Here is a 52,112-nt window from a genome sequence, read left to right as displayed (position 1 = left end):
ACCAAAGAAGATACACAGATGGCAAAGAAGTATAAGAAAAGATGTTCTGCATCATACGTTATCAGGGAATTGCAAATTGAAACAACAATGAGATACCATTACACATCTATTAGAATGGCCAAAATCCCGAACCCTGACAACACAATGCTAATGAAGATGTGGAAAAACAGGAGCTTTTATTCACTTATTGGTGGGAATGCAGAGTGGAACAGGCACTTTAGAAGACACTTTTGCAGTTTCTCACAAACTAAACACACTCTTAACATACAATCCATCAATCTCACTCCTCACTATTTACTCAAAAGAGTTAAAAACATACATCTACACAAAAATATGAACACAGACGTTTATAAGAACTTTACTTATAATTGCCAAAACTTGAAAACCACCAAGATGTCCCTCAGTAGGTGAATGCATAAGCTGTGGTACATTCAGACAATGGAATATTATTCAGGATTAAAAAGAAATGAGCTAATAAAAATGAAAAGACATGGGGAAAATTCAAAAGCATATTACTAAGTGAAGGAAGCCAATCTGGAAAGGTTACATAGTATATGATTTCAACTACAGTTATGTACCACATAACAACACTTTGCCCACTGACAGAATGTGTATACGACAGTGGTCCCATAAGATTATAATGGAGTTGAAATATTGCTTTTGCATACTAACACCATAGCTGTTGTAACATTGTAGTACCACACATCACTCAGGTGTTTGTGGTATTGCTGGTGTAAAGAAACCCACTGCACTGTCAACTGTATAAAAATATAGCCCAATTATGTACACTACATAATACTTGATAACTAAAAACTATGTTAATGGTTTCTGTATTTACTATACTATATTTTATTCTTATTTTATAGTATACTTCTACTTATATATTAAAAGACATTAATTATAAAACAGCCTCAGGCAGGTCCTTCAGGAGGTATTGCAGAAGAAGGAATTGTTATCACAGGAGACGACAGCTTCATGTATGTTATTACTCCTGAAGACCTTCCACGTGTGGAGATAGAAGACAGTTAATGATTGTGACCCTGTGGAGGCCTAGGCCAATATGCTTTTTTGTGTCTCAGTTTTTAACAAAAGGTTTTAAAGTTAATAAAAATAGAAAAAGCTTATAGAATAAAGATACAAAGAAAATATTTTTGTTGAGCTGTATAATGTGTTTATGTTTTAAGCTAAGTGTTATGATGAAAGTGTCAAAAAGTTTAAAATTTTAAAAGTTTATAAAATAAACACATTGCTGTAAACTAAGGTTAAACATTTTTTATAAATTTGGTGTAGCTTCAGTGCACAGTATTTATAAAATCTACAGTAGTGTACTGTAATGTCCTAGGCCTTCACATTCAGTGATCACTCACTCACTGACTCACCCAGAGCAACTTCCAGTCCTGCAAGCTCTATTCTTAATAAGTGCTCTATATAGATGTACCACTTTTCTTTTATTTCTACTGTACTTTTTTATGTTTATGTACATAGATATTATCATAATTGCCTACAGTATTCAGTATGGTAATATGCTGTACAGATTCATAGCCTAAAAGCAATAGGCTATATCATAAAGCTTAGTAGTGTAGTCTGCTATGCCATCTAGGTTTATGTAAGTACACTCTATGATGTTCACATAATGATGAAATTGCCTAATGACACATTGCTCTGAATGTATCCTCATCAAACTGTACATGACTTTCTGAAAGAGGCAGAACTATGGAGACAGTAAAAATGATTAGTGGTTGCCAGGGGTTGTGGGAAGACAAGATAGAGAACAGAGGATTTTTAGGGCAGTGAAACTACTCTGTATAATACTATAATGGTGGATACATGTCATTATATATCTGTCCAAACCTTTAGAACGCACACCACCAAGAATGAACTCTAAAGTAAACAACTGACTTTGGATGATTATGATGTGTCAATGCAGGTATATCAATTGTGATAAATGTACCACTCTGGTGGGAAATGCTGATAATGAACGAGTCTGTGCATGTATGGGGACAGAGAGTATATGGGAGATCTCTGTACCTTCCACCCAATTTTGCTGTGAATCTAAAACTCTAGAAAAATTAAGTCTTACAAAGAAACACAATAGAATTCATAATTACTCCAGAGAAAATTAAATCCTTATGTATACACTTACCAAAATACATATAGTATATATAGGCTAAAAGTTACAAAAAACTGATGAAAGAAATAGAAGACCTAAATAAATGAAGAGACATATGTATTATGTTCCTGGATTGAAAAACTCAACATGTTGAAGGTATCAATTTTCCCAAAGTGACATATAGGTTTTATATAATTCCTATCAAAATCACAGTGTTTTTTTTTTTTTTAGATACATATAAGATCATTCTAAAATTTATATGGAAAGTTACAAGTCCTTAGAATAGTTAAAACCATCTTACCAAAAGAAGAATAAAATTGGGGGAATCACTCTACCTAACATAAAGTCTTACTACATAGCTACAGTCATTATGACAGTGTGGTATTGGCAGAGGGATAAATACATCAATGGTACAAAGAATAGATAGAAAAACTGGAAGTAGACCCAAAGCAATATGGTTAGCTGGTTTATGAAAAAATTTCAGAAGCCATTCAATCAAAGAAGAGGAGGGTGGATTTTTTTTATTTTTTTAAACAAATTGTGCTTGAGAAATTGGACATCCCTATGCAAGGAAAGGGGAAAGGGAAAAGGGGAAAGGGGAAAGGGGAAAGGGAAGGGAAGGGAAGGAAAGGAAGTTTCAGCTAAACCTCATACTTTACACAAAAATTAACTCAAAATGGAGCATAGACATAAATCTACTTCAAACTGTAAAACATTTAGAAAAAAATATAGGAAAAAAAATCATCAGGATCTAGTGTTAGTAGAATTCTAAATGTGATCCATAAAATAAGATAAACTGGACTACATCAAAACTAAAAAATTCTGCCCTGTGACAATATGTGTAATCCACATATCTACAAATGGACTCATATCTAGAATATATAAACAACCTTAAAAATCTAACAGTGAAAAAAATCAAATAATCTAACTGGATCACTCATACATTGCTGATGGAAATGTAAAGTGGCACAACCATTTTGGCAAACATCAATGCTCTCTGACTAAGATAAGATGGGTCCCACTGATGAATTCTACTGCTACAGTAAATGTAGCCACTGTGCCTATCCCCATTCTGAAGATGTGTCACTTTCTGTTTCAGTTTCAAATCAGCCACAATGGCACAAGCCCACGAAATCACAGGTGAAATTTAATGACCACTGCCCATTCTCTTCACTTGTCCCAAGAGGACACCGGAAATAGTTCAAAGACCCATTGAGGGAGATGGACATTGTTTCCCAGAAGTAAATACAGCTCAGCTTGTACTTTGGTACAACTGATCGACCTTACCACTTGCACAATCTGCTAGCAAAGGTTATGCAGCGCCTGAAGATGATCATGGCAGAATCACCAGGCCTCATCACCATCTGCCTTTTAGGATATCTCCTCAGTGCTGAATGTACAGGTTTGTTTCCTTTTTTTAAATACATTGAGTATGCTTGTCTTTTAGATACAGAAATATCTGGCTCTGTCTTCTTCACTAAATTTTGATTACATGACTTGACAGCAATATTGAAGAGTCTAGCAGCCAGCATACAGGTTTGGTAAGTACTGGTTCTTTGTTAGCTAGGTTTCCTTCTTCTTTGTTTTTAAAACTAAATAGATTGGCAATGCTTATGATGCATTTATATTTAATAAACACAGTTCAGTTTATGATTTGGCCATGTAACTCCTCTTAGAAAACACTTTTCTTTTTAATTTAAAAAATTAAAAGTGGGAAAACAAAGAAATAGCAGGATACAGTGAAAAAAATTAATCACATTACTTTTTGGACTCACCACCTTGAAATCAAAATGGGAAACATTAAAATCACAAACAGTCTTATTTACACAAAAAGTCTGATTTTAAGATACATGACATTTCAAGATTTTAGAAGTATGTAATGAGGTATGGCTCTGATTTTTAAAATTATATACCTTCAATTTAAAGTATTAGTTAAAATGTAAAGATTAATCTTTCATTGGTCAGCTGTTATTTATCATGAAAGGTTTTCATGGGTTAGGAAAAAAATTGTTTTTTCTCTATTTCAAACATCTTTGAGTTGATATTTGGTGAAACACATTACCCACTTGAGTTCCCTAGGGGAGATAAGCAAGTCTAAGAATTGACATAAAAGAGTAGGAGTTAGCTAATGCAACATATATCACTTTTTTTTTTTCACAACTACAGTGACTTTATATATTCCCCAGAGGAAGGCATACAGGGAAGAAATTATTCCATTTGGACAAACAGCATGTTCTCACAGGAAGCATTTATCACACTTACTTGTCAACCTTCTAGAATCAAATCTAGTAGCTGACAGTACCAGGATCAGGGGTGCCAACCCTAAGCACCCCCAGAAAGCTGGCTGGCCCTGTGGTTCCCACTCCAGACATGATGTCAGCTATGAAATCAGACTGAAATGCTGAACTAATGATGCAACAATACAGAGGTTAAACTAGCGAAGTGAGTAAAGTCAAGGGATAAAGAAAATTTGTTGGAAAACTCACAAAGTAGGACATAAAGCAAGGTCATTAGACATATCTCATTAGAGTGACATCTGGGAGGACAAAGGATCCAAACCCTTTTTTCAATATAAGTGGTGAAATGATGAAGGTTGTAAGAGGGCTCCTTGAAGACTTCAGATGCTGGGGGAAGGATAGATTCGAATAAAGAAGAACCAAGCTTTTTTAAACCTGAAGGGAAGTTAAATATATGACCCCCAGACAATACTAAGGAGAAAGGCAATGTGATTCTGCAGCCATTGTAGCCAGAGATAATAAGCTCTTGAGGCGGCGGCCAGGGGAATTTTTCTAAGAATGAACAGTATTAATGCAACACTCTCTTCTGCTATTAAACTCTCACTGGCTTTTAAAAGAAGTTTCTGTGAATGATTTGCTGAGATGTTGCATTTTCATGGCTGCTGCATTTAAGTATTATTGCAACAATTTAGAATTTTGAAATTAAAACTGTTTTGTAAAACAGTTTAGTTTTGTAAAGTGTATGCATCAAAGATTTCCTTCATTCATTCAGACATTACTGAGTTGCAAGTACAATGCCAGGTACTGTGGCAGGGTACTAGGGGTATGGGGATAAACTAGACCCCCTCTTTGATGTAAAGCACCATCAGGCCAGGTGAGAGATTCCAATATAATGTGATAAAATGTGTACCAGGTGCTAAGTGATCATAGAGAAAGTAAAACATCAAATGGGGAAACACCACAAGAGAGACAATATTTTCATCTGGGTCTTAAAAGATGAGTAGGAGTTATCTCTCTTTAAATGTCTGATATAAGGGCATTTTATTCACAGAGGATCACTCATGTGCAAAGATTCAGATTCGCAAGAATATGAGGTATTTCAGAGTTTTGTTTGGTTCCACACAGACTACGACAAGTGAAGCAGGTAAACTAGGCAGAGCTGGTCATCAGATAATAAAGGCGTTAACCTAAGGAGACTGGGCAATAAAATGCAATATGGAGGTATCCAAAATATGAAAATAAGGAGTAACACTGATGGCTAATTTAGGATGCCCAGTCTGGCAACACTCTAATGATATGATAGTCGGGGAGGGAGGCCGTACCAAGACGAGGAGAGAGCAGTCTTGAGACTATTGCAATTATCTAGGGAAGACATAAAGGCTGGAACCTGAACAGTGGCTGTACAAAAAGAGAGTTCAAATGATATTAAAGAAGTAGAAGTGGTATGACTTAACCATCTGGGTACGGAAGGGGAAGCGGCTAGAGTCTCAGGCATTTTGTGTTTGACATGATTATGGGTCACAGCATAATGTCTAGATAACTGGCTGTTTAGTCTGACTGCCAGAGTCTGAATCATGGGTCTGATGTTTTAGTATGTTACTTTGGCCAAAGCACTTAGCCTCTATGAACCTCAGTTTTCCTCATTTAAAAAATAAGATGACAGTGCCTATCTCATGGGACTTTTGTGAGGATAAGGTGACATAATGGATGCAAAGTTACTGAGCACGGTGTCCAACACAGCAGAAGCATTACATATACATCAGCTATTACTGGCCACATTATGATATACACTTAGGGAGTTGGAAAGATGATCTGAAATTCAGGAGACATACCTAACTATAGATGAGTATTTGGAACTCAGTGCTCTGTAAACAGTAGTTACAGCCATGTGTGTAGGCATCTAGAGAGTGAGTACAGATATCGTGATGCCTAGTACAGTGCCTGACAGTAGTGGTTATATGCTCAGTAAATTTGCTGATAGGGTCAGAGCCAGACTAGCATGTGGTAAGCAAGACCTGTAGGGCATAAATATACTTGTACATGCTGAGAAGTGAGGACCTCTTAAATATTGTGCCCTAGATGCCTTGTTTAGTTCACTCTTGTCCCAGCCCTGGCAAGTATATATGAAGTGAAAAGGGAAAAAGCTGAGGCTGGAGCCTGGGCGAACCCTGGACATTTAAGGGCCAGGGAGAGGAACAGGAGTTAATCAATTCAAGTGCTGGATAGACAGTAGGAGTTAGAGCCAACAGGAGAACCAGAATGGAGTGACTATTATAAAAATAGTTTCCTAAAAAGGGAGAGATCAATAATTAGAAATGATTTAGAGAAGCCAGTGAATACATAAACTCAAAATTATTCTTTAGGTCATTCCTGATTGTGACAATAGTCATTTCATTACATAAATGTGATTAAGGAAGGAAAAGACCTACACAAAAGTTATTAAAGAGCTAAAGAGAACTGAGAAAATTAAAAAGGAAGAAAGTAGGGCCAACATGAAAGGAGAAGGGAGAAAGAGAGGTAGCCAGCATATTCTCTCACTGATCCTGTCAACACCACTGTGAGGTGGACATTCTTATTATACTACTGTTAAACCTATTTTACATTTGACAAAGTTAAGGTTCAGAGCTTATGTGACTTGTCAAAAGTCACAAGGTCTATAGGAGTCAGATATTTGATTCAAACCTATTTCTGTCTGATCTTATTCTGTTTTTCACTCAACCACATTGTACAGTCAGTTCTCCCTGTGAGTTCCATAGCCACAGATTCAACTAACTGCAGATCAAAAATATTCAAGAAAAAAGTGGATGGCTGCATCTCTACTGAACATGTACAGACTTTTTCTCTCTCATTATTCCCTAAACAACAGAGTATAACAACTATTTACATAGCAGTTACATTGTACCAGCTATTATGAGAAACCTAGAGATGATTTAAAGTATAAAGGAGGATATGTTTAGGTTACATGCAAATAGTAAGCCATTTTTATATCGAAGACTTGAGCATCTGCAGATCTTAGTATTTTGCAGGGGGTCTTGCCACCAATTTTCCATGGATACTGAGGAATGACTGCAAATGGATGCAGGAATGAATGCTATTTAGGAGTGTCCAGGGCCAAGTAAATGAGTTGCTGAGCAGAGAGGCGGGTGGAGGCTGTGAGACATCAATATGTGGTGGCATACATCTGCAGCTTGGTGATTTTTTTCCTTCACAGTGCTCAGCCATCTGGGAAGAGAAGGATGAAGGCAGAGGGCTGCTCTGATTTAGGGGCTAGGATTGCAGGATAGGCATAGCATTTCAAAGGAGTGAAGGGAATTGAGAAATTTGGCAAATGAAGAGTTGAAGAGAGGCTGGGCACGGTGGCTCACACCTGTAATCCCAGCACTTTGGGAGGCCCAGGCAGGCAGATCATTTGAGGTCAGGAGTTAGATGCCAGCCTGGTCAACATGGTGAAACCCTGTCTCTACTAAAAATACAAAAATTAGCTGGGCATGGTGGTGTGCGCCTGTAGTCTCAGCTACTTGGGAGGCTGAGGCAGGGGAATCACTAGAACCAGGGAGGCAGAGGTTGCAGTGAGCCAAGATTGCAGCACTGCACTCCAGCCTGGGCGACAAAGTGAGACTCTGTCTCAAAAAAAAAAAAAGAAGAAGAAGAAGAAGAAAAAAAAAGAGTTGAAGAGAAAAAGTCTAGGCTAAATTCAAAGAAAACAAAGTGAGCCCGAAGGGGACTTGCAGAGCAAGAGAAAAGCAAGGATATCAAAGGACTAGAATGCTCCATAAAGTGAACAGCTGCAATGAAAATAAGGGAAGAAAGTTTACTCTATCTCCTTTGCTTTCCGTTTTTACTTTCCTTTCTCTTCTTTTTTGGAATTAATTAGGAAGTAGTCGAAAATAGCCTGGAAAGGTTATCTTATAAGCTCTTGATCCTCTTGAGATGGTATCAGATATATTGCTAGACCCTTGAAGAAAGGAACAACTCCAGGCAACCTCTTGAATCCCTGTTATTAATTTTATACATACACACACATATACTTATATACATTAAAACACACAAACACGTGCATGTGTGTATACAGTCAGGCATTCCTTAACAATGGGGATATATTCTGAGAAATGTGTCATTAAGAAATTTCATCATTGTGCAAACATAATAGAGTGTACTTACCTAAACCTAAATGGTATAGCCTACTACATACCTAGGATATATTGATGTGGCCTACTGCCCCTGGGCTTCTAGGCTGCAAACTGGTATAGCATGTGACTGTACTGAACACTGTAGGCAACTGTAACAGTGGTATTTTTGTGTCTAAACATAGAAAAGGTACAGTAAAAATACAGTATTATAATCTTATGGGATCACTGTCATATAAGGTGGTCCACATTGACCAAAATGTCATTATGCAGCAAATATATATATATGTATATGTATATGTATATGTATATACACACAGAGAGAGAGAGAGACAGACAAAGAGAGAGAGACAGAGAAAGAGAGAGAGAGAGAGACAAAGAAACAGAGGAAGGAAGGAGTAAAGGAAGTAGACAATTCAGATGGAGACATCAATCCTCCAGAGTTCGGGAGTATCTCTACAGACTACGTAGATGCCACTTAAAAAAATCCACATCCTGAATTCCAGAAAGATGTTTAAATCACTGCAATTCCTATAGTACATGCTAACCAAAAGTGTTGTTGATCTGAAATTTTTTTTAATTATTGTAGTGGTTTTTCTTTAAAACCTAGTGACAGACACTGAGATCACATTTGCAGCTGGACCATAATTAGGATTCTGTCCTTCAGGAGACATTTGTTCAAAGTCATTTGGGCAATTGTATCCTGAAAACAGCCCAGCCAGGGTGATCCATCACCCTTGCAAGGATCCGCAATGAGCTAGCTATTTTCAAGTGATGACAAAGTGTGAAGTTAACTGCTCATTTGAGAACTTTCTTTTTCATCCAAAGTAAATTCAAATACGATTAGAAATCTGACCTTTTACTACTGGAGCTCTCCTGACTAAAAGTAAAATTGAATTTTAATTCCTAAATCTTCATGTTTATATAGGACTGTGGGAACATCACAGATTTTGGCTCCATGCCCTAAAGAGAAATTGGCTTTGGGATTACTTGGATTAAAAACAAAGCCTTTCTTAAGAGATATATTTAATTTTCATGATGTTTTCTTTTTTTTTCTAAAACTAAATAATTATTCTTTTACATTTCAGTTTTTCTTGATAATGAAAATGCCAACAAAATTCTGAATCGGCCAAAGAGGTATAATTCAGGTAAATTGGAAGAGTTTGTTCAAGGGAACCTTGAGAGAGAATGTTTAGAAGAAAAGTGTGGTTTTGAAGAAGCACGAGAAGTTTTTGAAAACACTGAAAAAACAGTGAGTATTTCCACATAATACCTTTCAGATGCAGAGCATAGAATATAAAATCTTTAAAAAGGGACTTTTCTTTAAAATTTTAAAGCATCCATATATATGTATGTATTATAAATGTTACAAAAGACAGGGAATCGTTACCAAAACACTTTAAATACTACCATTAATTTGTCTTTTTTTATTCTTTATAGAATGAATTTTGGAAGCAGTATGTTGGTAAGCAATTCATTTTATCATATAGGTAGTATATGAAACATCTGAGAATTATGTGGGTTTTTTCCTCTGCATAAATAGATAATACATTAAACTTTGTCAAAAAGATTCAGAAAGATCAGTCTAACCTTCTAACCCATATTGAACAGTGATATACTATAGGGTTATGCCAGTATGGCAACTATCAGCTGGTAAATAAGTTTAATCTTCCCTAGGGCTTCACAAAGAACATTGTTCCACCCCAAGAAGGTGGAAGGAAGAAACTGAAATGATTGTGTCTTAGGACCCAATGAAAGTTTGCATTCCTCGGTAAAACCAGAGAATGCTGACTGACTTAAATGTTTGTAGCTTCAAAGTCCCCCTCATTATCATGGCCCACAAGCCCTTTCACGATTGTCCTTCCCCGCCCTCCCCATTGCCCTTCTCACCGCTGCTGCTTCTCTCCTCACACACTGGGCTCCAGCCACCTTGGCCTTCCTGCCACTTCTTGCACACTCTAGGAATGCTCTCACTTTAGAGGTTTTATCTGGCTGTTCCCAAATTCCCCTGAGCTGGCTCCCTTACCTCCTTCAGGTCTTTGCCCAAATGTTACCATCTTAGCAAGGCCTACCTTCATCATCTATTAATACTTCAACCTGCCCCAGTAGCCCTACCACTCTAGACACCTGCACAGTATCCCACTCTACTTTTTAACAGAGCTTTTCACCATCTAATGTATCATATAATTTCTTACTCATACTATTTATCATTTATTTTTTCCTGCTCCCCGAAAGTCCGAAAATGCAAGTTTCATGTTGGCAGAGAAACTTAACAATGGGGATATATTCTGAGAAATGTGTCGTTAAGCAATTTCATCATTGTGCAAACATAATAGAGTGTACTTACTTAAACCTAAATGGTATAGCTTACTACATACCTAGGATATATTGATGTGGCCTACTGCCCCTAGGCTCCTAGGCTGCAAACCTGTACACATATGACTGTATATTCAATTGTTTTGTTTATTGATATATCCCTAGCACCTAGAACAATATCTGGAAAAGAGGTACTCAGTAAATATTTATCCAATGAATTGACCAAAAGAAGGAAAATTCAAAACTTTAATGACAACTAATTTTAAAACTACAATAACTTAAAATTCAGCAGTAGGATTTTGAGGGAGGGTAACTTTCTTTTTATTTATTTATTTATTTATTTATTTATTTATTTATTTATTTATTTTTTTTATTGCAATTTAGGTTTTGGGGTACATGTGAACATGCAAGGTTGTTGCACAGGTGCACTCCTGGCAGTATGATTTGCTGCCTCCTTCCCCTTCACCTATATCTGGCATTTCTCCCCATGCTATCCCTCCCCAACTCCCCACCCCCCCACTATCCCCCCTCCCCCCAACAGACCCCCGTGTATAGTGCTCCCCTCCCTGTGTCCATGTGTTCTCCTTGTTCAACACCCGCCTATGAGTGAGAACATGTGGTGTTTGATTTTGTGTTCTTGTGTCAGTTTGCTGAGAATGATGTTTTCCAGGTTCATCCATGTCCCTACGAAGGATGTGAACTCCTCCTTTTTAATGGCTGCATAATATTCCATGGTGTATATGTGCCACATTTTTCCTGTCCAGTCTATCATCGATGGGCATTTGGGCTGGTTCCAGGTCTTTGCTATTGTAAACTGTGCTGCAATGAACATTCGTGTGCATGTGTCCTTATAGTAGAACGATTTATAATCCTTTGGATATATGCCCAGTAATGGGATTGCTGGGTCAAATGGAATTTCTATTTCTAGGTCCTTGAGGAATCGCCACACTGTTTTCCACAGTGGTTGAACTAATTTACACTCCCACCAACAGTGTAAAAGTGTTCCTATTTCTCCACATCCTCTCCAGCATCTGTTGTCTCCAGATTTTTTAATGATCGCCATTCTAACTGGCGTGAGATGGTATCTCAATGTAGTTTTGATTTGCATTTCTCTAATGACCAGTGATGATGAGCATTTTTTCATATGTTTGTTGGCCTCATGTATGTCTTCTTTTGTAAAGTATCTGTTCATATCCTTCGCCCATTTTTGAATGGGCTTGTTTGTTTTTTTCTTGTAAATCTTTTTTAGTTCATTGTAAATTCTGGTTATCAGTCCTTTGTCAGACGGGTAGGCTGCAAAAATTTTTTCCCATTCCGTTGGTTGCCGATTCACTCTATTGACTGTTTCTTTTGCCGTGCAAAAGCTGTGGAGTTTGATTAGGTCCCATTTGTCTATTTTGGCTTTTGTTGCCAATGCTTTTGGTGTTTTGGTCATAAAGTCCTTGCCTACGCCTATGTCCTGAATGGTTTTGCCTAGGTTTCCTTCTAGTGTTTTTATGGTGTTACGTCTTATGTTTAAGTCTTTAATCCATCTGGAGTCAATTTTAGTGTAAGGTGTCAGGAAGGGGTCCAGTTTCTGCTTTCTGCATATGGCTAGCCAGTTTTCCCAACACCACTTATTGAACATGGAATCCTTTCCCCATTGATTGTTTTTTTCAGGTTTGTCAAAGATCAGGTGGTTGTAGATATGTTGTGTCACCTCCGACGTCTCTGTTCTGTTCCATTGGTCTATATCTCTGTTTTGGTACCAGTACCATGCTGTTTTGATTACTGTAGCCTTGTAGTAGAGTTTGAAGTCCGGTAGTGTGATGCCTCCTGCTTTGTTCTTTTTGCTTAGAATTGACTTGGCTATGCGGGCTCTCTTTTGGTTCCATATGAAGTTTAAGGTGATTTTTTCCAGTTCTGTGAGGAAGGTCATTGGTAGCTTGATGGGGATAGCATTGAATCTGTAAATTACTTTGGGCAGTATGGCCATTTTCATGATATTAATTCTTCCTAACCATGAACATGGAATGTTTCTCCATCTGTTTGTGTCCTCTCTTATTTCGTTGAGCAGTGATTTGTAGTTCTCCTTGAAGAGGTCCTTTACGTTCCTTGTTAGTTGTATTCCTAGGTATTTTATTCTCTTTGTAGCAATTGTGAATGGCAGTTCGTTCTTGATTTGGCTCTCTTTAAGTCTGTTATTGGTGTATAGGAATGCTTGTGATTTTTGCACATTGATTTTGTATCCTGATACTTTGCTGAAGTTGCTTATCAGTTTCAGGAGATTTTGGGCTGAGGTGATAGGGTCTTCTAGATATACAATCATGTCGTCTGCAAATAGAGACAATTTGACTTCCTCCTTTCCTAATTGAATACCCTTTATTTCTTTTTCTTGCCTGATTGCTCTGGCTAGAACTTCCAGTACTATATTGAATAGGAGTGGTGAGAGAGGGCATCCTTGTCTAGTGCCGGATTTCAAAGGGAATGCTTCCAGTTTTTGCCCATTCAGTATGATATTGGCTGTCGGTTTGTCATAAATAGCTTTTATTATTTTGAGATACGTTCCATCGATACCTAGTTTATTGATAGTTTTTAGCATAAAGGGCTGTTGAATTTTGTCGAAGGCCTTCTCTGCATCAATTGAGATAATCATGTGGTTTTTGTCTTTGGTTCTGTTTATGTGGTGAATTACATTTATAGACTTGCGTATATTGAACCAGCCTTGCATCCCCGGGATGAATCCTACTTGATCATGGTGGATAAGCTTTTTGATGTGCTGTTGTAATCGGCTTGCCAGTATTTTATTGAAGATTTTTGCATCTATGTTCATCATGGATATTGGCCTGTAGTTTTCTTTTCTTGTTGAGTCTCTGCCGGGTTTTGGTATTAGGATGATGTTGGTCTCATAAAATGATTTGGGAAGGATTCCCTCTTTTTGGATTATTTGGAATAGTTTCAGTAGGAATGGTACCAGTTCCTCTTTGTATGTCTGGTAGAATTCGGCTGTGAGACCATCTGGGCCTGGGCTTTTTTTGGGTGGTAGGCTCTTAATTGCTGCCTCGACTTCAGACCTTGTTATTGGTCTATTCAGGGTTTCGACTTCTTCCTGGTTTAGGCATGGGAGGAGACTACTGTCCAGGAATTTATCCATTTCTTCCAGGTTTTCTAATTTATGTGCATAGAGTTGTTTGTAATAATCTCTGATGATGGTTTGAATTTCTGTGGCATCTGTGGTGATATCCCCTTTATCATTTTTTATTGCATCTATTTGGTTATTCTCTCTTTTCTTTTTTATTAGTTTGGCTAGTGGTCTGTCTATTTTGTTGATCTTTTCAAAAAACCAGCTCCTGGATTTATTGATTTTTTGTAGGGTTTTTCGTGTCTCTATCTCCTTCATTTCTGCTTTGATCTTAGTTATTTCTTGTCTTCTGCTAGGTTTTGAGTTTTTTTGATCTTGCTCCTCTAGCTCTTTCAATTTTGATGATAGGGTGTCAATTTTAGTTCTCTCCTTTCTTCTCATGTGGGCACTTATTGCTATATATTTTCCTCTAGAGACTGCTTTAAATGTGTCCCAGAGATTCTGGTATGTGGTGTCTTCATTCTCGTTGGTTTCGAAGAACATCTTTATTTCTGCCTTCATTTCAGTGTTTATCCAGTCTACATTCAGGAGAAAGTTGTTCAATTTCCATGAGGATGTGCGGTTCTGGGTGGGTTTCTGAATTCTGAGTTCTAACTTGATTGCACTGTGGTCTGAGAGACTGTTTGTTATGGTTTCCGTTCTTTTGCATTTGCTGAGGAGTGATTTACTTCCAATTATGTGGTCAATTTTAGAGTAGGTGTGATGTGGTGCTGAGAAGAATGTATATTCTCTGGATTTGGGCTGGAGAGTTCTGTAAATATCTATTAGGTTTGCTTGTTCCAGGTCTGAGTTCAAGTCCTGGATATCCTTATTAATTTTCTGTCTCGTTGATCTGTCTAATATTGACAACGGTGTGTTGAAGTCTCCCAGTATTAATGTGTGGGAGTCTATGTCTCTTTGTAAGTCTTTAAGAACTTGCCTTATGTATCTGGGTGCTCCTGTATTAGGTGCATATATATTTAGGATCGTTAGCTCTTCTTGTTGTATTGATCCTTTTACCATTATGTAATGTCCTTCTTTGTCTCTTTTGATCTTTGTTGCTTTAAAGTCTATTTTATCAGAGATGAGAATTGCAACTCCTGCTTTTTTTTGCTCTCCATTTGCTTGGTAAATCTTCCTCCATCCCTTTATTTTGAGCCTTTGTGTATCCTTGCATGTGAGGTGGGTTTCCTGGATACAGCACACTGATGGGTTTTGGCTTTTTATCCAATTTGCCAGTCTGTGTCTTTTGATTGGGGCATTTAGTCCATTTACATTTAGGGTTAATATTGTTATGTGTGAGTTTGGTCCTGTCATTTTGATGCTAGCTGGCTGTTTTGCCCATTGGTTGATGGAGATTCTTCATTGTGTTGCTGCTCTTTACCATTTCGTGCGTTTTTGGAGTGGCTGGTGCTGGTTGTTTTTTTCTATGTGTAGTGTCTCCTTCAGGAGCTCTTGTAAAGCTGGTCTGGTGGTGATGAAATCTGTGAGTACTTGCTTGTTCACAAAGGATTTTATTTTTCCTTCACTTATGAAGCTTAGTTTGGCTGGATATGAAATTCTGGGTTGAAAGTTCTTTTCTTTAAGGATGTTGAATATCGGCCCCCACTCTCTTCTGGCCTGTAGGGTTTCTGCTGAGAGATCTGCTGTGAGTCTGATGGGTTTCCCTTTGTGGGTAACCCGACCTTTCTCTCTGGCTGCCCTTAGTATTTTCTCCTTCATTTCAACCCTGGTGAATCTGATGATTATGTGCCTTGGGGTTGCTCTTCTAGAGGAATATCTTTGTGGTGTTCTCTGTATTTCTTGGACTTGAATCTTGGCCTGCCTTGCTAGGTTGGGGAAGTTTTCCTGGATAATATCCTGAAGAGTATTTTCCAGCTTGGATGCATTCTCTTCGTCACATTCAGGTACACCTATCAAACGTAGATTAGGTCTTTTCACGTAGTCCCATATTTCTTGTTGACTCTGTTCATTCCTTTTTATCTTGTTTTCTCTAATCTTCCCTTCTCGTTTTATTTCATTGAGTTGATCTTCAGCTTCTGATATCCTTTCTTCTGCTTGGTCAATTCTGCTGTTGAAACTTGTACATGCTTCGCGAAGTTCTCGTGTTGTGTTTTTCAGCTCCATCAATTCATTCATATTCCTCTCTAAGTTGTCCATTCTCGTTAGCATTTCGTCAAGTCTTTTTTCAAGGTTCTTAGTTTCTTTGCATTGGGTTAGAACATGTTCTTTTAGCTCACAGAAGTTTCTTATTATCCATTTTCTGAAAGCTGATTCTGTCATTTCATCACACTCATTCTCCGTCCAGTCTTGTTCCCGTGCTGGTGAGGAGTTATGCTGCCTTGTAGGGGGAGAGGTGTTCTGGTTTTGGGTGTTTTCATCCTTTTTGCGCTGGTTTCTTCCCATCTTTGTGGATTTATCCGCCTATTGACTTTGTAGTTGCTGTCTTTCTGATTTTGGTAATTTTAAGTCTGCAGCAGCTGAACTCATAAACCCCCTTTTCTTCTCCCCAGGTGTTCTGGCCCAGGGGTTTAGCACTTTATGTTTTTCAGCTGTGTTGCTACCGTTTTCCCTGCCCACAAGGTGGCAGTCTAGTCACACTCAGCCTGCAGAGGCTTCGCTGAGCTGCTGTGGGCTCCGCCCAGCTTCCGTGTGAGCTTCCCAGCAGTCCTGTGGGTGTAGTTAGAACTGCTTCCGCTATGCTGGCCCGCCCCTGTAGTGACGGAGTCTCTGTAGTGGCGGGTTGTCTTGGTTACGGAAAATTGCCCCGGGAACTGCAGGGTGTTTCCCGATGGAGGACGCCCCTCCCCCACAGAGCTGAACCGTCCCGGGTTCAGCCGTGTTTCTAGAGGGGCCCTCTTTGTCCTGTAATCTCTTGGCTTGCCTCCTTGCCACAGTTCCCCTTGCTGGCCCAGAGGGGACACAGTCTCATTCACTTTGTTCAAGGAGCCGCTGCTCCCCGCCCCCCGTGCAGGCCGAGCGGCTGCTCCGGTCCAACCAGCGGCGCTGGGAATGCGGGGAGCTTCTCCGCGCAATTAAAATCCGCTGCCCTGTGTGCCGCTGCGTCAGCCGAAGCAGCGGCTCTGAGATTCGTGGCACTCCCTTGCCCGGGGGTCTCCTGGCTTGGCTCCCTGCTTCAGCTCCCCTTTCTGGCTCAGAGGGAACTCTGTCTCTCTCGCTTTGCGCAAGAAGCCACTGCCCCCCGCTCCAGGGCGTAGGCTGAGCGGCCACTCCGCTCAAACCAGCGGCGCTGGAGACCCGTGGGGCTTTTCCTCCTGTGAATCTCCTGGTCTGTGGGCAGTAAAAGTCCGTCTGGAAATGCGGCGTCCACTCACCCTCTGCGCCTTCTCTCGGAGCTGCAATCCCGACTTCCTCTTAAGTGGCCATCTTGGATCCAAGTCCGGGAGGGTAACTTTCAAAGATTGACTTACCTAAGACTATGCCTAAATAAAAAGAAATTAACCCAGATACAAAATTCTCCAACTTCCATCAATTGGAAATCCAATTCTATTTTCTACAGTGTATGTTCTGGAGACACTACTGGACACTCTCATACTCTCAGAACTCACAATTCCTCCACTTTTGTTTTTAAATCATGAGAAAAAAAGGAGTTGACTCTGTTATATTGCTTTGTCTATCTTTCCTTGATCTTAGAAATGAATACTACCATGGTAATTTTTACTGAAGTACCTCCTAAAGTTAATCCAAATAGGTTTTTGTAATCTCCATTCCTGCAAAATTTAGAACTTTGAATCACATGATTTATTTCTAAAAGTAAATCCATGCCTACTTTCCCCACCAAAAAATTCCGCAGTACATTTAAATTCCTATAATCCCTTCATTGCTCACTCCCCACCCCCAGGATCATATTTTAAAGTTGGGCCTCTACCTTTTGGGCCACATAGGCATACTGTTTGCTATACCACAGGTATAGCTATCTGGAAGACATGGAGGGCATTATTCTGTCACTATTGCTTCATCAACCAAAAAATAAAACAACAAAAACAAGAAAAAAAAGAAAGAAACTTCCTCTTTTCACTTGCTGTCGAGATTTCTAACCACTACAAAATTAGTCTATGTTTCTTCTCCCACATAGTAGAAATCCAGGCTTCTCACTGCTGTGCTATTCTATACCATCAATTCATCACATAAAGAGCCTCATTGAAGAAGAATGATTGTCCAGCCACTTTACTAGCATCTGTCAAACACTTTTCAGTTTACAAAAGGCCTATCACATTTAACCCTCAAACCATGCCTATGACCAAAGCATCATTAACTCTGTTTTACAGGAGAGTAAACTGAGGCTCAGGGAAGTTAAATGAATTGCCAAAGGTCACCAGTTGGGGAGTCATGAAGCCCAGAAGAGAAGCCAAATTCTCTACTGCTCAACCCCTTGCTTTCACTATTACACCTCATGGTCTTCAAATCTAAATGCAGTTATTCATTAAACAGGAATCTGGTAGTCTTAAACAGGAATCTCTCACTTGGTAAGGTCTTGTCTCTTGTTGTATCTGACCCCAACTGTCTATGGCTTTTCCTGGACCTAAAGTACACACAGACAAGAACCCAAAGGAGGACTACATGTGGGATAAAATGACACTTATTTTAATGATATGTCTCAACAGATGAGTTCCTGTGTAGCTGGCTGAAAGCCCAGACCCTTTCAGTAAAACATCCTGAATAATTCACATTTTTGGTCTATAATATAAAGGGCAAATGTAGCTCATTTTTAGACCAGTTCTGAACATCAATAATAATAAACCAGAGATAATGTATTTTGTTTTCATAGAATTGGAACAAAATGGAATGTCTGTGCAAAAGCTTATCAGATGTAGGGGCAGAGGGGACAAGGTCTAATTTTTACAGCAAGGAAATTTTCCAGGGAGAAACTATTTCTGATAAAGGGATATTAGCCTCTTAGTCAACAGAATCTGAATAGATGCTTCTGACAGAGAAGAGGGAGTAAACAGGCAGGAATCTACACACAGGATATCAGGGATATTTGCTCTAAAATATGATTGATAATTAGAAATTTCTCAGTTCCCCCTTCTCATTGATTCTTTGATTCTTATTGTTATCTTTATCTCTTACTCCTTTGTTTCTCGTATATTGAGACTTACGGATCAAGCTCCCATTTTTTTCTTCAGGGATATTTTTCTAGTTCAAAGTGCCTACCGTCTCCTTTCTGGTTCTATTCATCCTTTCTCCTGAAACTCCTTTAGAAGTGTGGATTAAGGCAGAGCACTAAGAAATGAGACTTAAAGGTCCCCTTCACATTCTGACTCTTCTCTTTTCGTCTATTCCTTCCTCCTGTTTTCTTAACATCGGTGTCTTCAAAGGCTTTCAAGTGCACAGTAAATGTAGAAACTTGAAGAAAGGCAGAATAGAAACATAACCGATGCATACATAAATAAAGCACACTGTAGAATCTTTTTAAATTCTGTATGATATATTGAATGCTGTTTTTCATATTACCTAGACCATTTGAAACCTAATTTGTAGAACACAGACTATCTTTAAGCAGTAACAGATGTTTCTGACATCTTTTCTATTGTCTTGGACTATTACTGCATATGATACATCAAAGTTAAGTGACAATACAAGGAAGTAGATGCATTGGCTCCATGCCTAGGCCATCAGTTCCTAAAGTGGAAACACCATATATTATTTAGCTCAGTTTACTCTACAAGACCTGACATAGAGCCTTGTACGACAGAGAGATATTTTTTGAAGCAATTCAATTTGACTTGCAATTAACTCTGCCATCATTCTGTAAGGAAGGATTGAAAATTGGTCTCCCCCTATGCTGAAATAGTACATTTCTATACAAAAACGTCCTTCTCCCTCTTCCCTTGGATTGCATAAACTATGTACATGCCTTCCTCAGGGCAACTTCCTAGGACAGTGTTAGCCTAAGGATCTTTGTTTGGGTGGCTTTTAGAAACTCAGGAAGACAGGAGCATCATATGCCTATAAGCAGCTGGCTTCCAGGTCAGTAGTTTTGCTCTGACCCTAAAATCAGACTCCCATCCCCATGGGTATCTACAGGAAAGGACTGGGCATTCTAAGGAGTTTATGTGCCAATTCAATTTCTTAACCTATCTCAAAGATGGAGATCAGTGTGAGTCCAATCCATGTTTAAATGGCGGCAGATGCAAGGATAACATTAATTCCTACGAATGTTGGTGTCCATTTGGATTTGAAGGGAAGAACTGTGAATTAGGTAAGTAACTATATTTTGACTACTCATGGTTCAAAGTTTCCCTCTGAAACAAGTTGAAACTAGAAAATGCAATATTCATGTATCATAATTTTTTCTTAAAAACATACTTTCAAAGCTTATAAACATTTATTTCATTTGTAGTTATCGTTTTCAGAATGAGTTCAAGAAACTATATTAAAATCAATAACAATATTTGGTAACTAATATTAAGTGATAATGATGTTCCACTCACTTTACTTATTAATCCTTAATACAACCATATGTGGTTAGTACTGTCATTATCTCCATTCTATGCAGATGAGAAAACTGCAACCCCAACAGCCAAAAGTTACAGAGGCATAAATGGTTTAGACAAGACTTAAACTTCAGTGTGACCAAAACCCATGCTTTTAACTACTATATTCAAAACTCAGCAATAACCGAACATGGAAAATTGAAATCATGACTAAATTGCTATCAACATAGGTAGTAAGTACAGAACTAGAGTATGACTGGTCAATTATCCCATATAATGGGAATTCTCCAAACATACAAACCACTTCATATACTAAATTTGTTGACAAAATTCAAAGCTCATTCCTGAATTTGACTATATTGATTACATCAAAAGTGTTACATAGCAACCCTAGAATCCTTGTATACCTTTTCTTCTCAAAGCCTAGATTATTTTTTTCTGAGGTTTTGGTAATTGGAGCAGTAAACCACAATGTCCTTTACCTACTTATTACCTCCAGATGCAATATTACTGGTACTGTGATTGTGAAATGCACACAGTGCTAATGAGGAATTCACTTTCTACTCTGATATGCCAGAAGAATAGAGATGCAATCCTAAGGAAAGAATTTAACACCACAGGCTACATGACTAAGGACAAAGAGTAGAAAATTAGCAGAACTCTATTAAGACATTATAGCAATCCGCCTCACAGATGAAAAGGGCATGAAATGAAATGAAATGTAGCAGCTGCACTTGTCCTGTTGAGAAAGGAAAAAAGTCACCTATAATGTTCAGAAATCCCTTCAGTACTAAAAAGGAATTCATTGACCATCTTCCTTTGGGCTCTAAAATTTTTTAGAAGGTAGAAAAAAAAAAGATAAAGGTGACAGGGAAAAGACATTTGAAAAGAAAGAGAAGAGTCAATTAACTTGTACACCTGGCTTGGACACCCATTCCCTTAGATTTCCATTGTGGGGACAAACTAATGCCTGGGTTACATTTCTTGTGGGTGTGTTAATTGATTCAACATCTCTGAAGTGCTACTTTCATCTGAAAGGTTATAATTTGAAATTCAGATTTACCTGGATAAATTTGATCCTGCTATTATGAAAACCTCAAGAAATCTTTGGAGTAGTTACTCTATCAGCTTAAACAATATAACCATTGGAGCTGAGGGAATGAATAACTCAATTAGTCTCAGTTACAACTGAAGGGCATGTTGTAGTAAACTATAATTGAAAACATAAGTATTTTTACCTAGTTTAAATATAAAGATGCTTTAAAAGGAGGAATAGAATAGCCCTGAGGAATGTAAATATAAGCACAAAACTTTAACATGTGTGTCTATGTTCCGCACAGCAAAAATGTTAAGTCTATAACTGACACAACTTGGATACTCTCATGTTCCCACATTTTGGTTTGGTCAGGGCTATGCAGTTGTACTGCAGCCACCACCAATCCTGGCCTCTAAGGTATGTCGATCTAACCCACCAATCTGATCAAGGTTTAGAAAAATATTTTCAGCCCAGTTAGCTCACAAACAAAATGAGAATTCCCTCAAATTGCTCTTTATCTCAGACAATAGAGGAAAGCAACAGCAAAAGCATAAACAAATTACCATTTAAGCTTGTTGCTTCAGATTAAAGACGAATCTCAATAGCTACTAGATAGCACAGTTTATGGGGCATCTCGGCCCCATCTTTTGTCTTATATGGTGTGGAAAAAGAAAGGAGATTTTCATCAATAAGAGTGTTTTGTTATCTTTTTCCCTTGTCCATCAGGCCCTTCACTGGGCGAGAGAGGTGTAAACATTCAGGGTGTGCTTTCTAGTTAAAGAATATTAATTGGCTACTAGGTCCCTTTGGTTAGAATAAAGACCTCTGTATGTTGCCCCCAGCTGTACAACAAATCCAAGTATCTCTCAGATAGACAAAGTTCTGTAAGAATTTGGTCATTCCTGCCTCGTCTAAAGAGTAACAGAGGCATTTTCCCACAGTAGAGAAGAGTGGAAAGAAAAAAATCACAAGTATATAAACACTTTTTCAATTTTCCAGCATGTCACAGACACTACTGTCTTATTTACTACATATTTCTGAGGAGTGAAAAAAGAAACTATGTTGAGTTTAGCTGAAGCACAGCATATTTTACGGTAAACTTGTTAAATAAAACATCTTTTGTCCAAGCTTCGGTTGTCACACCAGTGGATATATCAGGAAATACAAAGGCAGAATAAAATAAAGCAGAACATACTAACATTTGTAGTAGGCATGAAGGGAATTAGACAGTGTTTGTGTTAACATGGAGGGAGAAAAACAGATGCTTTGATATATTCTTTAACAGATATTCTAGGCACTGAGACCAGCTTCAGGATCAGAGAGAGCCCACACCCACCACAGTACCTGACATATAAATGCTCAGTAATTGATAAATGAGTCCCATTCTAACTGACCCTTAGGCCCTGCTATATAGAACTCTCCCCTGGAATTCCTTGTGTCATTATTCTATTTCTGGAATCTTGAGTCTTTTAGCTGAGGGCAAAAGACTGCTCATTAGGAAGCAATTATTTCCCACCTCCTGCACAAAACAAGCCAAAGATCAACAGCACCAGCAACATACTGGGCCCTAGAGGGCAATGAAAAATGTGGAGATTGATACAGTGGTATGGTTATTTACCCAATGACACAGAATCAGAATTGAGAAAATACAGAATTCACTCATTCCCATTGTGCATGCCCTGGACAAACCAAGCTGCACCTTTTGTAACTTATCACAATCTCATATTGACTGAACACTTTCCACAGGTAATGTTTGATTTGGCTGAACACTTTAGTATTGCTTTGTGCAACAAAATGATAGCTAGTAACATAAAAAGATCCAGAGATATTACCACTGCTAGTGAGGAGAAAGGTCTTTAAATTAATTAATTAATAGGACCAAGTGCCATCTTCTTAGATCATGCCCTTGGTGGATTATTGGTAGCAAAGGTTAAAGCTCAAGCTGGTTCCTTTGTCCCCCTGGCAATAGTCGATTTGCCTCCCTTTATTTCCTGAACTATCAGTAAGGACTAAGAGCTAATTAATACATTTGGCTATGCTAGCATATGTAAAATAGCGTTTAAAAGTTTAGATTTGTCACTCAAAAGTTCATATTCTCCAAAACCATATAGTCACTCTGTTAGCCTGTGTTCCCCCAGAAAAAAGACACAAGCTTATTTGTTAACATATGCAATCCCAAGGGGCAAGAGAAAGGAACTAAAGAGTGAGGCAGCAAGGAAAAGAAAGCCAGTAAGAGGATGAGTTATCAAACTACTCGCTTCTAACTGCAACTGATTGCTTAACTTCCTGGGACTGTCTCCAGTAAGTTAAATAAACTGACCTCAGGTTAGTCCACCTGAGTGGGAAGAAGAGGTGAAAGAATTTGTCCATCAGTATCTGTCTCTTGTTGGTTAGAAGTTCGACTTATGGGGAATTAACTTCCCCACATTTCCTACTTGGGCATGCTTGCGTACCCAGAAGGTCATATGGCATCCATGCCTCAGCATTAACAGGGAAGCCTCAAGGCAAAAGACACATAGGGCAGCTATGAGCCAAGGCAATTCAAGGATACACCTATAGGAGGCTGGTTGAAGTACACCCAGAGCAAATCACCACCATGCAGGAAAATGACACAGGTGAAGCTGAGAAGAATGAAGGTGGTGCATAGGAAGTATCTAAAACAGTCACTCGTTTTCAAACTTTCCATGTTATGACTGCACTGACCACTGAGGATTTCTATTGAAAGCTGTACTGTTGTCAAGAATGTACATAAAGGGGAAGGTGTCTTACATAGTTTATGTTCCTGTGCTGCTCTAGAAACAGAAATAGGCTCAAGAGCAGAGCCTTTTTTTCTTTATTCAGCAGGTCTAAGCTAACAAGTCCTGAACCATGCTACTTCCTGTTATTGATATTGCATAGGAGAAACAAAGGGAAAGCACAGTAGTTACAAAATACAAAATAAGATGGCAGGAATAAGCCAAATATATCAGGAAACACAATTATTGTGAACTGTGGTTAAACTCACCTATTAATAATAACAACTTTCAGTTTGGAGTTAAACATTTAATTGTATACTGTTAACAAAAGTGATACCTAAAATAAAATTACAATGGGAAGCTAAAATGAAAGGATGTGAAAAAAACTATCAGGTAACAAAAAGAAAGTAGAAAAGCAATCTTAATATCAGACAAAATAGAATCCAAGATGAAAATTATTTCAAAAGGCAAGAGATATTTTTTATTAACAAGGAAAACTGCATAGGAGAGTAAAGAAAATGTGGGCCACTGGAATGCTTAGCACTAATGACATATTGGTCTTTGGTCTTTAGATACCTTAAAGGACTCTGTTTAATTCTTTTATGTTTGATATGTAACCACCTCAGCCAACTTCAAGTTGCTTTTTTGCCCTAATGGACTTCTTAACACTGTAATTTCTTTAAAAAGTGTTTTATTTTAGGTTTAGGGGTACATGTGAAGGTGTGTTACTCAGATAAACATGTGTCACAGGGGTTTGTTGTACATACAATTACATGACCCAGATATTAAGCTCAGTACCCAATAGTGATCTTTTCTGTTCCTCTCCCTCATCCCACCCTCCCCACTCAAGTAGAACCCAAGTTGTTTCCTTCTTTGTGTTTATAAGTTCTTATCATTTAGCTCCCACTTACAAGTGAGAACATGCAGTATTTGTTTTTTTGTTTCTGTGCTAGTTTGCTAAGGATGATAGCCTCCAGTTCCATTCATATTTCCACAAAAGACATAATCCCATTCTTTTCTATGGCTGCATAGTATTCCATGGTATGTATGTACCACACTTTCTTTATCCAGTCTGTCACTGATGGGCATTTAGGTTGATTCCACGTCTTTGCTATTCTAACACTGTAATTTTTAAAGACTTCCAGATTCTACTTTTAGAGGTAACCTGTTAAACTGTTTAGCTCTGGAAGCCAAGCAATTTCTGGAATAACTAAGCAATAGAGACTACACTGCAGTGCAGAAAGGCAGTATCTACATGAGATTATGGAATTGTTGTTGCTTTTTGTGTTCATTGAAAAAATGAGTAAAACTTAACTTTCAGAAAAAATGATTGTACATCTAGAAAACCCAAAGCACCTAAACAATTAAAATAAATAAATAAGTATAAAAAGGTTACTGGATACAGAGTCAACATACAAATATCAATTACATGTCTATATACCAGCAATGATTAAAAAATGATTTTTATAATAGCATTAAAAATTAGACTCTTAGTAATAAACGTGAGAAAGATGTGCAAGAACTCTACATAAAAAAATTATGAGACATTATTGAGAAAAATTAAGGAAGACCTAAATAAATGAATGGGCAATGTTCATCAATTAAAGGATACAATATAGTAAATATATCAAACACTTACTAATGGATTCAATGTAATACCAGTCAAAGTGCCCAGCAGGCTATTTTGGTGGGGGGAGGTCAGGCAGAATTAATAAGCTAATTCTAAAATGCATATGGAAATGCAAAGAGCCAAGGAAGCCAAGACAGTTTTGAGGAAGAATAAACTTGTACTACTTACTCTACCAGATGTCAAGACTTATTATTGAGTTACATTTATTAATACAGTGTGGTACTGACACAAGGATAGACAAACAGATCAATGAAACACAATAGAGTGCTCAGAAGCATACCTGTACATATATGGAGGCTTGATTTATGACAGAAGTGCCACTGCAGTAGAGAAGGGAATTGGTGTTTTCAATAAAAAGTGGTAGGTCAATTAGATATTCATATGGGAAAAAGAGATCTAAGCTTGAAATATAAAACAATAACATTTTATATTCATGAAGTTGCAGAAAGCAAAAATTTCTTAAAATACATAAAGTGGTTACCATAAAGGGAAAGATTGATAAACTGAACTATATTAAAACTAAGAAATCCTGTTCAGCAAAAGACTCTACTTTGACTGAAAAGACAAGTCACCGAGTGAGACAAGATATCTGCAATACAGATACCTAATAACTGAAACCCATACACTGATGGTGGGAATTTAAATCTGTACATTCCTTTTAGAAAATTGTTTGGTAGTATTTACTAGATCTGAACATGTGATCCAGTAATTACACTCATAATTATAAACCAGTAAAAAGGCATGTTTATGTCACCAAAAGATACATACAAGAATGTTCATTACAGTATTATACATAAGAGCCAAAAACTGGAAACAAACCAAATATCCATTAACAGTAGAATGAATAAATAAAAGCTGTAATAATAATGCAATGGAATACTACACAGCAATGTAAATGAACTACTGCTATACAAAACAAAAAACAACATGGATTAATCTCACAGACAATATGTTAAATGAAAGACACAGATGAATACATATTGTGAACTTCTATTTGTAGTTCAAGAACTGACAAGAACTATTTACTGTGTTAGAAATCCAGGTAATGGTAACCTATAAAAAGGAAAAAGGGTGGAATGATCAGGACAGGGCATCTTCTAGGGTATTGATAATGTGCTATGTATTGGTCAGTTTAGTGTTTACACAGGCTCATTTACTTTATGAAAACTTATACTAAAGTTTTGTATACTTTTATGAATATGTTATACATTAATAAATAGGGTTTTTAAACCTGTAGTCCATGATTTAGTGAAAGTAGAATATCCAAACATTTAGTTTTAAACCAATCAGTTATAGTGCTACCACCATTTTTATGCCTTATTTTACCTTTCTTTTCACTCTTAGTTCAAGGCTCCAAAATTTCTCTCCATGAATGCCCCCAACATATATTTGACCCATACATGAATCAATAAATAGTTCCATGTACTTTTTAGAAACGCATGTTAAATGATGCTGTTACTGTCTATTTTGCTTCTTTTAGATGCATCATGTAGCATTAAGAATGGCAGATGCATGCAGTTTTGTAAATTTAGTGCTGATCACAAGGTGGTTTGTTCCTGTACCGAGGGATATCGACTTGCAGAAAACCAGAAGTCCTGTGAACCAGCAGGTCATAATCCGAATAATATTTTTTTACAGAAAATCTTTATCTGAACCTTCAGCATTTTAACAAACCTACATAATTTTAATTCCTACTTAAATCTGCTTCCTTCTGAAATCATATAAAATATCAGTAGCTTGAATTAGACAAATTAATTTTCTAAATTGCATCATATTTTATATATAAACTATGTAATCATCTACAGCTTGAATTCTTTTGTGTCCAATTTTTTTCTCTAACACTTATATGACAAAGCAATTAATTTGTGTGATTTCTGCATATATATTTGTAATTCATCAAGTCAAATCAATGTAGTAATACTACATCATAAAACATACACAATATGATTGAGTGATAGGCTTCTAGTACAAGGATAGTGAATTTGAAGCATGATTCTATTTGGGCTGGCTAGTTTACTCTGAGAAAGTTATTTTTTTATTGTTGGGTCTCAAGCCAAATTTACACACTTGGTGTCAGAATGATTCCAGCCATGAACTGTTTTAAGTTCTGCTAGGCTGATCAGTACAATCTATATGGCAGAGGACAAAGCAAAGTTTCCCAGTCATATCAACCATGCCACCATTTTACCAGCTGATTAGTGTATTCAGAACATCTCCACTCCATGTTCATATGGCTCCTCTCTCAAAATGAAAGCAGTAGACACTTTTATTTTTTAAAAAATTTAGGCTCTACAGGGTCAAATGCATTTGAAAATTAGGGGTCTCTTTGAAGCAAACTGGATATAATTTCTTTTGCATTTCCAAAGCCTAATATCTTATTAAATTGGTACATTAAATCATGCACCATTTCTCTATAACTGGTTTCAATAGCTATCTCAGCATAACACCAGGCAGAAGAAATTAAAGAAAGAAACAGAAGCCAGGAATATATATCCTGCAACTAAAATGAAGAGTCTCTAAGGCTTCAGGACCTGCCCACTTGTCCTTCTGCCTGGTTCTTCACATACACTGTCTCAAAGCTAGTCTACCTTGAGAGGAGCATGAATATGTGTGTGGGTGTGTGCCTGTGTGTGTATTTTAACCTTAAAAACCTAACTTCCAGTATAGACAGATGGTATAGTAGCTAAACCCTTACAAGCTCTTCTATGCTATAAAAGAGAAACAGAATTGAGAACCACCTCCAATTTATTAAGTGTTATATTTGAATACAGCCTTAGCTTTAGCAGAATAAGTAGGCCAAACTAATAAGCTTTTTCTGCCTTTTCAACGATAATGGCCCCTTTGCTCCAGTCATTGTTGATCATGTATATTTATACATAAGTATTTTGAAATAATTTCCTGTTTTCTCAACCACTTGCTGTCTTCGTGATACTTTGTCGCAGCTGGTTGCTATAGAAATGTCTGTTACAAAGAATGCGGCTTGAAGGAAAGTGAGAAATGGAAATGAAATGTGAGGTGACTTTGTTTGACTACAAATTCCCATTCTGGTAGTCCCCAGTGTATCAACAGATTATTTTTCTTTAGAAAATAAACCAACGCAAGGAAAAATGATGGGCAGGTCCTGGTGAATATGGCTGTGATAATCATATCAGCAATCTCTTTGGATAATATTTGAAAGCTAGGCAATTGAATCACAATTCTCTCTCCCCAGAAAATACCTAAAATGCACCTTGGAATCTAGAAGGCATTTTAGTCTGCAAAAGAAACCCTCTTAATGATAAGCAGCAGAAGTCCCATTTACTGAATTGGAAAGTTAAAGTTACAAGGCATCAATCACCAGACTTCCATTCAGGGATGGCACTTGGGAGTAAGACTTTTTAGTAAAGAAACTAAACAGAAAGTCATTAGACTCTATAAAAGTCTTACCAAATTTGATTCTGGAACACCTATTCTATTTCCGTAAAGATGATGAATTCCGGAGCCAAATGTTCTTTTCATGAAGGATTTGAAAACTTTCCATTAAAATAATTCAATCAACCTTTTAGTTTGAGACTTTATTCACTGATTAGATTTTAAAAAATACTGATGGGCCTGCTTCTCAGAAGTAACAAGGATGGGCCTCAATCTCAATTTTTGTAATGCATGTTCCATTTACTAATGAGAAATATCAGAATACTAATTTTTTCTTCTATTTTTCTAGTGCCATTTCCATGTGGAAGAGTTTCTGCTTTACAAACTTCTAAGCTCACCCGTTCTGAGACTGTTTTTCCTGATGTGTACAATGAAAATTCTACTGAAGTTGAAACCATTTTGGATAACGTCACTCAAAGCACCCAATCATTTGATGACTTCACTCGAGTTGTTGGTGGAGAAGAAGCCAAACCAGGTCAATTCCCTTGGCAGGTACTTTATACTGATGGTATGCCAAAACTGGAGCTCAGCTGGCAAGACACAGGCCAAGTGGGAGACTGAGGCTAGTTTACTAGACAGACCTATTGGGATGTGAGAAGTATTTAGGCAAGTTTCAGCACTAACCAATGTGAGAAAGCCTCCAGAGATGAACAGCTGGTGAAAGAGAGGCCCAAAACTAACTACTATACACATCAAGAAGAATTTGCCATTAAGGAAACAGCATAGCAGAATTCCAGACAGGCAACTGGTCAGCAACATGAAGGTCTGGAAGAAAGGTCACAGGTACTCAGGTTCAGGGTACTACTTCGGCTTCAGCCTTTGCAAAGTTGGAAAGACTTTAGGCCCAAAGAAATTGGATTATTTTAAAGGGGGCAAAGAAAGGGACTCAAGGAGTAAGGATTAAGACAAGAATTAGGTTCCAAGAAACAGGGTATGAGAGTCTTGGTCTACCGCTATGGTTCTCAAAGTGTAGTAGCATCAGAATCACCTGGGAACTTGGAAATGCAAATTTCTCCACCCTAGACCTACCAAATCAGAATATCTAGGGGGTGGGGCCCAGCAATCTGTGTGCAAACAAGCACTGCAGGTGATTTTGATGCACATTATAGTTTGAAAACTAGGCCAGGTGCAGTGGCTCATATCTGAAATCCCAGCACTTTGGGAGACTGAGACGGGAGGATCGCTTAAGCCCACAAGTTTGAGACCAGCCTGGGCAACGTGGCAAAACCCCGTCTCTATAAAAAAATACAAAAATTAGCTAGGTGTAATGGCACCCACCTGTGCTCCCAGCTACTCAGGAGGCCTAGGTGGGAGAATCACCTGAGCCCAGAAAGTCGAGGCTGCAGTGAATTGAGATCACACCACTGCATGCCAAGCTGGGTAACAGAGTGAGACCCTACCTCAAAAAAAGGAAAAAGAAAATCACTGGCCCAAAGGAAATGAAATTGTTACAGAAGCCAGGGTTCAAAACACCAAATAATGGACTCGTTGTACCTAAACCTTCCAGTGTGCTCTGCGGAGGTTTCTCCAAGTGTGGTCTGCAAACAACCTACATATGTAGAATTACCTATGCACATTTTTTATTTAACAAACAAGAGCTACATTTGTAGCAAAATCTGGTTTGTAACTTAGCCTACAGCTAAAGCCTAAGAGATTCCATCTGTGAGAAGGAATAGCTCCCCTCTTTGGCCCCCCTCCCCAGGCAGGAAGCCAGATGGTCCTTATATAAAATTGTGCTATCCAATAGGTAACCACTAGCCACAGAGGCTATTTAAATTTAAATTAACTACAATTAAGTGAAATTAAAAATTCAGTTTTATTTGCACCTGCCACATTTTAAGTGCATAACAGCCACATGTGACTAGTAATTACTGTATTGGAGAGTGCAAGTGGAGATAGAACACTCTATTACTGCAGAAATTTCTATTGGATAGCACTTATAATAGTTTAGTCTAACTTAAAACTCCCTAGTTGCCACAATCATGATTTAGTAGTAATTTCAAGGTTTTCTCTACTGAGGTTTGAATCTCTGCCATTAGAGACTGATAACTTGAAAGACTTTGCAATTATCAAACTGGTAACAATTGAAGCCAGAATCAGGTAAATGTCCTTAGTTTTAACAGCATTGGAATTTTCTGGGACCAGCTGTGTCTATATTCAGGATTCTTGAGAATGCCTGCCATTTTCCAACACAATGAATGTAAGGTATTACACATATACCTGGGGATGGGGTGATAGGTATAATTGCACAAGCATTGTGGAGAATGGTATCAGAGAGTGGCAGAACATCACAATCAAGGTTTATATATTCCTTTCTTTTACTTTTGCTTTTCCAAAAGACAATATTTGCTGAACCTGATATTATGGCCCATAAATGGGACACTGTATGTTCCTTTTCACCTCCTCTCTTTCTACTTAAATGCACCCTACGAGGGCTGCTTCCCTTACCTACCATAACCCCTTCCTTCATTCATCCGTATCTTTCCTCCTCTTCACAAGTCTGTAATATTGACCTTCTTTATGAATCTTTCTTTGAACAAACCCTCTTGAGTCCAAGCACTCTTATTATGCTTTCAACGTATTTAATATCCATGCATCTAATTCTCTCTAATTTTGTCATCTGTGTTCTCATGTATTTTCATTCATTATGTGTCCAACTTCCACGGATAAGCTGGTTACAACAAAAGATCCTACTTTATGACAATTATCTTCCTTGGGTTTGTGGGACATAGAACAGTGCTTAGAGTGGAGGATCCAAGAACCCAGAATAATATATTAGCTAAGAAAATAACTTCTGTTTTTAAAAACCCAATATTAAAAAAAAGTAGGATGCATGCTTTGTGAGTTTAGCATTGTCTCCTTGTCATTCCAGAAATGAAATGGCAAATACATTTAAATAAGAGCTAAAAAGGGGCACAGGGTATAAAGGCTCAATTTAGTCACATAATTTGTTTCTCACCCACCACCTTTAAACCAAATGTTTGCCAACGTGTTAACAATGCGGATCTTTCCTGAAAGAAAGTTTAATAAGTCTAGCAGTCACCTTATTTTCTTTTCAAGCAGAAAAAACTATGAGATGGTGGTTGTGGTTGTGTTGGTAGGGAGAAGATATAAATGACACACATCATTTCAAATCATTTCATGACCTTCTCACTGCACACTTAGAGTTATTGTACCTGTTTTTTATGTCAAGCCTAGCTAAGAGCATTTGGAATGTTCAAGATCACTCATACATGCATGTGCACACATGCACGTACACATAAGTTCACTACCTATTTCATCCATATGAACTAAGATTACTGACTTGTACAGATTCAAAGCACTAACTTTTATTCTTTTTCAAAGGCAAGAAGCTGAGCTACTTTACAGAACAGTTGTGAAAGATCTTGTCATACTTCTGCATTGTTTCCTCCACACCACCTGCATCCAGTTCCTTATGAAAGGTTACTGGTTTTCAAAAATACAGGATAAATTGAGTATACAAAAGTCGTTTTTAGACAAAATGAGACAGGAAATGAAACAAACCAGAATCTCTCCTCATTTGTGGATGGGCCAGCTCCACCATGTCATGGTTAATCTGCAGGGAGGAAATACTAGATTTGATTGCAGCTCAGACTGCAGCAAACCTGCTGTGACTAAGCCATCAAGAGAAAGCAAGCAACATCTGGGGTTTCAGTGGTGAAAACAGTATAAATCTGGCTTTGAAATATGAAATACTATTTAGCAGTGTCACCTAGAAAAGAGTATTTCAAAATGCTGATGCTTCATAAGAACCTTTCTCTTCAGAATTGTTTCGTTTATCTTTCAAATTAGCCAGGGTGACAGATAAAGTGACCACTTGGTGAAGAAATCTCACAAAGAATAACAGAGAGAGTTCACTTTCATCTGGTGTTAAAGAAAAGGTGTAAGTGAGCTGTTAGCAGAAGCCACAAGGGAAAGGGAAAGACAAGTTCTCTGTGGACTAAAGGGTGATAGTTGCAGGCGGTCAAGAAGATTCTGGTCTCCATTAAGAAAGCCCTTCCCAACCAACAACCACTGGGTTGGTTACGCAGGCTGGGCAGCGTTGGGAGCAAATGTTGATTGAACAAATGTTTGTCGGAATTGTTGACTTAAAGAGCTGTTCTGTCACTGAGGACAGCAGCGGCTGGATAGCCACACCCAGGGAGAGGGCATTCGTTCACCTGGCGAGAGATTAGAGCAGTCTAAGGGACGGCTGGGATCCTGTCCAGCTCTGAGACCCTACCGAGCCGTGTCCACCTAGCACGTATCCCGTCTGCGGTGGCGCTCATTTCTTACCTTATTCCAGGGCTTTCACCTCAGCTTGCCAGGCTGGAGCCAAGGCCCAACGCTGCCGCACCTTGCTCGCGACGGTAGCTTCCCAGAAGCCCCCTGTGGTTCCGGAGCGGCACTGCCGGCCCCACCCTCTTTCCTACCTCCTAAACCCAAAGGCACTGGCGGGCCAGACCAGCTTCTAAAGTCTCGCGAGGTTAGAAGGTCTAAGACAGGAACGGCGTGAGGCCAATGGAAGGAGGTACTTCACTTTCCCTCCAGATGCCCAGGGATGAGCTCAGAGCTCAGAGCTCCTTGAGAACTCGGGTAAGGAAGCAAGGTCTCTGAAGAAATACTTCAGGAGTAGAAAGAGGAAGCTAGAGTGTTAAATGCACTACACAAGAACAGAAATGAGATTTTCTTAGAGTAAGTATATGTCGAGCAGTGTAGCATACTAAAACATGTCTTGAATTGCATACCACTACGTAGGGAAGAAATGAAAACCTTTCAACATTAGTGAAAAAAGGGAAACTGCAACGCCTGTATCACTAGATAGCGTTCATCAACAGCTCAAAAGTGAGAGATTTAAAGAAACAACACCGCGTTTTGGCTTTCTAATGCTTTAACTTGGTTTGGATCCCATGCCCACGACCCTGCCAGCTGACAATTCTAGGCATGTACAAACTGGCCCTCAAAATTCCACATTTCCAAAGAACTACTTGGCCCTTTCTCTGAAGTACCTGGTTTTTCCATTTTCTGTTTTACCATAGGCCTCAGCTCAGTATGTGGCATATTTATTCTACATTTAACAATTCGAAGATCATTCTATTCGATTGAAAAAAAAGGAATACAATGGTAGCCAAGCGATTAAGCTTTCCTTATGCTTATATTAAGTTGTAGCATATGCATTTACCGATAGTTAACCGTGTTAACCTACAGAAAATGTCCAGGGAAATGGTCTATTTCTTATTCTATTTTTGGCCTAAAACATCTTTAAAATATCTTAGCATTTTCCCCCGTCTCCACTTCCCTCAGTTTTGGCCTGAAGCTATCCTTAAAGGTACCCTGTACAGCTCTTGCCCTGTACAGCTAGCTACAGAAATTCAATCCTTTCCATTCGATTAGGACACATCCCAGTGGCAGATAGCATGCAAAGTTATTATATGTATGAACCAGAACTTCTTTTTCCTTAGGGGCCAGGATGTTACACTAAGGTCTTAAGACTATAGTAATACCTTCACTTGAAAAAGGTAGCCCTCTATTATTCCTCTCTCAGATGATAAAAATTCAATTAAGAGAAATAAGAATGTGACATATGTAATCTGACCTGACTCTAAAAAGCTAGTCTGGACAGATATTTAAACAATTATCCTCTAAGATCATTTGATGAAATGAATTTCAATGACTAGTTAACTGTTAAAAACCAAAGTGAGCATCCCGTCTGTTCCCAGCCAAATGACCTAGAGCACAGGACTAGGCAAACCACATCTGTGGACATAGCAAGCTGTACATTACAGACAAACGAATCTGTTTGCTTTGTATATGAGAGAGAGCAAACATTCTTTATTGTCATGCTGGGGTAGGTAGGTAGGGAGAATAATGGTTTCACTGAAATCACAGGGAAAGGTTATGTTGGAGTTAAAGATCAGGAAGAGAACAAAAGGGTAAGAGCTGTGGTTCTGGGCTGGCATCGTCAATGAAGAGCATACATTCAGATGTGAATCTGTATTTTGTAGATGCATCTGTGTGATTGATGTGTATATATGTGTGTGTCTGAAAGAGGGAAAACAGGTTCCCATTAGACTATAACAAACAAAAATGTTTGACAGATTATAACTCAGATGCCTTACTCAGAGTATATGCCTTCCCATTTTCCCCATTATTCCTCAAAATGATGTCTTAGAAGAACTTGTCCTTGGCCAAACAGACAGCTCTTCCCCCAAATTGCTAATATTTTGATAGCTATGACCCTGAGTGGCCAAACAGTCCAAAAGCAAGTAGTTTGTAAATATCTTTAATTACATTTTAGATCTTTTCCTTGGCAAGGATATTTGGTCAGGGGTTGGCAAAGATAATGCTCTTCAGACTTAAAAGAACACAATCATATTTCTTAGCCCTCCACCAGAAAGTAGTAGAAGCTCCAGGAAGCAAGTCTTTGTCAAGAGTCAGACTAGCTACATTATAAGCTCTCTGCCCAGGGGCTATGTATATCATTCAGCCTGGCCTGAATAGCCCACTGAGCTGAGAGATGTCCAATTTCCCCCTAATACACTGGCCAGAGGAGAAGCACCATAGTATCATTGCATGTGAATTCTTAATTCCAGTTGCTTAAACAGATATGTTCAGTTGTAATGATCATGATCAGTATATAACAGTGTTGGCCAAGTTTTCTTGATGCTGAAAATCAATTGGAGTTACAGTCAGACATATGGTCTTATGACCAGTGTACTTGCAGAGGGCTTTGCACTGAGACAGATAATGCATCTGTGCCCTGGCTCTCCCTCTGAACACCTGCCCGATAACCACTGCCACCCCATGGTGTCCAGACATACTTTCCCTCCTCATCCTTACCCAGCTACCATTGCCCCCCTCCTTCCCCAGCAGGGACATGGGCATAGGTGTAGGGAGAGTTAAGGTTGGTCAGGTGCACGTGCCCTATGCTACCTTGGAAGGGGGCTTGGCCATGTGGCATCTCTGGCCCAAGAATATGCCACAGAACATTTGGAGGGTGAATGACGGGGGCATGCCCCTTGTCCAACTCCATTTCAGGCATGGAACACATCCTGGCATGGAAGTTGCAATCTCTTGGGAATCACCTCTCCACCTTGATTGCCACAGTAGGCCAGTGACAAGGGAAGATTGACACACTCTCCCCTGCTGGGGCCCAGAATCCTGTGACTGCCAGGCAAGGGATCCTAGGGACATGTGGGTGTTAAATTGTAGGGTGCACTTCTTGGGCACATTTGAGGATCTGCACTGCCCCAGCAAATATCCCCATGCTAGAGGGAGCAAAATAATAAATGGCAACTTTAAAAAATGTAACATGATGGGTTGCAAAAGAGACTAGAGAGGAAAGAAAAAAGTTTTGTATGTTAGTATCTTCAATGGCACTTTTCTTCCTAGCTTTTGAACAAGGGGCTCCACTTTTTTATTTCTCACTGAGCCCCACAAAGTATGTAGCCATCCCTGCCTCGAGTGAGGACTTCTAAAACATAAAAAGATACCCAAGCCTTGGAAATTCTGATTCAGTAGATATATAACAGGTCTCAAACTTAATTATGTAAAGAATATTCTGGAGAGCTTTATTTTGCCCAGTCCCACCCACCAAATATTCTGATAAATTAAGCTTGGATTAGCCCCCAGATCTGCATTTTATAAGAACCCTCAGGTGATTCTACTGCAACTGGTCCACACACCATGCCTGGACCAAAATTGGGTGCTTAGGAGCACAAATTCTGGAGTCAGGCTGACTTGGGTTTGCTTCCTAGCTTTACAAACTGACCTCAGGGGAGTTAATGTTTATCTCTAAACTTTAGTTTGCAGATCTATAAATATATTAATATCATGTCATGAGGATATTATATTGTATTGAATGTCTATAAAACACAATGATTAGCTCAAAATAAACAATAAATGTTCAAAAAAATTAGGAAAATTGTTAAGTCTGGGTTGTATGCACACTGGTGTTTATTTTATTATGTGGTTTTTTCTATATTTTTACAACATTTCAGAATAAAAAGTAAGAGCTAGAAAGAGAGGGAGATGGCCGGGTGCAGTGGCTCACAACTGTAATCCCAGCACTTTGGGAGGCTGAGGTGGGCAGATCACAAGGTCAAGATATCGAGATCATCCTGGCCAACATGTTGAAACCCCATCTCTACAAAAAATACAAAAATTAGCTAGGTGTGGTGGCACGCACCTGTAGTCCCAGCTACTAGGGAGGCTGAGGCAGGAGAATTGCTTGAACCCGGGAAACAGAGGTTGCAGTGAGCCGAGATAGCACCACTGCACTCACTCCAGCTTGGAGACAGAGTGAGACTTCATCTCAAAAAAAAAAAAAAAAAAGATAGAGAGAGCCAGAGTATGAAAAAGGAAGTCAGAGGTCTTTAATGAGTCAGCCCTGTAGATCTCCAGGTAGGAGGCTAGTGCTTTAGTGTCCAGGACATAGTAGGTATTCAGTAAGTTACATTCAGGACAAAAAGAACATGCCCCAAGGACCGTCTGATACCCACTTAAAGTGATTGACCACCTCCTTTTCCATGTTTATGAATGGGTTTATGCCTAAGACTGCATGCACTTTAATAAAAGGGCAATCAGCAATTGTTCAGAACTAGTCAGCGCCTGAAAAGGATTTACTAAATGTTGAGTGTGCCCTCTAGTGTTCACACTTCCCAGCTTTCTTCCTCTAAAGGTGGATCAAGGCCCCTGCTTACAACTGGAACTGAAATCCTCCAAGTCGATCTAGACATTGAGATGGCGAAAATATTCATTGTCCACTGTAATTATGCAATGAACATCCAGTTGAAATAATGGACTGGCCTCTTATCTAATAATACCCAGGCTCAATGCATCACTCCTTTGTCCACTTTGCCCAAAACTCAAGCACAGCTAAGTTGATATTTTAGGACAAAGGCAGCTTACTATCCAACCAGAGGGGAGTAGAGTAAGAGAGAATGGAAAGAATGAATGAGCCCTGCTGTTCCTCACTGCCTGGATGGCTATAAGCACAACCCTTGCACAACCCTTATGGAGGCCTTAGGTCTTGTTTCATAATATTCCAGTTTGGGAAGATTTGAAAAAACCTAGAAAAATCAGTAGTTTTCCTTTTTCAAGTAACATGTAGCAAAAAAAAACAAAAAAAAACAAAAAAAAAACACATCACGTAGGTACAGAGAACACCGTAATAACAATTAATCTCAAGGAGTCAAATCAGTGTGTTTCCTAATGTATCTGCTGTATCACCATGAAGCAAATTTTACCATCAGAGAAGGTGACTCATGGGGGAAAAAAATCCAAGGGCCTCAAATCACCAAAAGAAGCCATTCCTCAGATTTGCCTCAGCTTCTCTGTCTCTCCTTGTGTGTTGCTTTCAATTCAGTTACATAAATGACTTTTTTGTTTATGCACCAGAAACACTAATTCATCTGCAAAGCTCACATTTCCAGGAATATTCCAATTCTGCCAGCACCTAGAAGCCAACATTTTGCCATTCCTATAACCAGCATACATATTTATTTTTTTCTAGATCAAATATATTGTGCAGTAAGAGTCTTAATTCTGCTTTCACAGGTTGTATTGAATGGCAAAGTTGATGCATTCTGTGGAGGCTCTATCGTTAATGAGAAATGGGTTGTAACTGCTGCCCACTGTATTGAAACTGGTGTTAAAATTACAGTTGTCGCAGGTAAGTAAACAGAAAGAATAATCTGCAGCATCACAAGCTCTTTAATATGATTGGTATACCATATTTTACTAAGGTCTAATAAAATTATTGCTGAATAAATTGGCTAAAGGCAGAAGGGTCATAATTTCAAAACCTAACTTGCACCATCCTCCAAGCCTCCACAGTTCTTTTGATGTACCCATATTATCACTCCCTTTAGTGAGGTACAGTTAGTTCTTGATGTGGCCATTTCCATGCCAGAAAGCCTTCCCAAAAATCAGTGTCATGTCACTGATCCTTTTGTCTCTGGTACCTGGCACAACTTGGAGCAGGTCCTTAGAAAACATTTGAATTAATAGCCAAATGAATTTGTGCTCACAAAAGGGATCTGAATACTTGAAATTTGGGAAATCTAGGATAATTCATGACTAGTGGATTCATTATCACCAATGAAAAGCCTATAACAACATGAGTGAACAGACCCATCTCTATGATAGTCCTGAATGACTTTTTGGTCAGAAAAAGATATGAATTGGCTCTCATTACATTTAACCAAAATCATCACAATATAAGCTTGAGATCTTTGACATTGCCAGTTAGGTCAGTGATGCCAAGTAGATACTTAGAAAATCTGTGTACGTGAAATATTGTTTGTGACTTAAAATGAAATTTATTTTTAATAGGTAAACATAACATTGAGGAGACAGAACACACAGAGCAAAAGCGAAATGTGATTCGAATTATTCCTCACTACAACTACAATGCAACTATTAATAAGTACAGCCATGACATTGCCCTTCTGGAACTGGATAAACCCTTAGTGCTAAACAGCTATGTTACACCTATTTGCATTGCTGACAAGGAATACACGAACATCTTCCTCAAATTTGGAACTGGCTATGTGAGTGGCTGGGGAAGAGTCTTCCACAGAGGGAGATCAGCTTCAGTTCTTCAATACCTTAAAGTTCCACTTGTTGACCGGGCCACATGTCTTCGATCTACAAAGTTCACCATCTATAACAACATGTTCTGTGCTGGCTACCATGAGGGAGGTAGAGATTCATGTCAAGGAGATAGTGGGGGACCCCATATTACTGAAGTGGAAGGGACCAGTTTCTTAACTGGAATTATTAGCTGGGGTGAAGAGTGTGCAATGAAAGGCAAATATGGAATATATACCAAGGTATCCCGGTATGTCAACTGGATTAAGGAAAAAACAAAGCTCACTTAACGAAAAATGGATTTCCAAGGTTAATTCATTGGAATTGAAAATTAACAGGGCCTTTCACTAACTAATCACTTTCTCATCTCTTATTAGATTTGTTATCTCTTGTTAGACATTGTTAGACATTATCTCTTGTTAGATTTCTCATCTCTTGGTAGACATTCTATGTCTACTGCTTTTTCTCTTTACAGGGGAGAATTTCATGTTTTACCTGAGCAAACTGATTAGAAAATGGAATCACTAGAGGAATATAATGTGGTGGGAAATTGTAGCCATTTCTAAGGACCCAGTCCTTGACAAAACTGTGAAGTTAAATTCTACACTCTGTCCATCAGATACTATGATTCTCCACCATGGCAACTAACTCACCTGATTTTCCCTCCTTAGCAGCATTCCATGTGCCCAATCTTCTTTGCTTCTCCAACCAAAACATCAATGTTTATTAGTTCTGTATACAGTACAGGATCTTTGGTCTACTCTATCACAAGGCCAGTACCACACTCATGAAGAAAGAACACAGAAGTAGCTGAGAGATTAAAACTCATTAATAATAAAACTTCTTTTCCCCTACCCTATTCCTGAATCTTTTACCTTTTCCAAATCCCAATCCCTAAATCAGTTTTTCTCTTTCTCATTCCTTCTCTCCTTTTTACCCTCCACAGTCATTAAAGGAGTGATGGATAGGGAGCATCATTCTGTTACACTGCTGTACACAGTTATACGTGTCTATCAAACCCAGACTTGCTTTCATAGTGGAGAATTGCTTTTCAGAACATAGGGATGAAGTAAGGGGCCTGAAAAATTTGGGGGAAAGGTTTCTTTTAGAGGGTTAAATTTATATATATATATGTTTATATATATATATATATATACACACATACACATATATAATGTGTGTTTATACGCACACATACACACATATAATGGAAGCAATAAGCCATTCCAAGAGCTTGTATGGTTATGAAGGTCTGAATAGGCATGATTCCATGAAGGCAAGATTGGCAGGTCATTGTAACTAACAAAGCTGACATTGACCCAGATATATTGTACCCTTTCTAAAAATGATAATAATGCTAACAGAAAGAAGAGAACAGTTTATTTGCAATCTACAGCTAGTAGAGACTTTGAGGAAGAATTCAACAGTGTGTCTCCAGCAGTGTTCTGAGCCAAACAGGAAGTGGAAGTTGCCTAGACCAAAGGACATAAGCATCCTGTCTCCTTTACTAGCATACCCTTGAAGTGGAAGGAGGATGCAGCAGGCTTAAAGACATGAGTCATTTCAGTCACCCAACTAAGTTCTCCTTTTCTGGTTTTGTGTTCACCAAGGAACATTTTCATTATAGTTAATCCTTCTATCTTGAATTTTCTAGAGAGTTGCTGACCAACTGACATATGTTTCCCTTTGTGAATTAATAAAGTGATGTTCTGGTTCATACCTTGGCTTTTGGTGAATTTCATTGATGTGACTCTGTCACCCTGTATTTGATGATGTGTGGGACTACTGACAAAATCACTTTGACCCCGCCAAGCGGCTGCCTTCTCCTGCCCCCACCTCACCCCCAGCCAGGCCTCACTGTTGCTGATTCCTTTAGTTCTTTTAGTCAATATATGTTTAATTGTCTTTACATATATGTATAAATAAACATATTTTTAAATTTCTTGGCTGGGCCCAGTGGCTCACACCTATAATCCCAGCACTCTGGGAGGCCAAGGTAGGCAGATCTCCTGAGGTCAGGAGTTTGAGGCCAGCCTGCCCAACATGGTGAAACCCCGTCTCTACTAAAAATATAAAAATTAGCTGGGCGTGGTAGTGTGCGCCTGTAATCCCAGCTACTGGAGAGACCAAGGCAGGAGAATCACTTGAGCCCAGGGAGCAGGTGGCAGCGGAGGTTGCAGTGAGCCAAGATCGTGCTAGTGCACTCCAGCCTGGGTGACAGAGTGAGACTCTGGCTCAGTAAGAAAATACATACATACATACATTTTTTTGAGGCATTTCTTGTTAAATCATTCACGGACAGGTATCCCAAACACCACATTCAACAAAACACTTCGAAAAATGTTTTCAAATGCAATATAACACAGCAGAGGTTTGATGCTCTGTTATCCAGCTTTCGTATAAGGCAGTGTGAGCTGTAAGCAGTGGGATTACATGCCTGTAATCCCAGAGAGGACAGTGGTCTGAATCCACCTGACACAGAATTGGGTCTAACTAGCTGTGAGTATGGCCTTCAATAAGTCACTCTGCATTTGGGAATTTGATTTCTCCACTTGTATAATAAGAGAGTTTGACAGGATGCTCTCCAAAGACCCTTACAACTTTCTTAGTCTGTGATTTCAATGTTTTATTTTTATTCCTTTATTCAACAAATATTCAAGGAGTAATTGCTGTGTGCCAAATACCAACAGTGTTCATTAAATTTTAATTCAGATTTATATATATATGTATAAATAATGTGTATAAATTGCTTTGTGAGTGCCTACTAGACAGTAGTTCCTCAGTAATTGTTAGCTGAATCTGAATCCATGTTTATCCCAGAGTAGCAATTAGTCTTGCATTGAGTATCATGAAAGAAGGCCATACTTAAATAAGAATAATGCCTGGGGTTTAGGTTTTATGAACAAATGAAAGGAAATTAGTTCTGCTTGTGTTGACCAAAGGAGGGGAAGAAAGAAGAGACACTATAACTGTCTGCCTCAGATTTAAGGAGGATGCTAATTCATTCATTAAACTTGTTGCTTCAGATTTGAATGACCAAAGGTCTGTAGCCTCAGCACTCTGAAATTGGTAAAAGTGAGATGCTCTGGCTTTGTTTCCATAGAGACCATCCCTTACAAAGACAGCAACAGGAAACTGGGATTGGTCTTCTCTGTGGCAGAGGAAGGAGCTTTTGGACCCATAAATCTCTAAGCCACAGTTCTTTTTTTCATGGGCTCAAAAAGACTGAATTCATCATGAGCCACCTGTGGCATGTTGCCACCACTGAACATGTGGGGCCTTTAAGCTCACTAAGAGCCAATGTCTTCAGAGCCATCCCTGGCTGGATTCTACCTAGGGCATTTGCAGTTGCCATATAAGAATCATTAGTGCTTTCAAAATCACTGTAGCTACTTCACCTAAATAGACTAAAACATGCTGCTGTAATATTGGAAGTGACAGATTAAAATAGAACTCTTGCTGAGTGAAGGAAAGCATGCTAATATAGTGCAGTCATTTTAACTTGCTGTTTAAATATAATTGTTTTCAGTTCTTTTGAATATTAGTTGTTTTATAGTGACAGGAACAAAGTACTTTCCAATTTTCTCTGCCAAGGAAAAAAGAAAGGGTTTTCTTCCTTACTTACCTGAACCAAAACAGACCAATTTACAAAATTGCCTAATTATGATTGTTAAACAAGTTCTGAATGCTTACAGTCTAATCCAAGAATGTCAGAGCTGCAAGGACCCTTAAAAACTGTGCAATCCACTCCACTCATTTAGCAGATGAGGCGATTAAGGCCAACATAAGGCCAGGCCCAGGATAACACAATCACAGCCAAGACTAGAGCTCAGGTCTCCCACCCTATACTTTGAAAGAATGCTTTCAACTGAAGTACATTAACTCTACTGCCTATATTTTTAAGGCAGCTGGGGCATTCTGCATTGGTGACAATCCTCTCAACAACCCTGGGACTGAAAACTACCTGGAATTCTTACTATCAATTCTCTAATTGACCAAAAGGTGACAAAATCAAGGAGACCAATAGGTAGCTTGGAAGCAGAGTGAGAGTCAAATAACAAACTGGAGCTTCAATCTCTGGCTCATAGCAGGTACTCAGTAAGTACACGTAGAATGAACGTGTGGTGATGGTGTCTGGCGTTTAGCCCAGCTGTGGGCACTGGGCCTTCCAGATGTGACATTTGACTACTATAGCACATTCATCAGTGTCATCTGGCACACAATCATTCCAGCAACAATTCAACTTTATTCATTGTAACTGTGCGGCACACATTGTAAATGTGTGGTACACAGAGACAGCCGGTTACTCCAGAAGCTGTTGTTTGAGGGTTGAAGGCAGGCTTCAAAGGCCCATCGAAGCTGAGATTCTAACAAAGCAGTGCACTTGTGGATGATTGGGAAACAGACTACAGCTGCTGAAAGGCCTGTCCAAGTAAAGCAATCAGGAATCAGAGCTCTTTTTGAATTTGAAGCTTATGCCATCTAAAAAAATCTCAGCGTTAAAGCCATAAAAATCAATGTGTTCTATAAACTATGGGAAACTATTGAAAGAATCACAGCAGGCAAAGGACTGAGGGACTCCTGCTCTTTTCAATCAATCCAGGCCCAAAAATCACTCTACTCATTTTTTCCTATAGTAGTTTGGAGGGAAATCTTTTTGATCCTGTCTTTGGGGCTATGGACTGCCTTGAGATTTCTGGGTTAATCTCAACTTCTAATATAGGTAAAGTTATCAAAAGGGAAGAAGAAGATCAGGCATATCTTTTCTTGCATATGTAGACAAAGAGGCAAAGACTTCTGGAAGAAGGCAGATACATTTTCTCCATGCCTTCACAGAATTATTTCAAACTCCTGGCCAGGTCATTCCACTCTAATAGGAGAGCTAGCCTTCTATCCTCTTGGTTAAGAGAAAGATGGAAATAGAAACAAGGATATTGCAGGCCAGGCAAGGTGGCTCATGCCTGTAATCCCATAATCCCAATAATTTGGGAGGCTGAGGCGGGCAGATCACTTGAGGTCAGGAGTTCAAGATTAGCCTGTCCAACATGGTGAAACCCCATCTTTACTAAAAATACAAAAAGTACCCGGGCTTGGTGGTGCACACTTGTAATCCCAGGGAGGCTGAGGCACAAGAATCACTTGACCCAGGAGGCAGAGATTGCAGTGAGCCAAGATCAAGATCATGCCACTGCATTCCCATCTGGGTGACAGAGAGAGAAAAAGAAGAAGGGGAGGGGAGGGGAGGGGACAGGGATAGTAATGATTCCAAAGACTTTCATTCAAATAGTTGCTTTATTGTAATGTTAAATATGAGATCCTAATTTACAAAAATTTACCACCATAGTAAATCTCCCTGATACCATCACTCTTAAACCTTTAGAAATGCTGCAGTATCTAGCTTCTCTAGATCAATAACCACAAAGAGGCTTCAGTGCTGACCTCATAAAGATGAAGAGTTCCCATGATTTACACATTATGTACTCTCATGAATATCTATATATAAAAGCCTATTTTTCTCTTGGACTATATTACAAAAATAAGTATGCATTTTCATAAGATTCAAACCCAGCTCTAAAAGTAAGAAGCCAAATTAAGAATGTAGCAATGTATGAATGAAAAGGAAGGAAAAAAGCCATTACTAACCACAACTCTGTGCAAAACTCCCAGTCATCTAAGGTAGGAATAAGATATTTACCTTGAACACATAAGGGAATATATCATAGGAAGGGAGACAGGGAGGCTGAGGCAGGTGAATTGCTTGAGCTCGGAAGTTCAAGAGCAGCCTGGGCAACATGGCAAAGCCCCGTCTCAACAAAAAAAATACAAAAATTAGCCGGGCATGGTGACTCATGTCTGTAGTCCCAGCTACTCAGGAGGCTGAGGTGGGATGATGGCTTGAACCCGGGAGGTTGAGGCAGCAGAAAGCTGTGATTGCACCACTGCACTCCAGCCTGGGTGACAAAGTGAGACCTTGTCTCAAAAAAAAAAGAAAAAGAAAAGAAGGGAGGAAGGAAGGAAGGGAAGGAGGGAGGAGGGGAGGAAAGGTGGAAGGGAGGAAGGGAAAGAAAGGGAAACAGGCAAATACAAAAAAAAAGGCCTCCTACGTTCACTTCTTCCTAGGATATAAGGAGGTATTATCATTAATTTCTAGGAAATGCAAAAAAGATTAGCCAAGGAAATTATGGTTATAGCCCTGGCCTTTTTATCTCCTATTTTGTGTTTGTCATCTCCATGAGCTGTATCTACCCCTCTTGTCTGTGCTTTCTGTCCTCATTTAGGTAGCTATTTTGTTGTTGTATCTTATTTTTATACATTCAGCTCTTACCTTTCATTTTGATCTCTTTCTCCCTATAGCTATTACCCAACCAAATAACCTTGTAATAAAGTTTAATACCTGAACACAACTTTTATTCTTGGTCACAGGGATTTTGTTTCTCTCAATATGTCTCCCATATTTTCGTCGTCCATGTTCTCTTCCATACACTGTGTTTCTATTCCTAGATGAACATGCTTAAGACTAGAATCTCTGCTTCCTTAGTTTAGAAAATCTAGATTTGAGTAACAGATACGCTAAAAGGATAGGTGCGCATTACCTAATGGTGGAATTGTTATAATTCAGAAGTCTTAACACCCTCTAATAAACAATTTTAATGAATACTTTCTATGTACCTAGCACTGTATCTATTTCCTAAGGTGAAATGAATGGTATGCTGGAACTAGCATATACTTACTCTCAAAAATCAATGTTAAAAGAAAAACTTTAGAAAAAAATAAATTCAGCTGGAGGTCATTATATTAAATGAAATAAATGAAACACAGAAAGATAAACGCATCACACATTCTAACTTATGTGTAAGATCTAAATGTCAAAACAATTGAACTCATGGACATAGAGACTAGAAGGATAGTTACCAGAGGCTAAGAAAGGTAGTAGGGGATTGGAGGGTACGTGAGGATGGCTAATGAATACAAAAAAAAAAAAAAAATAGAAAGAATAAGACCTAGTGTTTGATATCACAAGAGGTGACTATAGTCAATAATAATTTAACTGCACATTTCTAATAACTAAGAGTATCACTGGATTGTTCATAATGCAAAGCATCAGTGCTTAAGGTAATGAAGACCCCATCTTCTATAGTGTGATTATTATGCATTGCATGCTTGTACCAAAATATCTCATATATTCCATAAATAGATACACCTACTATGTACCCACAAAAATTTAACATAAAAAAGGAAAGGAAAGAAAAAAATTTAACAGTTTATTTGAGAAAAGAATGATTCACGAATGGTATAGCAGTCAGAATCAGGAGAGGTTCAGAGAACTCTGCTGTAGCAGCCTGAGCAGTGAGTTTTTATAGGCTGACGGAGAAGGAAAACAAAATATATTTGATTGGTTAGAGTGGAAAAGACCCTAGTTAGAGGTGAGTTGGCGATTTCTGATTGGTAAAGTCTGTAGTCTTAGTCTCCTTTTACTGTTTACATTGTGCTTCAGTTTGCTCATGTAGGAACTTAAAGGGCTAGGGCAGTCCAAATCGGGTGTCAGGTGACTTCCCCATTTTGTGTGTGTGTGTGGAGTCTCACTCTGCTGCCCGGGCTTGAGTCCAGTGGCCCGATCTTGGCTCACTGCAACCTCCGCTGCCCAGGTTCAAGTGATTCTCTTGCTCAGTCTCCTGAGTAGCTAGGATTACAGGCACCTGCCACCACGCTCAGCTAATTTTGGTATTTTTAGTAGACACAGGGTTTCACCATGTTGGCCAGGCTGGTCTTGAACTCTTGACTTCAGGTGATCCACCCACCTCGGCCTCCCAAAGTGCTGGGATTACAGGCATGAGCCACCACACCTAGCCATTTTTTAACAGCCATTTTGCACATCACTTCCCAACTCCCAGTTCTATGTCCTCATGTTGGTAGCTTGAAATCTGCCATGGTAGGAGTGTTTACACCATGGAAATTGACAAACGTTACAAATAGGGTTTTGGTGTGTCTTTTAAAGAGACTTAGTTACTTACCATTTTCCAACATACACCTGAACACAATATAATTGTCTAACAACTCGTCATTTTTGCAATTCAGCTACTCAATTATTGCTATGACTGAGCACTAAATTCACATTGTGAATTAAAACATAAAGGTTGTTTAAGGAAGCAAAATGTTGGTGAAGTAGAAATGTTGAGAAAACCAGGCCTTTAAAGATGTTCACAGATGGTAACAGATACTTTATGTTGTAAAATAAAATGTAACATTTCTTAAGTGCAAATATTTCTCCTACAAGACATTCACACATTGCAATCCACCAAGGTTTATTTTATGATATTTTTCTGCTGTGCCAGTATGTTAGTTCATAGTAATTTGTAAGATACTTATAAAAACTGTGGAAAAGAGTTCTTGACTGCTAAAAAAAATCCCATAGGGATATATGGAAGATAAATTGATGCAGTTTCACTACATTTCAATCAGGGGGCATGACATTTTATTCCACTTTTCCAGTACTGAACTAAAGTGAGCAGAATGTCATACAGTGTAAAATAATTTTGACGTTTAAAAATGTATCAAGAATAATATCTTGAACTCCCAAGTACCAACACCTATCCATTTCTCATCTCTCTCTCTCTCCAGCTTCAGAGGTAGCTATCATTTTTAACTTTGTGTTCATCATTATCCAGCATGTCCATATACTTTAACCCTAAACTAAAAATTAACTCTAGATGGATTAAAGATTTAAATGTAAGACCTAAAATCATAAAAACCCTAGAGGAAAACTAGTTAATACCATTCAGGACATAGGCAATGGTCAAGGACTTCATGACTAAAACACCAAAAGCAATGGCAACAAAAGCCAAAATTGACAAATGGGATCTCATTAAACTAAAGAGCTTCTGCACAGCAAAAGAAAATATCATTAGAATGAACAGGCAACCTACAGAATGGGAGAAAATTTTTGCAATCTACCCATTTGACAAAGGGCTAACATGCAGAATCTACAAAGAACTTAAACAAATTTACAAGAAAATAAAACAACCCCATCAAAAAGTGGGTGAAGGATATGAACAGACACTTCTTAAAAGGAGACATTTATGCAGCTAACAAACATATGAAAGAAAGCTCATCATCACTGGTCATTAGAGAAATGCAAATCAAAACCACAATGAGATACCATCTCAGGCCAGCTAGAACGGCGAGCATTAAAAAAATCAGGGGACAACAGATGCTGAGAGGATGTGAAGCAATAGGAATGCCTTTACACTGTTTTGGTGTGAGTTAAATTAGCTCAACCATTGCAGAAGACAGTGTGGCAATTCCTCAAGGATCTAGAACTAGAAATACCATTTGACCCAGCGATCCCATTACTGGGTATATACCCAAAGGATTATAAATCATTCTATTATAAAGGCACATGCATATGTATGTTTATTGCAGCACTGTTCATAATAGCAAAGACTTGGAACCAACCCAAATGCCCATCAATGATAAAGTGGATAAAGAAAATGTGGCACATATACACCATGGAATACTATGCAGCCATAAAAAAGGATGAGTTCGTGTTCTTTGCAGGGACATGGATGAAGCTGGAAACCATCATTCTCAGCAAACTAACACAAGAACAGAAAACCAAACACCTCATGTTCTCGCTCATAAGTGGGAGTTGAACAATGAGAACACATGGACACAGGTAGGGGAACATCACACACTGGGGTCTGTCAGTGGGTAGGGGGCTAGGGGAGAGATAGCATTAGGAGAAAAACCTAATGTAGATGACGGAGTGATGAATACAGCAAACCACCACGGCACATGTATAACTATGTAACAAACCTGCACACTCTCCACATGTACCCCAGAACTTAAACTATAATAAAATATATATATGTACATATATATATTTTGTTTTGCATTTTTAAAAATGTTATACAGATGCTATTGTATTGTTTCTGTCCTGCATTTTTTTCTTGTGAGATTCATTTATGATGATATGGGTAGCTCTAGGTCATTTATTTTAGTTTCTACATCAATTTTATTGTATGATATTCAATAATCTAGTTATGTAACCTTCTGTTCATGGTAATTCACGTTGTCTCCAAATTTTTTACTCCTCTAAACATTGCTGCTATAAACATTCTGGCACATGTGTGAGTCTTTGTGTAGGGTACATCTTTAGAAGTAAAAATGCTAAGCCGTATTGCATTCACTGCAACTCTACTTGGTATTAGCAAATAGCTGACCAAAGTGTTATCAGTGCATGCTCCCAGTAGCAGCACGTACAAATTCTTCTTGCTTTGTGTCCTTCCCAACTCTTGGTATTTTTAGAAATATGGGCAGATTTTTAAGCTAATAATATTAATACATAGAGTGCCTACTTTTGTACTGAATCCAGGTAATTTGAAACGATTTGTAAATGTATTACTATAGCCCTATGTGCTCCTTGGGGGTCAGTAAAGAAATTATTTTAGCCTCTAATATTAGATTCCAAAATGTCCATTATGATATTTCTCTTTCAAGTCATTTTTATTATGGTTGTAAAGTTATGGCTCACTTAATTACTTAACATGTCATCAATTGGTTTCTCATAACTTCCCATGTAAAAGAGTGCATTCACTATCAAACTGTGCCATAAACTGTCAACTAAGATAACTCAGCCCAAGTCCTTCTCATGCTTTAAATTTTTCTGATTTCCTCTTCCCCTTTCCACTTCTGCTCCATTATAATTTTTTTTTTTACTTACTTTTTTCTTTTTTCGAGACAGGGTCTCACTCTCTGACACCCAGGCTGTAGTGCAGTGGTGTGATCATAATTCACTGCAGCCTCTATCTCCTAGGTTCAAGCACACAGCCTCCTGAGTAGCTGAGACTACAGGCATATGCTACCATACCTGGCTAATTTATTTTTTTAAAGAGCTGGGGTCTCAGTATGTTGCCAGGACTGGTCTTGAACCCCCGAGCTCAAGCAATCCTCCTGCCTTGATCTCTCAAAGTGATGGGATTACAGGTGTGAGCCACCACACCCAGCCATAATTTTTTCATTTGTTGTCCAGAAAGGTTGTGTTTGTCACTTATTTTGGTAATAATCCAGTTAGTGAGTCTTACAAATTCTTAGGTGAAATTTATCTTTGAAATGGTTTACACTTTGTTTTGGGTGGGTTTAAGGAAAGTTTCAATTAGCTTTAGGAACTTAATCTTCACAAAGTTTAACTTCATTGGCTCTTCTCAATACACATTATGAGTCCTATTTGGTAGACACGTGCTGAAAATATCTCCTCATAATTTAAAGTGCTTATTCGTACATGCAAAAATGAGGTGATCAATATATAGTGGCAAGTAAGCCCTCACCAAATGCAAAGGACAATTTAATATATATGTCATGAAATTTTTAAAAATGCATTTTGAAGTAAAAAGTATTTTTTAAATCTGGTTGTCACTTTTACTAATTGCCTTTTGAACAATATATAGAGTTATAGCTTTTGTCCATAACACTGACTTCTTCCCATTTTTTTCCCTTAAAACCCCTTGCAAACTGAATAATCAAAATTAATGTGGGGAAGTGTACTGCAATGTAATAACAATGACTTGTTTTGGTATTTTGTTGCCTGAGAGTTGACTCGTTAAACACTGTAGAGTCTGCTGCCCTGTAGGAAGAAGACTCCTCTGTTCTAATACATACTAAATAATACACATTTTCCTCAGGGAAAGTCTGTTAAGTGAAACCAGATTGATTTCTGACTAAACCTAAAACAAAATCACTGACTGGCCTCTCTAAGATGGCTGAATAGACACAACTCCGGCTCACAACACCCAGCGAGATGCAGAAATCCAGAGATCTTCTAGCTCCAACCGAGGTACCAGGTGCATTTCAACAGGTCTGGTCTGACGGTGAGCAAAGCCCATGCAGGGCAGACCGAGGTGGGGAAGGGTGCCGCTTCACGCAGAAAGTGCATCTGACTGGTGAGTCGGAGGCTACCCCTCTGGCACTCCGATCCAGATACAGTGCTTCCCCCAAAGCCTCAGCAATACACAGAACAGGGGATCTTTGCCACTCAAGTGCCGGGAATTACAAGCGCGGAGTTGAATAATAATCAAGGAAGGTGTCCCAGATTGGCGCACAGACCTAAACAGACGCATAAACCCAAAAGGCAGCCAGGAGGGCCTGAAGACAGAGCTATCGCCCCCTCCCCCGACCCGGAGAGGGAGCTGTAAGTGGGAGCAGCTGGGTGGGGCCCTACCCCGTGACCAGAGAGAGAGGAAGCTGAAAGGGGGAGACCGTGGTGCAGCTGGGCGGGTCCCTACCCTCCCCCACAAACCCCAGAGGGCTGAAGCTCTGACTCTAGCGGGTTGTGCAGCCAGTGCCAGTCTGAGCTGAACCCTGAA

General features: G+C 38.7%; 1 protein-coding gene across 1 annotated transcript; it reads left to right on the top strand.

Moving 5' to 3' along the window:
- The first annotated feature begins 3,400 nt into the window (after positions 1-3,400).
- On the top strand, positions 3,401-41,472 carry F9 (coagulation factor IX). The gene is made up of 8 exons (XM_012469897.2): positions 3,401-3,512; positions 9,563-9,726; positions 9,915-9,939; positions 20,000-20,113; positions 27,230-27,358; positions 29,450-29,652; positions 38,719-38,833; positions 39,496-41,472. Exons 1-8 carry the CDS (start codon positions 3,425-3,427, stop codon positions 40,041-40,043), a joined length of 1,386 nt encoding a protein of 461 aa, XP_012325320.1. The 5' UTR covers positions 3,401-3,424; the 3' UTR covers positions 40,044-41,472.
- Positions 41,473-52,112: the final 10,640 nt, after the last annotated feature.

Source organism: Aotus nancymaae, unplaced genomic scaffold, assembly GCF_030222135.1.
Source record: "Aotus nancymaae isolate 86718 unplaced genomic scaffold, 86718_ANA_hifiasm-v0.15.2.pri h1tg000004l, whole genome shotgun sequence".
Taxonomy (NCBI): Eukaryota; Metazoa; Chordata; class Mammalia; order Primates; family Aotidae; genus Aotus; species Aotus nancymaae.
Note: the sequence above shows the minus strand (reverse complement) of the source record. Positions and strands in the feature narration are given on the sequence as shown.

Bases quoted from the DNA above. Each gene is read 5' to 3' on its own strand.
- F9 (XM_012469897.2), top strand. From the start codon at position 3,425: ATGCAGCGCCTGAAGATGATCATGGCAGAATCACCAGGCCTCATCACC. The intron at 9,940-19,999 runs GTAAGCAATTCA...CCTATCTCAAAG, and splicing joins ATTTTGGAAGCAGTATGTTG to ATGGAGATCAGTGTGAGTCC. The intron at 20,114-27,229 runs GTAAGTAACTAT...TGCTTCTTTTAG, and splicing joins AGGGAAGAACTGTGAATTAG to ATGCATCATGTAGCATTAAG.